The sequence below is a fragment of the Durio zibethinus genome, chromosome 13 (assembly GCF_047325235.1).
Source record: "Durio zibethinus cultivar Kanyao isolate XHJ-2024 chromosome 13, ASM4732523v1, whole genome shotgun sequence".
Lineage (NCBI taxonomy): Eukaryota > Viridiplantae > Streptophyta > Magnoliopsida > Malvales > Malvaceae > Durio > Durio zibethinus.
The window spans coordinates 23,140,174-23,190,836 of NC_143174.1; the positions used below are offsets into that span (position 1 = coordinate 23,140,174).

At 34.0% G+C, this 50,663-nt stretch overlaps 6 protein-coding genes and 2 long non-coding RNA genes across 15 annotated transcripts; 4 read left to right on the plus strand and 4 right to left on the minus strand.

Moving 5' to 3' along the window:
• The first annotated feature begins 496 nt into the window (after positions 1–496).
• Positions 497–3,596, plus strand: LOC111303159 (putative pectinesterase 53). Its single transcript, XM_022899222.2, has 5 exons — positions 497–986; positions 1,389–1,578; positions 1,667–1,873; positions 1,985–2,220; positions 3,304–3,596. Exons 1-5 carry the CDS (start codon positions 622–624, stop codon positions 3,449–3,451), a joined length of 1,146 nt encoding a protein of 381 aa, XP_022754957.1. The 5' UTR covers positions 497–621; the 3' UTR covers positions 3,452–3,596.
• A 1,927-nt stretch (positions 3,597–5,523) lies between these two features.
• On the minus strand, positions 5,524–8,059 carry LOC111304195 (protein IQ-domain 26-like). Its single transcript, XM_089742493.1, has 3 exons — positions 6,886–8,059; positions 6,518–6,721; positions 5,524–6,430 (listed from the first exon to the last, which is right to left on the minus strand). Exons 1-3 carry the CDS (start codon positions 7,354–7,356, stop codon positions 5,744–5,746), a joined length of 1,362 nt encoding a protein of 453 aa, XP_089598619.1. The 5' UTR covers positions 7,357–8,059; the 3' UTR covers positions 5,524–5,743.
• Positions 8,060–17,323: 9,264 nt separating this feature from the next.
• On the minus strand, positions 17,324–19,285 carry LOC111303160 (protein DETOXIFICATION 51-like). Its single transcript, XM_022899223.2, has one exon. It carries the CDS (start codon positions 18,960–18,962, stop codon positions 17,376–17,378), a length of 1,587 nt encoding a protein of 528 aa, XP_022754958.2. The 5' UTR covers positions 18,963–19,285; the 3' UTR covers positions 17,324–17,375.
• Positions 19,286–19,317: 32 nt separating this feature from the next.
• On the plus strand, positions 19,318–20,765 carry LOC149515442 (uncharacterized). The gene is made up of 2 exons (XR_016326678.1): positions 19,318–20,458; positions 20,543–20,765. It is a non-coding gene; the product is annotated as an uncharacterized LOC149515442 (long non-coding RNA).
• LOC111303161 (uncharacterized) lies at positions 20,464–24,822 on the minus strand. Its single transcript, XR_002691722.2, has 2 exons — positions 23,125–24,822; positions 20,464–22,883 (listed from the first exon to the last, which is right to left on the minus strand). It is a non-coding gene; the product is annotated as an uncharacterized LOC111303161 (long non-coding RNA).
• Positions 24,823–28,291: 3,469 nt separating this feature from the next.
• LOC111303162 (uncharacterized) lies at positions 28,292–30,010 on the plus strand. Of its 2 annotated transcripts, none has more exons than XR_002691723.2 (3): positions 28,292–28,744; positions 29,515–29,574; positions 29,666–29,745. XR_002691723.2 is itself a non-coding variant. In XM_089742124.1 (3 exons), exons 1-3 carry the CDS (start codon positions 28,839–28,841, stop codon positions 29,834–29,836), a joined length of 255 nt encoding a protein of 84 aa, XP_089598250.1. In that variant the 5' UTR covers positions 28,770–28,838; the 3' UTR covers positions 29,837–30,010. The 2 variants fall into 2 exon arrangements, 1 of the variants encoding a protein (XP_089598250.1); XM_089742124.1 differs by lacking the exon at positions 28,292–28,744 and adding an exon at positions 28,770–28,862 and having other exon boundaries at positions 29,666–30,010.
• A 6,971-nt stretch (positions 30,011–36,981) lies between these two features.
• On the plus strand, positions 36,982–42,357 carry LOC111303165 (hexokinase-1-like). The gene is made up of 9 exons (XM_022899236.2): positions 36,982–37,486; positions 39,039–39,189; positions 39,278–39,460; positions 39,948–40,022; positions 40,143–40,298; positions 40,478–40,576; positions 40,661–40,791; positions 41,252–41,333; positions 41,615–42,357. The coding sequence occupies exons 1-9, from the start codon at positions 37,215–37,217 to the stop codon at positions 41,960–41,962; spliced, it is 1,497 nt and encodes a 498-aa protein (XP_022754971.2). The 5' UTR covers positions 36,982–37,214; the 3' UTR covers positions 41,963–42,357.
• Positions 42,358–42,830: 473 nt separating this feature from the next.
• LOC111303163 (uncharacterized) lies at positions 42,831–48,645 on the minus strand. 7 transcript variants are annotated; one of them, XM_089742130.1, is made up of 7 exons: positions 47,204–48,645; positions 45,725–47,017; positions 44,899–45,294; positions 44,735–44,823; positions 44,595–44,655; positions 44,370–44,461; positions 42,831–44,226 (listed from the first exon to the last, which is right to left on the minus strand). In XM_089742130.1, the coding sequence occupies exons 1-3, from the start codon at positions 48,360–48,362 to the stop codon at positions 44,933–44,935; spliced, it is 2,814 nt and encodes a 937-aa protein (XP_089598256.1). In that variant the 5' UTR covers positions 48,363–48,645; the 3' UTR covers positions 42,831–44,226; positions 44,370–44,461; positions 44,595–44,655; positions 44,735–44,823; positions 44,899–44,932. The 7 variants fall into 7 exon arrangements, with proteins under 7 accessions (XP_089598256.1, XP_089598254.1, XP_089598251.1 ...); XM_089742128.1 differs by having other exon boundaries at positions 47,105–48,645; XM_089742125.1 differs by having other exon boundaries at positions 42,831–43,115; positions 43,220–44,221; positions 45,725–48,645.
• Between the last annotated feature and the right edge of the window lie 2,018 nt (positions 48,646–50,663).

Consider the following 50,663-nt stretch of genomic DNA (forward strand, 5'->3'; position numbering starts at 1 on the left):
TAAGTCCAGCAAGTGGTCCTGTCAAATCCTCTTTCTCACCCTTGAACTACTTTGTAAAACTTATGCAGCCCAGCTGATGTAAACCACCCAAATTGGTCAGTAGGAAGCCAATAATCTAATGATACAGGCGTAAGTAATCTGCAAACAGGACAGAAGGATTTTGATAAACTATTGAAAAATTAGTAGAAATGCAAGCTGATATAGACATCCCATTATATCTCTTTTAGAATATATATCATACACAAACAGGTAGGAGAGACCACTCACGGGCCTTTGAAACAAACAACAATTAGAAGAAAACTTTTTTTAATTTAACAAACGTTCTTATATGTGAAAAACTGCAACCTGTCTTGTGGCCTGGATTGTTTTCCTTTTTTTCTTCCCTCTTTCTCTCTCTCTCATTCTTTCCTCTTAAGTCTTGACATGTTTGTCAGCAGAAGCACCCGTGACCTCTCACTTTCTGTCATTGATTTTCTAATTCAACAAAATCACTTTCCACCGAAGGCCAAGTACCAACTAGCTTGTTTATAAACCATAATTCGACCTTGCCAGTTTCACTTGAACCTATAAAACAACATTCCCTTTTGTTACACTTGCTCTCATTCTCATTCATTCGTAAATATGTCAAAGTTTCAATGTATTTTTTACATTGCCATCCTTCTTATTCTCTTGAATTCAGGCCAGACATTATGCCATACCAAAGGAATCAGACTCAAAATTTCTAGAGGGAAGCTCAAGCAATCAACCATTAATATGACAGGAACCCAAGTATCAGAGCAGCAGTTCATGCAGTGGGTCAAATTTGTTGGTAGCCTTAAACACTCAGTTTTCAGGACAGCAAAGAACAAGCTTTTCCCTTCTAATACTATCATTGTGGACAAGAATCCGGCGGCTGGAGACTTCACCACAATTCAGGATGCCATTGATTCTCTTCCTTCCATAAATCTTGTGAGAGTGGTTATCAAGGTCAATGCAGGGGTTTACACGTGAGTACTTTGACTCGTATAATGTGGTTTGCTTGGATTGTATTTTTACTCTTGTCTTTATGCTTTCTGTAATTTTAGTTTCATTAGGTTCTGCCAAATTGTTCTAGTTTCCACAGAATTCTGGATTCTAGAATTAGTCTACATTCACTTGTATGCTAATTCTTGTTCAGTCTGAAAGTGTCATACTGATACAAGAATGTGATTCCCATTTTTTGTTTGTTTTTGTGTCTTTATCATTGTGATCAAAATTCTCTGTTAATTGTGAAATGGTATTTTGACCAAGAGTACTCTAAGACCTTTTTTAAACCAATCTTGTCTTACTTTTAGTTCATTTCTTGCTCGTGAAAGAAGTTACTATATGAGAAGTTGAGAATTAATTATTTAATTATACTGATTTTTCAGGGAGAAGGTTAACATACCGCCATTGAAATCCTTCATAACCATTGAAGGAGCAGGAGCAGATAAAACAATTGTTCAATGGGGAGACACAGCTCAAACACCTGGGCCAAGAGGACAACCTTTGGGAACCTATGGTTCTGCAACTTTTGCTGTGAATTCCCCTTATTTTATTGCCAAAAACATTACATTCAAGGTAGGTAATTTAGTCTTAATAATTTTTCATCCCTCACCCTCCTTGCCACTCTTTCTTTTTCTTATAGCAAAAGAAAATGTTGGTGCAGAACACTACACCAGTTCCACCACCAGGAGCAGTTGGAAAGCAAGCTGTTGCATTTAGAATATCAGCAGATACAGCTACTTTCTTGGGCTGTAATTTCATGGGAGCTCAGGACACTCTCTATGATCACTTGGGTAGGCATTATTATAAGGATTGTTACATTGAAGGTTCTGTGGATTTTATCTTTGGCAATGCTCTCTCCCTCTTTGAGGTTAGTTTCTTACCTGTAAATTGTAATAGACACTTTTATCAAATGTCTAACTTGTGATATCAAATGTTTTAGGTCTAAAGTGTAATATGGTTGGATGGTTGGTGGTTTCAGGGATGTCACGTGCATGCAATAGCAAGGTTAACAGGGGCCGTAACAGCACAAGGCAGAGGGAGTGCCTTAGAGGACACAGGCTTCTCTTTTGTAAACTGTAAGGTCACGGGCTCCGGAGCTCTATACCTAGGGAGGGCATGGGGTCCTTTCTCCAGGGTGGTCTTTGCTTATACTTACATGGACGACATTATCATTCCTAAGGGCTGGTATAACTGGGGCGACCCTAGCCGTGAAATGTAATTTTCCCCCCTCCCTTTCATTCATGCATGCATATTCACATACACATTGACATGAAAATGAAATTTAAGGATTAGGATCATCCTTTTAAGAGCTCAATTAAAAACAAAGAGACTTCCAAGCTAAGGCCATCTTATTGCATACGTAAAATGTTATAAGGGTTAATTACACATTTGATACTCCTAAGTTATATTTGAGAATTAATCCTATATATAAAGTTTAAAATTTTATAATTAAAATATTTTAAAAAAATTTTATAATTAAAATATTTTAAAAAAATTTTTATCAGTTTATACATAAGATTAAACTGTTCGTCAATCAAACGATGACATGTTCAAAAAGTCCATAAAATATGCCATGTGTTGCAATTTTATTAGATGTGTCGGAGACGTCAGTCCTTTGACTAATAATACTAGTCCCGTGTGCGAATTGATGAATCAAAACAAATTTTGAATACTTAATTAAAAAATTTTGATTATAATTCAAATATCACATATGTAATTAACCCAAAAATTAAATTGTCCATATATACTGTGATTAAATTATTGGATAAATCCCACTATAGTAGTAATGGTAATTAATGGATACATGATGGACGGTGCGCATGCGGATCCCTTTCCCATACAGAACAGGCTTTGGATGGTTTTATTGTTTGTCAGGTTACCCTTTTCCCAGCAGCACCGCCTCAAACTATATACAAAGCCTTTCTTGTTTTCGTCTACCTCATCATCGCATTCATATATTGGCAAACAAGTCGTACGACAACAAATATGGGCCGTTACTGTTTTAGGAACCTGACCATTAAAACTGTGTGCCATAGCTTTTCCTCCTTCGAATGATCTGAAAAATCTACGTGTAATGCACCAGAAAAAGAGAAGCAATCCACGCCAAACAAATGTTAGGCAATATTGGTGGATTATAAAGACAAGGCCACGACAGCCTAGCTCATGCTGATCCGTGCCTAAAGTTTTTTTTATTTAGCAATATTGCAGAAGCTAGAGCATGTGCATGCATTTGTTGAGAGGGCTGGCTTTGTGATTTGTATTGATGTGGTTGGTTTTTGTGGGTTGGTACTTTGCCAGGACTGTGTTTTATGGGCAGTATAAATGCACTGGACCTGGAGCAAGCTTTGCAGGCAGGGTTTCATGGTCAAGAGAACTTACAGATGAGGAAGCCAAACCTTTTATTTCTCTTAGTTTCATTGATGGGTCAGAATGGATCAAATTATAATCATCAAATTTGTTCATGTATAATGTATACCAACAAACAAAAAGTATTTCTTTGTACAAGCCATAATGATGATAGTTTTGATCTATTGTAGGACGATAATCACGACAATTCTTCATTTATTTGTAATCTTTTGTGTTTTGGTTCCTAGGAGCAGAAAAATCTGCTAAAAATCACAAGCCTTAGACCTAATAACTCTAAGACAATCCCATCGCATCAAGTGAATCATTGAAGGCCAGGCCCTTCTTTTTGTACTTTAAAGGTCTTTCAGAAGAAAATTACATTACAATCATTTGGTTCAAAGGGGCTGTTTGTAAGAACTCTGATACGTGAGCCTGAACCCACAATGAGCTTTGATAGTTGTTAATTTGTTTCTAGATTGAAAAAGTGATCGGAGCAACGCAACTATTCCAAAAGCCAGCTAGGACTAGGTGCCTTGGCCTGCAATAGCAGCAGGCAATCAGCTAATGTTCTCGGTCAGCTGAGAGCCTAGTGCTGCCATTAGGTGTCTGTTCCTATGAAGGATAATGGATGAAAAAAAAGTTGGTTCATTAGGTTTAGGCCAGCTACCAAATTTAGGCCCAGCTCAATAGAGATCTTAGCTTTGGGCAGTCTTTCTAAAGCCTATCAAAATTTCGGCAGTGAGCATGCCATGTGGCATCAGCCTGCCATAACTCACCTTGTTACCCAATGATAGCTCAAACAAGAGACCTCTCTAAATTAATTTTGGGTTCAAAGGTCATAAAGAATTACAGATGGCACCCAAATATTTATTAAACAGTAAACACCTCTCCTATCCCATCTTGAAAGCCTGAACTGCCAATTTTTTTAAAAAATTTTAAAAAGAAGTAACTGATTGATGGGTGGCAGATGGCGCAAAGTAACGGTGAAAACAGAGCTGCTGTTTGTCTCCTAAAATCAAGAACATTTTATATGTGTCAAATCAAAAGCTAATCATTATTTGTCTGGGGAATCTGAAAATTATTGACAAATTATCATGATATAAGATCGACGAAAAGTAGTGCTACTTGAATTGATTGAAAAATGAAAAAGATAAAATTTTCTTTGTTTCTTTTGAATTATTTGTAGTGGTTCCATAGTTTCAAACATGTTAGCTTGACTTCTAGTTGGGGTGGTCGTGAAGCAGCAAGCTGAAAATTTTTTAATTTTCACTTGATTGACCCAGTGAGTACAATTATTACTACTAATCTTCCATAGATAAATCTTCTCAAGGTATTGATTGAAGTACTTTCTCATTTCATAAACTTAGTACTAAAGTAACAAGAGTAGTGGTAATGAGCGTGGAAGACAACAAAGAGAGTTGGTGGTGAAAGTGTAAATAATCAAGAAAATAATACTGTAATAATGAGAAATTGCTGCATGTTATTTCCATTTTCAGGTTTGATTTGGTTGCTTCCAGTCAAATATATATGAAAAACTTACATTTGTAGATAGATAGCATTGGTGGTACAACAAGCAGTAATCGGCAAACTAAAAACAAAAAAGCCTTGAAAAGGAAGAAGAAAGAAATAAACAAACAAAATTTGTAACAGAAGGTGGGTCATGCATGAACGTAACTCAAGGGGCCATTGCCATTAAATACACAATGAAAAAAAATCCAAGCTATCACATATCATATGCAAACAAAGAGAGAGAGCAAATGGTTGCAGTCTTACACACAATTCCAAAATGAATAATGAGGGAGGGAACATTGTACTGGAAATGCATGTTGAAATACCAAAGCTATGGTTTCCAATATTTTCAAATTGAGAAATCAACCACCACACCACCCATGGCAATGTTTTTCCACATTCACATTTATCTTTGGCTCCTAAAGTCAAGAAAATAAATACACTTACATCAAATCAATCAGACAATGATGGCGAGGAATTAAAAGATGGGAGTTTTTCAAATTCTGCCACCATTATTTTTTGTGCTGATCTGACAAGGTCACAGAATTTTAAGAGATTGGTGAGTTTGGATTAATTCATAGTTTGCAAAAATTAGCTTCTATTAGTCCAGGAAAAACTAAGAAATGTTGGTTGTTTAGAAAACAAACATTGAAGAGTGTTATGGAGAGCTCAACTAATTCTACAATTGCAATTTCATTTCATTAACAAGAAAGGCAAATTCCTTCACATGACACTGACAATTGAATCAGATGGACAGGAATTTCGATCAGATCATGTAAATTCTCCACTCATTCTATCTTGTTTAATCACCTATCTTTGTTCACTAGCATACAAGGGGGGGCCCACAGAGGCAGAGCTACATTTTTTTCTTTTGCTCTCATAATCACAACTTTCTCTGCAAATAGTTTCTCTCAGGATCTCTACCAAATTCTGAGGATCTATCAAGCTTCCTCATCACTGCATTCTTAAAATTAATAGATTCCTGAACTTGTGAGCATGATGTCTGCATTCTAACCCCACTTAAACTACTTCTAGATTCCATCATTTCATAGAGGGAAAGGCGCTTTTTCGGCCCTTGCTCTAGCCTTTGCTTTGGTGCACTCTGTGACCTCAATTTAGCCTTGAAAGATTGTGTGTTAGCCATATAATTGGGAACATTAATATTCCCGTAGTGTCTAAAAAAGTTATCAGCGCATATACTCTTGGCCGGTGTAACGGGGGCATTAGACACACAAGAATTGATAAACCGAGGTGTACTTTGTGCTGTAGAGAACCTGCATTCATCTCCAGTTAATCCCCAATTAGTGTCTTGAAAGCGCCGGCTATCTGGCATCGATAAACGGGCTGGAACCGAATATGGAAGTGGAGAAGACAGCGTTTGATAAGGCGGGTCATCGCTGAAATCTGATACAGAAGTGTTGATTATGCGAGATTTTGATTTAGGCCTGCCTGTATCAACCTCCACAATTTTGGGGCTTCCATCAATGTTAATTCCAGTGTCAAGAGAAGCTGACAATCTTCTGCTATGGATAGAAACCGTATGTTCACTCCTTGTATCATCAAATCTCTCCTACAAGATGGATTTTAAATGGTTCAGAAATAAGCCTAAATGGAAGTCAAAATAGAGTAGAATTATTGAATTAAAAGGATTGTTTACCATAGATTTTCGTGCTCGGATGTCAAATCTGTTAGCATCATGGTTAATGATTCCACGAGCTTTCTGGGACCTAATGGTGGCTTGTGCTCTTATGAGGGCCTGCATACCATAAAGAGTAGCTGTAGCCTGTTTCCGCACTAAATATCCTCTAACAAGGGCTTGTATCTTCACTAATCCTTTCAAAGCTCGTCGTGCTTTCCTAGCCTGTTTTGAATCCAAAATCCAAAATTAAAAAACATGATGAAGAAGCCTTAAATTTTACTCAAGTTCAAGCAGATAACATCAATATGCCAATCCGCAATGCTTAAAAAAAAAAGAAATGAAGACTCAATTGTTTAAATAAATTGAGTAAGAGAGACTATACTTACCAGATAACCTCTAAAAACAGTTTGAATCTTAACAGCAGCCCACCTCTCATGTCCACCACCAAATATGGTCCCTCTGCCATGACTTGTCAGCCTCACCACTGCCGCTGCTGCCTGCGCAGCGGCTACTGCGGCATCTGCAGCCGCTGCTGTGGCGGCTGCCACTGCAATTGCGTTCTTGTTCTGCTCCTTCTCTGTTTCATTGTAGTATGATCTTAGCCAGACATTCTCTTCTGGTGATATGTTTGGAGGTATTGTTATTGGGTTGTGATACAATCCACCACTTAAGTCTCGCCCTGAATGGCCAACGCTACACCTTTTCTTGTCTTGTCGGTCACTGGAATTTGAGTAGTCTTTGCTGCTCTTTATCCCAAACAAGCTCTTTAGCCACCTTGTAGCTCTTCCCATTTTTTTTCTCAGTGCACTGAGTGGGAGAACTTGAAGAGTAAGAGGGAGTTCAGGAAATGAACACATAAACTAAGGGACACAAAAAGACAGAATAATTTAAAAAAAGAAAAAAAGAGGGATTTAAAAGTGAAATCTAAAAATGCCCATTTTGATAAGAAAGCTTAGAAACAAGAAAAGGTGATACAGCTCACAATCTTAGTTGCTTTCCATGTTGCGAAAAGTGGTGATGCAAAGTTGTTGAAGAATAATACACTATACAGTATGATCTTTTTAAAGGAACGTCAATATTTGAGAAAACAAAATTTGTTAACAAGAGATGGGGAATATATATATTTTCTATATTTTAATGATGGAGTGTGTTTCATAGAGTAGTATTTGAAATTCAAAATAACTCAAGGGAATAAAAATACTGTCATTGCCTGGTGAGAAACAGCATTACATGACAAGAACATGCCGCTGAAAGATTCAGAGGGTCTTAAAAAGAAAATATTATTATTAATCAGAAGTTTTAAAATGGAGTTACAATTACAATGTAGTGAAACCCCACAAACAGGAGAGTTAAACAAAGATGATATAATAAAATAATCGATAAAGAAGAACACCCACCTCACTAGAATCTGATTCTCAAATGAAAAGAAAAGAAAACAAGAAACAGGGTTAAGGTAAAAGAGAGAGAGGGGAAAATGAAGGAAAGTGAAACATTCGAATTTTCATTCCTCCAACGGGAAACTCAGGAAAGTTTTGGTTTGACAAGAAAAAGAAAAAGAACAACACTCTTAACAGTACAAAAAAGAATACAAACACACCCACAAAAAAAAAAAATAGTCTCCCTATTTTTCTCTCACTCATTACTTTCTGGAGCGACGTGTCTTCAAAAAGAAAGGGACCTTAGTGTCCTCAGCTTCTGACAATCTCGTGAAGCCTTTCTTTTTTATCTAATTCTCTGCAGCTGTTTTTACTCTCCCCTCTCTCCCTTCTTTGAACCCTAGCAAATAAATGATATTATTCTATGCATGTTAGAAAAAAATTTTGTTACCACAAAAGAGAAACAGTCTATAAATTCGAGCACCATGGCGATGATCTCTTATTCACGCTATCCAAAAAGATAATTAAGCATATCCCGGCTGCTGCAACAATGAACAATCTCAATTTTTTTTTTAATCTATGGTACTTAGAACCAGGTATCAGAAGACAACAGAATGCAATGATATGTCACTGTAAAACTTCTCAGCATCAAGACAGTAGCTTTCTGTGAATATTTTGTTCTTCTTAATTCCCTCTGTAACTCAAACAAAGCTGTTCCTTCGCTGCAAAGTTCATCTCTCTCTATAGCTGCCATTGCTAGCATCTAAAACTGTGAATTTGCAGAATTCTTTTTCACTGTTTTATTACATTGTTCTTCAATTATTTATGCTCGAATTCCACTTTCTTGTCAATGTTTTTTACTTTATTTTCACAATGACAGTCCGTCCTTTCACTCTCTGCACCAATCTGTGACCCCATCTTATAGGTGATACAATAAAGTTCCTTCTACTTTTCATGAACTTTTTTAACCAGTGCTCTCAGACATTTCACAATCATGAAAAATCCAACTAAAATTTTGAGAAAATAAACATTAAAAAAATAAAAGAATTTTTGATTGGTTAATGCTAAAACTTTGTGATTTTCCTTCTCTTCTCTACTGGTACTTTGCTGGCTATATTCAGACAAATGAAAACAAATTTGTCCCTTACATGTCACTATTTACGAAATTGGTGCCAATGCTGGGAATGGCATGGAACAAAATAGGGGAGTGGGAGAAGGGTACAATGGTAACTTGGGGATGATACTAGGTGTAACTTCTTAGCTGGCCCTCCTTTGATGGCAACGGCGTATCTCAGACCATTCAAAGGCAAAATCCAAAATGAGGTCATTGAAATTGGCTTTATTTACGGAAATACCATGAGAGGTTTGACAAAATTTATAAAAGGTGGATGGTTGGATCATTTTTTGTACGGATTTACGGAAAAGTTTTATTTTGGGCTGTCTAGGAACTAGGATGGCAGAGGAGAAATTGCCTTTTACTGATTTTATTTTATTTATTTTTGTTAAAGGGCAATATTGAAGAAAATTCCAATTCAGGCTTTGAATTTTATAGCATTTTTAACGTAATATAGATGAGCTCATCATAATATCAATAAATTTAAATATTAATTTTAGTAAAATTTATTTAATATAAAATTTTTTATAAAATTTTTTTAATTATAATTATAATAATTTTTTTAATTATAATTATAATAATTTTTTTACTATAATTACAGTAATTTTTATTATTATTTTTAATCTCATTAAAACTAATCTTATTATCTATATAAATAAACTCTTATCCCACAAAATAAATACTTGGACTACAAGTTTATTAGTTACATGAAACAGATGAAATTGAAGTAAAATACTAATCTATAATTGATTATGGACCGTGAAAAAAATAAGCGCATACTTTTACAAGGATTTGATCTCAAGTTCCAGTAATTTGTTGTATCATCATCCCATAAATTTTCTCCTTAGAGAGAAAAAAAAAACCCAAAATGAGATAAAAAAGTGTAATGATGATCAATATTCCCAGGCTGAAGGAGCACATAGTTGTTGTAAATGGCACATTTCATCACAACATAAAGTGTTTCGAACTTTGTATACAAAAGCAGAGGTGATTAGATGGCCTGTCAATTGGAACTACTCAAAGTAGTTTAAAGGGCTGAAACTAGCCAGCTACTCCATCAAATATATAATTTTAGGCCATTACTGAATGTCTGCTTGCAATTATTTCTGTCTGATTTAATGTATATTCTTGCACCACTTTGCCCAGAAAACCATCCTTTTTCCTAATCTGGCAAAATAAGCTTTATTTTTATTTTTCTTTGGAAAACAAACTTTTGATTGATAACGAGCCAAATTGAAACTAGGCAAAAGCTACTCCAAGTGGTAGAGAAAATTTCCCGACGGGGCGTTAAAGCTGGGTGCATTAATATCGGGTGCCAAATTAGGGTTCTTAGGAACCTAGAAATTATGGTAGTTTCCTAGATAACTATACTGGGAAATTTGCAAAATTCGTCACTTTCTTCATCTGGCAATCAGTGCTGCTCAGAAACCATTGTCCTATAAGCAACATCTGGAACAGCCAAAACCATTATTTTTACAACACTTCTTTTCTTTTTTTTTCTTTCTTTTGTTAGAAATGAAAGAATCCGGAAGTTCTCAGAACTTCAAATAAAATCCATAATTGCTTGATGATAGTGATATTCAAGCATTTTGTCCATAGCTTCTGATAAAAATAAAATCCATCTGAATGAATGATGGGATCAATCCCTAAACTGACCAGGACAGATTCCATCCTTCTGAGAAATATAAACTGGAAAATGGGCTAAGCCCAGAATTCAAGCTTAGCAGTTTGCACTCTTCTGAATGCATTCTGGTTAAAACAATGACAGTATGACACTCAACTCTGCGATGAGTGTAGGATTAGGTTAGCCCCCTTCAACATGGAGGGAGCCATGAATACCAATTACCCAATCTCTATGCGATACTTGGCAATCCAAGTTGGATCAATTCGGTGGCCCCATAAGCCTGTTGGCCCTGGAACCTGTAAAGCTTGTAAGTTGGGGAAGAATTGCATAATGAACCCATAATCCCCATTGGACAAAGGTCTACATTCAGGCTGAGGTTTCTGTTGCCCAAATTGGTGTCAGCATTTCTCAACAAATATGGCCAGAATGATTGCAGCCCAAACTGACCCAATTCATTATCTGAAATTAATTTTTATATATACACGAAACCAATGAGAATCTCAAAAGCGCAGCCACTATGAACATAAAAAATATCTAGTTGGACAATCTAGCGCACTCCCCCTTGAATACTCTAGTAATGTCCATATCATCAAATTTGGTTTTTTTTTTCGTATTATGAAGGTGGGGCAGTTTCTTATCTACACATGAATGATTGATATAATTTTGATCACATAAGCTTGACAGAAATCTTTTAAAAGAAAAAAAACCCGTTTTCTTTGGACTTAAGCTTAGTGGTTTTTTAAAGTTAAATTCATGATTTTGTTTCTTAGGTGATGTACAAAGTCTCAATAGCTGGTATGTGGCCGAAAAAAAAAAGGTCTGGATAGCTGGTAGGATCAATATTGTTGTTTTGGATGACCAAAAAGATGTCAATTCCTTTCCGAAATAAAAAGAAATTAAATATAGTAGATTCGTGCATGGCTTGACTCATTAATCCATCATTTTATTTATTTATTTATTATTATTAAGTGAAGTGCATGTGCCTATCTATGTGTATATATGCATACATGCTTACAAAATCATTCAATATCTTAAGGTTTTTTTTTTTTTTAATAATTTGCATGCATGCTTATAAAATTCAAATATAATTAAGAATTTTATCAAATTTGATTCAAATTAAAATATAAAATTCTTAACATTGAAGTCTCCATTTAAAAATAAATTGTACATATTTATACTAACGTATATGTATATATGTTCAAAGTGCATTAGTTGAGATATTCAAAAATGTAATTCATGGTAAATACGCATTTATTTCTACTCAAAGAGTTAAATTTAAATCTTTCGGTTTCTTTTATTTAAAAAAAAATTCAAGGCTTGGGTGTACCAAAAAAGAACAATCACACGTAATAGAAAAAGGATTACTATTATATTGTGGTATATAATATAGTATACCGGTGGTGGAGTAATTATAGTTTCATCATCATCATCATTGCATACATAACTTGCCCAACCTCGATCATGTCAAGTTGATCAAGTTTGGGCAGCCCCAATGTTTAATGTTTTTGCAACTCTTGGCTCTTGATCCACTCATTTCATTGCATTAATTGCTTTTCAGGGCGGGCACTTTGCTAATGATAAACCCAAATAGCCTACCCTAAGTTGGTCCCTACATATCTATTTAATTAACCTAGAGCATATATCAAGCTCTACATATCCCAGCTGTATGATCTTTGATTACTATCAATCCAAGTTGCAGCCAAATTAAATACATCGAAAAACACACAACATTAGGACATGTTTGCATGCTTTTGTTTTTGTGAACGTACTAGGCCAAATATAGTCATCCAACTTTAAAGTGGAACCCAACTTGTCAACCTCTTAGGGTGTAGAGAATAACGGTGAGCAAGGGAAGGCTAAAACATGCCTACTATGCTCTCAAAGACTAAAAGTAATAGTGATCATATAGTAGAAAAGAGGAGATATATGCCATCGTCATGTGAGAAGGAGATTGAGCTCCTCCTGAAGGGGACATGTCATGGCAAGTTGAGAAATAAAGAAACAGGGATTGTTGAATAAATCATGGAAACTAACCCTACTGAATGCAAATGCTGCTGCAGGAAGAAAATTTCAAAAGTGTTTTTGAGTGTTTGTGCTGCCAGTTGTTGCTTACAAGGAGGACAAAAGGCCTTACATATGCCCTAACACAGCCTACCCTACATTGCTCGTTTCATAGTTGCCGCTTCAAAATGAGGAGTTTAATTCTTTCATACATGCAGACAGCGATGATGGGGGTGGTTTGGGGGATGATAGTGGGGGCACTTGGAGCCCCTTGAAAGAATATGGCAAGAGAGAGAGAGAGAGAGAGAGAGAGATGTAGATAAGGTAGGGGACAAAGAGAGAGATGTATGAATTGAAGGAATGGAAATGGAATGGCTGCCAAAAAGAGTAGCCATGTGAGAAGCATGATGCTCTAGAATGATGCTGTCGCTCTTCTAGTATTTGCTCTTCTATTTTACTAGAAAAGGAATGGCAACCATGACCCCCCTTCTCTCTCTCTCTCTCTTGACAGACCATCTGTGGGAATTTGATAGTTGTTTATTCTACTCCCAACATGCTCTGTAAATATCTACCTACGCCAATTGTTGGTTGCTTATCTAAATAAAATATATATATATATGATAAATCATTCAAAGAGGACATAGCTAGCTGCTATCTATCTACCTAGGTTCATTCAACTTGGAAAAGATGATAAATTAGCAGGAGGAAACTTTCCTCAGCCTGTGGTTAAATGACGCCTGTACGTGCAGAGGCAAAAGTTGAATTGACAGTAGATAAATCTTAACATTTGCTAAAATAAGGGAGCCTTAGACAGCCAGTGGTCACTGGGTGACTTTGAGAGAGGGCACTGAAATTGAGAAACCTTTATTTATTTTTAGAGACGATACATCCCTTTCAATTCATTCTGGCACGTTGAACGCTCCCTGGCAATGGCATATGATCTTTTAATTAAAGCTTTTCAACCAATCAAGATTCTAATCCCTGATTATTCAATTACTAGCGGTTGCATGCCCCTAGTTACTGGCCCCCGTTTTTCTTCCCTGCTTCCTGTCTCTGTTAAAAAAAAAAGGTTCACGTATTTAAGCAGAATACAAATTTAGAAAACGGAAATAGCCTCCTGGTAACCTAGTGTCAGACCTATTCACGTTAGTAATATTCACACATTTTAACTCATGTGATTCATGTAACTACAGTTATTGAAGCACAAATGCAAATGCAGTTTGCACATATAAAAATATGCTGCAGCGGCTTGTTGATTTGGAAAGGAATATTGTGGTTTATGATCTTGAGGATCTAACTTTTTCCACGAGTTGGCAAATGAAGATTTTTGGTTGGGCCAGCTAATTAACTCTGGGCTATGTTTCAGCTAACTACATATTATAGAAGAAACAGTATGTACTATGCACTTCTGCCCATCTCCCAAAAGGATAATATAGACAGAACCAAATAAAAATGGCACATCCAGCACTCCGATGGCAGGATTCGATTCTGAATGTAGATATAGTACTATTTGTTCAAAGATGGTGAAAGAAATAATAATTTTAAAATGATTATGGAAAAGAAACTGTTTATATAGAAAGGGTTTTTTTTTTTTAATATCATATCTTTAATTAAAAAGATTTCAACAACATGATACAATATGCACATTTTAAAGACTTTGGTCAGGATGTCCATCACTATTAATGGAATTTATATGATATATTTAAAGAAGCTTGTCTTCCTTAAAATATATATGCATTCTATCATCATCATCATCATCATCGATCAAAATATGAAAAAAAGACAACAAAATGGATGCAATACTATAATATATCAATAATGAAGCCATTATTCTGATTTTTTTAGTATTTTATGAATAAATCCGTAGATTATTTTGCCTAGAGATGTGATTGAATATGTCTTACAAGTATGTATATCTTGTGGATTTGATGATTTATTAATTTGAGCAATTGCACTATGAAAAAAATAGGTCAAAGCCCTCAATGTGCATTGGTCTCAAAAAATTAATTATATTTCACCCATATAAGGCTTTAATTTAGTTAAAATATCATTTATAAATGTAAAAAAAAAAAGAGAGAGGAAAAAGTTGGAATGAAGAAGGACCTCTCAATTCTCATTGTTAGCATATTGTTTCTTCTAATTTATGATGATGAAATTAAATCATCAAGATTAAAATTTCAATCATTTAGACGATTGAACATGAGTTACGTTTGGTTATGCCCCTGGCTCCTTATCTATACCACAAATACCAGACTACGTACAGGAAAGAATTATGCTATAAAACTTGTGCCAATTAAGATTTTGAGTTGATGGATATGACGGGATGGACACCCAGAAATTAAGCAGCACTGTCCTGCCCTCTTGAGTCCTACCCTTCGTTTGGGGGTATGCAGCCAAAGAGAAATTAGTTATATGAAATATTTGATGATAGATGAGATCTTTTTACATGTAGAAGAGAAGAGAAGAGAAGAGAAGGGGGAGATGAATTTTCTGCTCCTCATTGTCATGGCAAATCAAAGCAAAGAAAAGTGTGCGCATGAGAAAATCTTTGAGTGACTGATGTGAAATGCTGATACCCCTTAATTCTAGCCCACTTGAAGAACTAGACACTACTCTCTTTTGTTTTTCCTTTCCAGAGCTGCCATGGGCAATGCTGTTGTTTTCTGAACTGATCACAGACAACCCCCCGGACCCCCCCCCCCACAACCCATCCACCACCTGAGCTAATCAATAATATATATGGCATTTTCCTTTTTTGAAGGTAAAATTCAATAAAGTTGATTGCAAGTTGACCTTTGCAAACTATTCATGATATTTACTGGTCACATGAACTTGATCTGCATGGGATATATAATATAATGAAATTCAAACTAGCTCTAAGTATAACCATAGATTCTAGTATGTGACATTTACCAACCAGATCATTGAATTAATTTTTTTCTAGTTATATGCCTAATTAATTAACTTATTATGTCGGTGAACGATCCAAATATCTTTAAGTAGTTGAGATATCAAAAATGTCTTAGATTGTACCTTTTGGATGACAAACAGATTGCTTGACGAATCATTATGTAGTAACTTCAACTTTTGGAAATATGCCTCTTTCATTTCCCCATCCCACCGGCCTTTCCCCCATCCCCACCAAAAGGAAAGAAAGAACGGATTTGACAGTGTCAAGTGAAGGGCAAATCCTGAAAACACTACCCTACAAAAACTACAAATTAAGACGCAATTCCTCCAACATAGTCGCCTACCCAAATGTATACATAGGTGGGCCTAAAACGAGAGGGCCAGCTTTTTCTTTGGCAATATATGAAAGTTCCATCATCGCCACCACCATGATCTCGTTAGGTCTATAAAAGATAGCTTGCCCCACTATATATTGCTGGCATGATTTTTAGATCCGGAGGGACCAGGTAGCCTGCTAGGAAAGCCTCCAAGTTAGATGTAACATGAAGCTAATACTGTTAGCTGCTGAGAGAGTCAACAAAAATGATGACAGCATATATGGTTTTCAAATCAAAATTCATACCAAACTTTAGCCTTTTGTATGCTTTTTGTTGTTGGGTAATCAGCCATTCAGCTCAACTTGCTGAAAAAAACTTGGCAAAAAGTCTCCATGTGTGGCCTGTTGGATGATTCTAAAGTGGCTTGTCTAATCTTCTGCTCAATAAAACTCACAAAGGGCAAAACTCGTCTTGTCTGAATCTTTGAGACATTTACCTTCGTTAATTCATTAGCCTTTTTAATTTAACCCTTTGTCACTTTCTCATATATTTTAGGTTCCCGATAATAAGTGTTTATAGACATTGATTAAGATTAGTTAAAATGTTAATTCTAAAATTATTTATACTTTTAATGCATAATTATTTCCATCACATTCAATAAAAGACAATACATTAATTATAAAATTTTTAAAATATCATTTTAATTTATCAATGACACTAAACATTTATTAACATTTTCTTTTTTTTAAACAACTAATTAAGGACTAACACAAATTAATAAATTCATGATATAAGAATAAACTAAAAATTGATATCAAAATTTAATTTAATTGATTTATACTATCATCATTAAAATGCGACATCAATAAATTTAAAATTAAAATTTCAACACTCACATTTTTTTTTAATTTTTAAACTATAACCTTCTTTTATTAAAAAAAGAAAACATAATAAGCCTAAGAGACACCAATTAAATCATTTTATGGTCTCAAACATGTTTAATTTGAAATAAATTCTTTTTTAATATACATTAAAATGCCCTAATTCAACATGTACCAATATAACTTGGACATGGTTTTCCGAATTCTCTAATTTTCTAATAGAATGTCAAATATAAATTTGAAAATTTTTCTTTTCCTTCTCGACATTACATTTAGCTATGCATTGATATATATAAATATATATATATATATATATATCAGTATAAATGTGCTCCATGCTCATGTTAATCAAGCTCAACATACTGAAATAGAGAAATGATTTAAAAAATTAATATAAATACTGCACTCTTAATTAATATTATTGTCAACAACAAAGGGGAAGGGAGTTGGAAGAGAAATTATTAAAAAATTTTCACACAAAGAATATAGCAGACAACAAAACATTTTCTTTTTATCTTTTTACTAAATTGAACTACCCCCCATTCACAAACTAAAAAAAAATGAGAAAATGAAATAAAAAAAAAAAAAAAGGAAAAGAAGATAAGAAATGGAGTTACATATTAGTTTCTAATTTTACTACAAGCTTCGTTTAATCAAGAAGCCGAAGTCACCGTAATAGAAATCAACGGCTGTTCTTCCTCACCCATGATTTTATCATAATCAATAGGTATCGTTGTATCTATGCAGGTCAGCATCTGGGCCCTCTTAGCTTGTAGGTCCCAGTCAGTGGACCCCACTACATACAACATAAGCCCAGCACAACACACTTGGGCGGCAAGTAAGCCCAACCAAAGCCCAGAAAACCCAACTCCGAGATAGAACCCGAGTCCAATTGCCATTGGCATGCCTACCAGGTAGAATGCACTGAGGTTCACATTAGCTGCGATGGAAGGACGTGCACTCCCTCTGAGGACCCCACATCCCACCGTTTGTGGACAATTCCCAAGCTCGCATAGCCCTAGGATGGGAAGGGCAATGGATGTCAACCGCAGGATCTCGGAGTCAGATGTGAACATCCGGGCCCACTTGTGCCTCATCCCAGAAGCAAACATCGAAGCTGATAGGCCCATCATGGCTGATACGAACACCGCCACCGCAGCTGATAACCTCGCTTTATAAGGACGGTTTGCCCCTAGTTCGTTACCAACGCGAGTCGAAACAGCGAAACCCAGTGAAGAAGGGAAAACGTATATCAACGACGTCGTTTGTATCAATATTCCCATGGAAGCAACCGGCGCCTTTGGGTTCATCAAAAGCCCACACATAACTATCATGATCTCATACCACCACCACTCCAAACAAACCGAAACGCAGCTCGGCGCGGCTAGCTTGAGCAGCGGTTTCCAGCCGTTTAAGCACTCCAAACTGGGCTTTTCCCACGTGGGTTCGTGTAGGCCGGAGGCCCAAATATAAGCAACCAAGGAGCTGAGAACAAAGAAGTTGGAAATGGTAGCGGAAGCGGCAACGCCGGCGACGCCGAAGTTGAAATGAGAGACGAGTAAGAAATTGATGGGTAAATGGAGAATGGTGGCGATGAGGGTTGCAAAAGTAAGCGGGTGAGTGATGCCTTGAGCGCGAAGGTAAATGCGGATTGGGTGAATGAAAGAGTTGGTGAAGAGGTCAGGGAGGGAAAAGAGTAAGTACGTCTGGCCGATGCGGGTGATATTAGGATCTTGATGAAGATAAACCAAAATGTTGAACATGTTTATCCAAAGAAAAGAAATTAATATGGACGTGAATAAGAGGAAAATAACAAAGCGGTGAAGGGTTATAGATAAAAGTTTAGGCCTTTGAGCGCCAAAGGCTTGGGAACAGAGAGGTTCCATACCTAAAGCAAGGCCAGAGAGAACTGAGTAGCCAGTGATGTTGGCAAAGGCTATAGCCAATGAACCAGCGGCAAGTTGGATATCACCGAGAAGGCCAAGGAAAAGCATGGAAATAAGGGAACGAGAATAGAGAATGAGACCGGTTAGGGCTATGGGAAAGGCTAGTTTAAAGAGTGACTTAGCTTCTGTTATGATCTCAGAGATTGAAGGGTATAGGTATTCAGATCTTTGGTGTTCCTGATGCTTTTCAGTGTCTTTTATGGAGTTGGGTTGTGGTAGAAGATTGAAATAGAGGTGGGTTTGAGATGATTTCTCAGTTGAAGTAGATATAGCGGTTGTGCTTTTGTTACACATGATGACGACGACGATGATGATAAGAAGGAAGAAGAATAAATGATGAAGCAAAATACTGCTTGTTGTTTTTCGTTTCAACTCTCCAGAGATACTCTCATAAAGAGCGCTCTTTTCCTTCCTTTCGCTCTCTCTAACTTTGTATGGATGCTAAGTTTCCCTTCAAGGATAGACAGATAGAATGGTTTGATTTTCAGCAGAGATGGGGTATATTAATAGATGAGTTGAGGTGGAGTTTTTTTTTTTAATTCATTTTTTTTATTTCCTTTCTCTTTTTTCCTTTTTTTCCTTTCCTCCTTTGCAATATTTATATATATATATATAACGTATGAGTACGCAGTATAAAATATATATTATATATATATGAATGGGGTGATGTAGATATAAATACTGTGATTTGTTGTTTTTTTAAAGGTGTAATCATTTTTGTTACTTTATGTGGTTTAAAGAAAGAGAGACAAGGATTGTCAGATTGGTTCAATTTCCGATAAGTGAAATGGTGTTTTTACGAGAGATTGTTCCTGCTGATTTTTATTCTTCCGGCAGCTCACCTCTGCTCTGTTTTTCTGCTCTCTTCCCTTTCCCTTCTCTTCTACATATATAATAGTAAGATATACATAAATTTATTACTACAGCTAGCTTTTCACTCCTCTTATTTACCCTTTCATGGTAGTTCTGATTCAGTATCTGGACCCTTCGAATGTTTTGACTTCTCCTGTAAAGCGATTGGAGAAGTCCCCACTGGGAGAAACCACGGACACGGAGGTTCTGCAGTTGTCACTATGTTATGACAACTTTGCTTAAAATAAGTTTTTGGGTTGAATATTTATATTTTGTACGTTGCATTTAATATTGTTATTTTATGACTAATTTGAATATTTGTATTTCCTTTGCAGCATTTTTTGTAACCATGTGTTAACAGAACGATGACTAGAATAAAATTGGTTAGTGATAGAAAAAATAAAGCACAAAACTAGAGAGATGTAATGACACGTGACAGGCCACACGTGCAGTTAGGAATTTGCTTTTGCCTTTTAGGATTTTTTTTTTCATCTGGCAGTCCTTAAAGGGCCGTGGAGCAGAGACAGAGTGGGCAGGCTAGGCTAAGAGAGAGGAGGAAGACGAAGACGAACTGAAACAGATGGGGAGTGGGACTAGACTGAGAGGACTGGTATTAGAGTTGGCAGTGTCAATTTATCTGATTGGACGACTGAAATCAGTCTGCCAAAAGCTTGGACCCCGCATCAAAGCCGGTCAAGAAACTTTTGGCGTCAGCTAATGCATCCCTAAAATAAACTGGGATTTTACTGCCAAAAAATGCTGTTGCTGGCATTTGCCCCCACCTGAAACACGTCATTTCTCGTCACCCTTCCACTCTAGTTTGTTTTACTTTAAACTCAACCCCCATAAAGAAAAAAAGGATACCTAGAACTTATCTAATTTCTGGTAGAAATGTACGAAGTAGGAAAGTAATTTTTATGTGGAAGATTTGGAGACGGGTAAACTTTATTTTTGTCACGTTTTGTTTTAATGCATGTGATTTGGAATAATAATGATGGTAATTACAAGATTTTCACGTGCAGGAGAAAGGGAGAGTCAAAAAAACAGCTGGATACGTAAATTAAGTACGTGATCAATGGAGGACAAAGAGGCGGGCAATGGTCGAGATCGCTGGGATTTCCCCAAACCGATTGAAGAAAGGAGACATGCAACTTTTTCTTTTTTATTTTTTTTTACAAATTTTTACTTCTCCCGCTTAATCTGTGCATCTCTTCTTTAATTTTGTTTCGCTCTTTCTTCCCTGTCTATGTTGAGTTGGGTGTAATTGACTGTTGTTGTCGTTTTGTCTTAGAAAAACTGGACGAGAGCCACTCTTGAAGTGGATATGACCCACATATTTGGCAGCCCCACCTCCTTTCCTTCCCCCATCTGACATTCGCTGTCCCTGGCCTTCCTGCACCACTTCTTGTGCTTCTCTAACGGGAGCGCCTTTGTGTTTTCCCTGAGCTGTGCCGTTTTTGTGGGCTCCCTTTCATTGAAAAAGTTTTTTTGTCTTTTTCTCGCCATTCCTGATGCTTGATTTTGGACCATTTCATTCCCAACTTGGCTAAGATATATATATATATATATTTATATATATGCTCCAAACATCATCCGTTCCCACTTCCCATCCCATTGTTGATATATATACCTTCCCTTAGTATACGTACCCCAGCCAGCCCTGCCATTTACATTCCAATGACATATACCACCAATTAACAAATTGTGGGGAAGACTCTTCTGCAGCTTTATGCCTCCAAATAAATATCAGAGATTCAAACAAGTTGACAGACATGTTTTCTAGTCTTAATAACAATTCAGAATTAAGGCATTCAGTTTTGTTAAACCATCAACATATACATTCTAATAATAGGATTTATCTCCAACAAACCATTGACGGTCAAAGATCAGCTAATGATAAAATTGGAAGGTGGAGTATAAAAGGCATTGAGAGGGACAGGGCATGCAAGATCGCCATGGTGTTGAACAGCTTCAAAGTTTCAGTTTGAGAGAGTATATTCCTATTCGGTTGTTAATGAGTGGGAGGGCCCCGCATTGAACATAGTAGGGGTATCTTTTTGGGGGTGATAGGCTGCTAATTTTGTCAGATTGAGATTGCCATTGATGATGGATGCACATGATGATGATTTCACGAATTTACAAAAAGTACGCTTGCTGCATGGTTTCCTGCCAATTTTCTGTGTTGTACTTATTGTTGGAAAGAGCATGTATTCTTCCTGTAGTTCTATGTCCCACTATGTATGGCTCTGTTTGGTCCAAAAACTTGTCTTGAAGATATACATGGTTATGAAAGTTTCTCTCATTGCCAAACTAGAGTTTTTTGCTGTTTTCAAATCGTCAAATACTGTACTAATTAAATTGCTTCTTGATTTAATGCATATTGTTACGAGTCAATTATTTGTTGGACGACTATGCTTGAACAGTGAAATTAAAGCGTGGCTGCATGCCCCATCGACAATAATGGTTCTCTAACAAATCCTAGAAAACAATGGCATCAAAGTTACCACTAATGCGACATTTTCCAAACCTTGTGCTTTGAAAAAGGTTTCCTAATTTATAGTTTGGTTTGTTTGCAAGCATGCAGAATTGCCTAGAGGAAAGGTGATTAAAAAACCCATATATCGAGGACAAATAACAATCTAAACAACAAAAGAGATTAAAAAAAAAAAAAGGTCAATTCTAGGAAGGAATTTTTCCTAATAAGATCACTTTTAGGGGTACGTATCTTTATTTTTTATACAAAAAAAAAGTTGCAATTAAATGATAAGAGTTGCATGTATTAAAATAAAAATTTTAATAAAAATAATTAATGTATAAATCAATTGAATTAAATTTTAACTTTTAGATTCAAGTATTTATTATTATTCATGGAATATATATGATCACCCACATTATATAAGTTAAAACAAAATTAATTTCCTAGCCTTTGACTCCTAATTTGAATCAACGGTATGCATATATACCATCCTTAATTAAATATTAATTGATTATAGATGCTTACTTAAGCATATTAATTAAAAAAGTCTCTAATTAGTATAACTCTACATTACCCTGATAAAAAAATTTTTCCAAGCAATATTTAATATTCTTTAAAGCATATTAAGGCTCTTTCTATCTATACTATATCCCTTTAATGATATATGTGAAAATACCAAACAAAAGGAATAATATTAATAATAATCTCTTGCGTGCATGGGTCCATTATGCACTATCCAACATACTTTACCAAGATAACATAAAAATATATCTTGGAAGTATTTTAAATAGACTTTCTTCAGGATGACCAGGAGAGATGCCAATAATCACTTGACATGTTGGCGTTAGTAAACTTCGCTTTGAAAATGCTAGTCAAATATTCCCTTCCTGCAACGGTATGGACGGCTAATTTTAGATATGATATGATAGATAAAAAAGAATTAAAAATAATATGAAAATAATATGATCTAAATTTTAAATAATTTATATGTAAATTTAATAAAAATAAAAAAATATATTTTATATTTAATGTATCAACATATATAAAACAGAAATTTAAATTTAATAACAATTCATATTTATTTATGTTTTATTTCCCAATGAGAAAAGAGATATATTATATACTTACCAAAAATAATGAGAATTGGACGAGTGGCAGTACCCCTAGACGTGTGAGAAGTAAGAACCAGATACTTTTTGTTTTTACAAGAGCAATCTATCCTCTAGTCTCCCCCTTTTTACGTATCGTATTCTATTTGCATTTAGAATTCTAAGAAAGTTTCGTTTCGGAACTAAATACCCTTTTTAAAACCACAACTCTTACAGTTAAACAAACCCGATCCTGATCTTGTTTTGTCTCCTTTTCTTTTCTTTTCTTTAAGTAATGATCACAGCTCAACTCAGAACATGATCAGCACACCCTACCCCAATTTAGACGTGGCAGGTAATAACTTGGAGGATTAGCATTACTTTTTAGTGAAAAAACGAAAAAGGATAAATTTATGGTTTTGGGTTGCTGTTTTCATCTATTTTATAAAGGTTCAGGATGTGTAGGTAATGATCAGTTTTGAGCCACAAATAAGTATCTGCAGATTCAGATTTCAGCATCATAATGAACGAGGCTAAATGTTACCGGGGGTAGATAGGTCCCATATATGCAGTTGCGGCTGCAGATCGAATGCTTCAAGGAATTTAAGCAAAACACTCGAAAAGGAAAAGACACTTGCTCTAACAGCGCATTTGCTTTAGTAAAAGTGCAGTTAATATTAGATGTTGACGCCAACCAAATATAATTGTTTTCTGGCTCAGCTAAAACTTGTCAGGACTCAGCAAAAGCTGGACACAAATGGATGTTATAATATATATGAAGATTGAATCATGCTCAAAAGCTACACTTTTTGAACACATATATCAGCCTTTTTTTTTTTGGGGGGGGGGGGGGGGGTGGGATTCCGATTTCAGATTATCAAAAGGGAAAATCAACTGTGCTGGTATAACTGTCAAACGAATACCAGAGAAAGAAATATAGGCACGTGATGTATGAAAGGTTCTAGCAGATAGGGCTGATCAAGGGGGTCTTAAATTTACAAGGCCAGCTACTTGCCTCACACGCACAGCTCATCTTCACCTCCAAATTCCAAATTCCAATCAAAAGGTTCGAATGCAAAGAACCTGTATTTATCATCCATTTGCTTGCAGACATCTCAAACTCAACATGGAAAAGAAAGTCCCCTAAGAGTAGGAGGTTAGCTTGCTTTGCTCTATAAGGCATATTTTAATTTCCTAGTACACATTTGAATGTCCTTTGTGTATGGGACTTGAAATCCTATACTTCCTATGATTTTCTTTCTTTTCGTTGAAAAAAGTTTAGGATAAAAGAAAACTTATCTATTCCAAGATTAAGATAAATTATAAGCTTTAAAGAAGGTTCAGATTGGATTTATAAATTATTCACTAAAAAACACAACTGACAATAAAATTTAAATTTACAAGTGAAATATTTGAACTTTGCCAATTCAATCAACCCTTTGCATGCTTTCCTTTTTTTCCAATTCCCTTTGCTTGCAAGCTTTGGTGTGTGGGTTTTGTGATTGAGCTGGTACGTTCTAAAAACGGGTCATTAAAAGCAACAAAAACAGGACCATGTTGTAAGAGACCTACACGCATGTCATATCCCACGTGGGGCGCATTTCTGCGCATGATTTGTGAGACATTCTTGTCTAAATCCACAGCATTGATGACCTTTCTTTACTTAATTCAAATATGCATTATTCCACCCAAGCCACCCCATCTTCATGTTTAGCTTGATTCAGACCTTTTTCAACAACAAAAGTCCAAAACCCATTTTCAGTTTTCCATGTCAAAAAAAAAAAAAAAAGCTTTGATTTGATTTTTAATGAGTTATATTTTTAATTACTAGTAGATCATCACACCTTGGACTACGACCTTCACTAGAGCCACAATGTTTGACCCCACTTATTGTTCTTCAAGACTCAAGCTGGGAAGAAAAAACGACAGGAAATTTGGTAAAATGGATTTGCTTTGATTCGATTTAGACCGTTGGAGGAATTATATTCAGTCGGAACGTACATGTGTTCTACAAATTGAACACATTTTTTTATGTTTTGGATTCCTTGATTGATGCAGTAGTGATCGGAGAGTGATCAGCCAAGAATAATTCAATTTCCTCAGCTTCTGATTCTAAATGATTGCAAATCCCACTCATCAGCCATTGGTGTCCCTAGCTAGCTCCAATCACCAGCTAAAATCTTCCATTAAGGAGAGAATATAATATTTTTTTTCTTCTTTAAAGAAACATGCAATCTCCATATAAATAAAAAATTCTATAAACTAATCTTCGTCGTACAATTAATATTCTTCATATTCATGTCAAACATTAAAAAAAAAATACAAGTCAACAACATCAATTAATTACTCCACCATTTGGATGAAACAAAAGAGAGATGATCTCCCATATATATCGAAGGCATAAGGGGAAAATGGTTCGCCATTAATATACAAAAACTCAAGGGAATGATGAGAATTAGATATGACAGGATAGACGAATCACCAATGATGTTGGAAAGGTATTATTGCTTGGAGAATATAGAAGATCGTAGATATTTTGTTTTGTTTTATTTTGTTTTTTCCGTTAAATCTATAGATACCACGATTTGTTCACTGGACCAAAATTGAAGGACAATAGAAAACATCTTTGCTTTGATATTTGATTCCTTTATTCTCGCAATGTTCTTTTTGACAATTTGGAGATTATGACAATTCAAAGAAAACATCCTCAGCGTGGAAAAGTTATCCTTATTGTCGTGCAGGAATCGATATGAACTCCAAACTATTTGATCCAAATGAGCCATATTTAATTCTTTAATTAGAAAAAGGAGATTGGAAATAAATCAATTTAATCTTCCTTCAAGAAGAAGTTGTACATGCACCAATCTAAAAGGTTGATGAAATGATAATGTGATTGATCAATGCATGTAAATCTTAGTTAAACAAAGCAAACGTGTATCATCTCCGAGTGGATTAATACATTTAATTTAATAAGTGAAAACTTAAAATTGAAAAGAAACGAAGTAGAAATTAATCTATAGTTTAGGTGTATAATATTTTGAAAATCATAATAGCAAACATATGGATATCCTTAAAATTAAGGGATGGTAATTAGTTTAGAATGTCTCTTTAACCTAAGATTTAAGACAATGACAGATTTTTCAGGTTGATTAACGAGGAATCTCATGTTGGTTAATCTATGTTTAGCTTTGACGAGAAACAAAATCAGTCCCCTTTCCTAATGTTTCAATTGAGATTCAAAATGATGTGATGGAAAAAGATTTGCACCTATCGAGGTAAAAAAAATTAAAACCAACGACATAATTTCTGGGAGTCGGCAGCCAAATCACCTAAAGTAAAGATATATATGGACAAAGGGAGGGGGCATGTTTAGCCTAAGCTCCCCCAAGGGTACAGTTCAATGGTGTAGAAACTTTGATAGGCAATTACAAAGTCACATGCAGCTAGAAATTTAAGTCATTTACAACTAATTGCCAGTTGATTTGATGTACCTCTTAGCCATCCAATTTTCAACCTAGTAGCGTTATGTTTGGTTTCATTATTAATTAAAAAAATGTTTAAATCATTTAGTGGGAGTTTGGATTTCACTACATTTTTAATATAGTGTAATTGAGTTTATCGTATTACTAATTAAATTTAAATGTTAATTCGAATGAAATTCATTCAGTATAAATTTTTTTATGATTTTTTTTAATTGTAGCTATAATAATTTTTTTTAATCATAATTACAATAATTTTTATTACTGTTTTCAATCTCATTAAAATCAATTTTATCGTCCATCCAAATATACTCTTACTCATTAAGTTTTCACCACTTAAAATATCTCTTAAAGTTATACAAAATTTTCACAATAAATAATTTTTTATTCTTCTCATTTCACATCGTACATGTTTCTTTACCCTATTATTTGAAGGAGAACAAATTTGACTAAAAAATCAAATTTATTATGCTTGAATTTCATCTCATTTCATAAAAATAATTTTCACTATGACAGGTTTATTCCTTGAATAATCCCACTATTGCAAATAAGTTCAATTTTAAACACCTCCATCAATTAGGTGTTATTGTTTCGCTTGGAAGTTATATACTTTCTTTTTGTTATTTGTCTTTAATTTTATATTATTTTTTGTAAAAGAAAAATAAAAACATTTACCAAAAGGAACCTATTTGTTTAGTAGGAGAGGCATTTTCATCCAAAAATTATTATTGTTAATTTCCCCTAGTGCATATATAGTAATAATCTCTTTTCCCATTTATATGAACTCCGATAAATGATTCACATGTGGCATTTTGGAAGGTAATATTCATTCGTATGATAATGAAATGCATGACTAATCATTTTTCACATGTTTTAAAGATCCATAAATCTAGCTTACTTTTCGTGTTACACACCATTACAGAAAATTATTATCATTATTATTAAGCCCGATCATTGTCGACTATAACATTGGGCCTCATACCCATAATAGTTTCTAATTTTGTTGTGAATCATAGTCCATTATGAGTGCATATTGACGTATATTTATTTGAGTAAAAAATATTTTATAAAATTCAAAGAGATTAAAAAAGTTTATAAGTATTGATATTTTAGTTAAATTAATTTATTAATGTGTTTGTTATGTTACGTAATTAGTAAATTTTATTTTAATTTATGAATGTAAATCGATTGAATCGAATTATGTTAAATTATTATATCTTATATAATTGATTGATTGTTTAATATTACTTTCATTAACTTGATTATTTAATTTGATTGAAGATTTTTTGGCCTAACAGCATTTTCATCCAAAAATTACTATTGTTTAATTTCCCGTGATGCATATATAGTAATAATCTTCTTTACCATATATGTGAACTCCGATAGGTGATTCCCATGTGCCAATTTGGAAAGTGATATTCATTAATATCACAATGAAATGCATGGCAAATAATTTTCACATGTTTTAAATGTCTATTATTTTCTAGCTCACTTTTTCGTGTTACACACATTTACAAAAATAAAAAAAATAAAAAATAATTTGATTTTAACATCATAGATCTCTCACCCTTTTGCTTCCCCTCACCTAATTCCTCTCCAAAAAATAAGAAAAGTGATTGTATCACTCCCTGTTTCAAATCTTTTTTCTTCACAGATTTGGCCAAAATATTATTTTGGAGTAAAAATATGAGAATCCTCAAATTTTTTTTTTTTTTTTATAAAAGGTTTAAATGAGGGGAGTCTTTTACAATGTAGGGTCAAAACGTACTAAAAGTTTTAGTAAAAACTTAAATTAAATTTATAAATCATTCATAAAATATTATTAACAGAAAAAAAAAAACCTAAATCTTACAAATAAAATATTTAATTTTACTATCTTAACCAATCCTCATTGCTGGAGGTGAGATTCGTAAAGTTGTTAACATGTTATTAGTAAGAAAAAGAAAGGATATCGCCAATTAAGCCCAACTATAGCCCACGATAAATTTGGGCCTTCTTCCCACAATAGTTTCTTATTGTTTTGCGGACCGTGGTCCATTATCAACTCCCTGTCTAAATCTGGAAAATTTTGAAGTGAATGGCGAGGGATGGAACCTGAAAAAGGACCTGAACCCAAGAGGAGGAAAATCCATAGGCCACCGCCTCGCCTGTAATGTCCTTTATACCGCTCTCTGGTTCTGGGTATTTCCTTTTTCGTTTTTTTTTTTTTTTTTCGTTTTAGAGAAATATACTCATCTGGGTTGCTTGATGCTAGGCTTGAACATGAGGTTCTGCAATGATTTTTTTTTTTTTTGAAATTGTAAGTCGTCTTCGCTTGCAAATTGAACTTGGTTTTTAATGATGGGGTTGGAGCTAGAATTAACTTATCAACAATTCTTTTATATTTGGGAATTGAAGCTTGAATATGCATAAGATATGATGATAATAAAGGGAAAATTTTAAATGTGGATTGTCAAACTAGGGTTTGGGAATGAAATAGGTTGAGTGAGGCACTCATTTGACGTTATATGGGAGATTTAGAATGTGGGTTATATGTTTGAGTGATGGAAACGCATTTATGATATTCAGTTTTTTTATATACATTTTCTTCTATTGGATGAAATCCTTGAAATATTACTTCTGTTTTTTGTTTATGTTCCTTCAATGACATGTGATATACTCAGTTTAAAAAACTTGTGAAAGTTTAAATTGCTATTGAGATAAATGGTAGGCAGTTCCATTGTAGGAATTTCTTTCTGAATAGTGAAAAGATTTGGCTCTTATCCCCTTCCTCCTCAATTTTCAAACTCTCCAGCAATGTGCCAAAAAGCCCCATAAAATAAAAGGAAAATAGAATTGAAATTCTTTCAAGTTTGTTGTGTTATGTTGTTTCATTTTTCTGTGGCTTTGTTCATATGCTATAATTCAGAGGACCAAACTCTTGATATCTTATTTAGAATTTCTGTTGGCAGGAATGTCTTTCACCTGCTTTAAAGACTGCCAAAGATGCAAAATCGAGAAGTAATTTGACAGTAAAGCCTTTGCTCTTTCTTCTATTCTCATGAAGTTTCATTTTTCAACTTTTTAAACCTTGGTAAAGTTCTAATGTGAATGGATTTGCAGGTTCGAGGGTCACAAACAAGTGGTATTAGTTTGAGAATCCAACAAGCCAAAAACTTTGCAGTAGCTCAGGCAAAACAAGATGGCAGCACTGGAAATTTTAAGAAATTTGATCCACAGTATCGGAATTTTCTGGTGCCAGTTGTTCCATCTCGAGCAGAACTAATTGGATAAGTACTTCTTGTACCTTATTGATTTTGATCTATTTTTATCTACAGACAATGGGATCATAATATTTCTATGGACAAGTAGATTATGTTCCTATCAGTTCTTGCTTGTACCATATGGTTAAGACACTACAAGAAAATGACATATTAGCGGTAATTTTACAAGATTTTTTAGTTGTTAATTTTTGTGTTTTTATAAAACTTAAAATGTTTATTATCAAAACATCATTAAATATTCAAATAGCGGTGTTGTTACTTATAAACGTTACTAAAGACAAAAATTAGTAGCGTTTATCGACTAAAATGCCTTAAATAATCATTTCTAAAAAATTAGATTAATTATTAAAAATTTTTTTTACAGAAAACACCTTGAATAATCATCTCATAAAAAATAGATAGAGGATTATTGAAGGCGTTTTTTATAGACATCGATTTGAATAATCCTCTCATAAAAAATTAAAGCAATTATTGAAGGCATTTTCTGCAAAAAATACCTTCAATGATTCTCTTAAAAAATTGTAAAGGATTATTAAAGGTATTTTTTGTCAAAAAAACACTTTCAATAATCCTCTTCATTTTTTATGAGGGAATTATTGAAGATGTTTTATGCAAACAACACTTTTAATAATCCCCTTCAATTTTTTATGATGGATTATTGAAGGCGTTTCAAGCAAAAAAGGCCTAGAATAATCTGCTTATAAATAATAGAAGCGATTGTTGAAGGCGTTTTCTATAAAGAAACGTCTTCAATAATTCTCCTATTCAATAATTCTCCTAAAAAATGGTAAAAGATTATTGAAAACATTTTTAGTAAAAAACACCTTCAATAAATTGTCAATAAATTTATCAAAAATGAAATAGTGTTGTTGGTTAGAGTATATAGTCCTTAACTATAAGGTTGTAGGTTCGATATTTTCTTTTAGCATTTTATGAATTTTTTAAGGATTTATTGAAGGTGTTTCTGGCCAAAAACGTCTTTAATAATCCTTCAAAAAACTTAAAAATTGCTAAAGAGATGGATTGAACCTACAACCTTATGATTAACAACCGTATGTAATGCTACTCCATTTTTGGCAATTTCATTGGCAAAAAGATTTATTAAAGGCGTTTTTGGTCAAAACACTTTCAATAATTCTTTATAATTTTTTAAGAGAATTATTGAAGGCGTTTTACGCTTTCAATAATCACCTATATTTTTTATGAGTAGATTATTCAACACATTTTTTGACTAAAACACATTCAATAATGTCTCATAAAAATTTGGAAGGAATTATTGAAGGCGTTTTCTGCACAAAATACCTTCAATAATTCTCTTTAAAAAATTAGATGGGATTATTAAAGGTATTTTTTACTAAAAAACGCTATCAGTAATTTCCTCTAAAAAATTAAAAAGGATTATTAAAAGCGTTTTTTATAAAAAAAATACATTCAATAATCTCCTCATCAAAATTTAAAAAGATTATTGAAGGTATTTTTTACAGAAAATACCTTCAATAATCCCCTAAAAAAATTTAGAAGGGATTATTGAATGTGTTTTTGGGTAAAAAAACGTCTTCAATAATCTTCTTATCAAAATTTAAATTTAAAAGGATCATTAAAGACACTTTCTACCTGAAACACCTTCAATAATCATTTTTGCAAATAGTGACATTTTTTTAAGTAAATGCCGGTATCGTGAAAAAATGATATGACTAAATTTTTTTTCCAAAATTTAAACCCCCTATTTCTTTTCTGTAATTTGCTTTCTTTCCCTAGCTTTTTTATTGGAAGAGAATGGCCAGAAAGAAAATTCAAATCAAGAATATTAACAACGTAGCAACAAGGCAGGTGACTTTTTCATGAGCTTTCCACTCTTTGCGATGCTGAGATAGCTCTTCTAGTCTTTTTAGCCACTAGAAAGCTCTTTGAGTACTCCAGCATAAGGTTGCTCTCACTTATCTCATATCTATATATGAATGCTTTGCTTTGATTCCTGCTTTATCTCTGCTGGTTTAATATAAAAATATTTGCCTGCTGTTCGATTTAATGTGTTGAATATGCTTGGGCGAGTGTGAGAGAAAGTGAGAAACATAATTGTTTTGAAAGAAAATTTTTCAAATAAAGAGAACTGTATAAAAGTATAAATTCATGATAAGTGAATATACTTTAATCTTATATTCTATTACAAAAAGAACTTCTTTTAATAATTTGTCAGAAGCTTAAGGGTTTTAAGGTGGAAAGCCATGGTTTCACATGAATGTCTGTATGATATTTGTTGAGCTTGTTCGTACTTTCTTGAACCTTGTTTAAGTCATATTTTATGACTAATCAGCTGTCATATAAGAAGTTCATGCTTTCCATATATCTTTTCTAGTGCAACTTAGAGCACAAATTGATATTTTACCTTTCATTTTTCTTGTCAGAACTTGATTTGCTATCATTTTCATTTTTTCTCCAATCAAATAACTTTTAATTTCAGTTTTCTTAATTGAGTCTTATTACAATTTTAGGTTTCCTACATTCTTTTTGAATGTTCTTTAAGATTTTCAAAATGAAATTTACAAATTCTCATGATTTCCTTTCAAATTCTGTAAAATTCACGTTGAACTCAAATCTGGTTTCAAAATCGCACACATGACCTATCTTCAGTCTTTTGATCAAAACTCAGTGAATTCTACTTGATTTGCTTCAAATTTTTTTTCTTAGATTCCTAGTTCATAAAGCTATAATTCAGTAAAAATTCAACCTTAAATTCCATATGTACAAGTACAGTTAAATCTTTAAAGTTAAGATTGAATCTAGAAGGCAAAAATGATCCATGCATGAGACTTGATGAATGATGATCCTCTCTCATTCTAGGTGTTCGATTTGATTCTCTCATATTTTACATTCTTAGTTTTGCATGTTTACTCATTATTTTTTAATTGATTGCATTTATTTTCATGAATTCATTTGGTGTTTGGATAGATTTAGTTGTTAATGCTCTGTTTTTCTTTATTTTAAGTATCACTTTAGTTACTAGTTCATTAAGCTGATTTTTCTCTATTTTGCTATCATTTTCTTGTTGAATTTTGTAGCAAACTTGATTGATGAATTGTAGCAGTTGAAAGGTGCATACTATAGACCTATCAACTTGGATTGGTCCTCTATACTTTTTTCAATTACTTTCTAATAATTCCATGATACAGTTTTTGCTACTGCTAAGTCTAAAAAAGCATTGATCTCTATAGCCACAGCTATACCATCAATTCAAGGTGCAACATGGTTGATTTATCCATTACACAATTTGTATTTTTCTCTTGAAACTCTGTTGCGTGGTCATTTTATTTTGAAGAATTTGTTTATTTCTCTCTTAAAGCATTTGAATCCATTTATTTTTATGAATTTATTTATGAGCTAAAAATATGATTTGAAATAGTTTATCTTATAAACTTCATTGAATCAAATAATCTTTATCTTTTTTTCAATGCAATCAAACATGAACTTGATTGAAGATCTATCTCTCAGCCTTTCATATATTCTCTTTCTCTCAAATTATATGGCATTGCATTTCAAGTCTAGCAATTTCATAACGATATATGCAAAATGGAAGAATTATGATTATGAAAGGCATTTTCGTGAAATGCACTCAAAGAGGAAATGTACATCATTTTACCTTGTGCATTTATCTTGATCATTAGCTAAAAAATATATCTTAGTTTGTTGCTTTGGTTAAATCTGTTTCTATGTTATTTCTGCATATATGTAACAATGAGATCTTGTATATCTTCCTTGATTTTATCTTGCATTACAAAGTTTATGATATTTTTTATAGCTTATCCAGTTACATTTTTCAATCGAATGAAACATGAAATTGTGGAGAAGATAAGTGAAATGTACTGTGATGCATTTCTAACAACACATTTTAAGGTTCTTGGAGAAATATTCTCTTTAGCAATGGAAGCCAAGAGGAGGAATGGGCATTGTAGGCTTCATTCAAAGCAAGTGTGACTCGTTCCATGGAGTCCGTTGATGGGCAATAGAAAAACAAATGCAAAGTGGAATGTTATTGTATGTATTAAACTTTGTATTACATGCATATTGAAACAAATTATGTATTTAGATATTTAAATATTTATAATATTCATTTTATGAATTTAAATTCATTTTTATTTCTTTTAACAATTTTTATTTAATTATAATAAATATTAAAAGAAAATTAAAAAAAAATAAAATTTTTTATTTAGCAACGTTTGTATTTAAAAATGTCACTAAATGCTAAACTTAGTAATGTTTATATCAGAAAATATCGTTAAATTTAATGACATTTTTACTACAAATGTCGTTATTTTCAAAATTTAACGGTATTTTTTTTATACAAACGTTACCAATTTAATTACGTTTTTATGATAAAAATACCACTAAATTAACGGCGTCTCAAAAATATAAATGTTACTAATATAGCGATATTTTTCATATGCAAACGCCGTTAATATAGTGGTTTTTTTTTTTAAAATGCTACTATTTTTCACAACACATGTATAGCTGATACTTTGAATATCATTTTTCGCAAACGTTGTAAATCTTATAAACGTCACTAAACATTAAAAAAACATCACTAAAAACCTAAACTCATATAGTGAGATTCTTCTATGCCGGTCATTTCTCTTTTATTTGCCTATAAGAACTCCAATAGTACTGAGCCTAATCACAGAAGTATATGCTAATTACTCCTGCAGAGGATTTTGTCTTCCAATTCCATCCCCTCAGAAAAGATCAGAAACACCTTGAAACAAAATGGAGTTTGTGGATCATGGGGCCAACAGCGACACGGCATAATGCTTATTCACGCATCTGATCTGAGCACCAACAAGTAAAGAAAAGAAGAGTAACCAAAAAATAAAAAAACCATGATACGAGAATGCAAACAAAAGGTTTCCATGTTCCACTTGATCATATTTGCCTTGTAATAACCCAAAAGCTTTTGAGTACCTACTTTTTTTTTTTTTTTCTGGATTCCCGGCTTTAGTGGAACTGAAATCCTACCGTAAAAGCAACGACAAGTATCTAGTGTACGTGGAACTGATCTTAAGTCTGACGCTTGCTTTAATAAGAAGTTCCTACAATGTTGAACATGAGAATCATTTTCATTCTATACAGTGTTGTAATGGAACTGGTATTATGAGAGGAAATATTAATAATCTTAAGTTTGACGTCAAATATTTTGGCGCCGCTTGGTTTTTGCCTTTTAATGTGGATTTTTTTTGTTGTAATTAAGCAAATGTACCAGTTCCACCGCTCCACCTATGGATATCTGGCACCGACAGTCGCGGGCCAGGCGCCCGCTAAGCACTAACTCGGTAGCTATATCGGATTTTATATATTTATATTGAATTTTAATTCATATTAATATAAAAATATAAATTTTTTTTTATTTTTTAAAATTTATATATAATTTTATTAAAATTTTAAATTAATTTTTTTTATATATTATTTTTATATTATATTCGTATCATATCATTATATTATATTTTATATTACAAATCAATAATTGAGGATCGATTCTCTTCATATTTCTATTATATCTTCTCTTTTTATGGAAGCTTTTTCTTCGAACATTGCATCCTTTATGCCTTCAGCTATTTATCTGTTCCAAGATTTTAAAATTTGTACACTGCTTTTCTTATCTACTGCTAAAAGGCTTTAGAATCAAATTCCCATAAAAGGAAACTTTTGATCTATGGTTAAAATAATTTTGGTGCGTGAGAAAATAGATCTTTTAGAAGAAATGAATTTCTTTTGAATGATCGATGAAAATTCAATCTCAAAATAAAGTAATGAAAATATATTTTTTTTATCAAATAAAGTGTTAAAATGGTCTCTTAATACCAAGTAAATCATTCAAAAGAAATGCTCTAACTCCAAATACTCGAAAAATGAAAAGCTCTAATCACAATTAACATAATTAAAAAATATGCTTTAAATGCATTTTGGGTTTTTGACTTTCTTATTGATCTATATAAACAAATATCAATAACTTCATTAGAAAGAAAATCGCATATTAAAATTTTATTTTTATTTTATTTTTAATTTTTAATATCAATAAATAAAAAAATATTTTACAATAAAAAAGTTTACGAACAAGTGTCCAATCTGAATAAAAAAAAAATCATTCTACCTTTCATTAATTAGTTAACGTGATTGTGGAATGATCCATCATTATCTTAGTAAAATAATCTGTATTTGTCAAAGAAAACAAGAATTGATTTTTTCTCATCATTCAAACCATGTGCCTTACTTCCAAAATCTGGTGACTAAATTAACTACCAGCGTGCCAACAAGAAATCAATACTGATGAGATGCTGAGTCAGATTTTTCTGTTGGCTTTTTCATACCAAACTGTGGTCAATCCTGGTTTCAAAATTAAATGGATGGTTAATTGCAATAGTTGAACTAATAATAGAAATTTAATTCAGTTATTTATATAATTATTTTAAAGAATTATATTTAATTATATACATTTTTGTTGTAAAATGTAACTTTTATTCTATTATAATATATTGTCATTTATGCTGCAAAAATAAAATATTTTGTAATATATATACAAATTATTTCAAAAAAATATTATAATAAAGATGAAAGTTTTGTAGTGAATTTATTAATTTCATTGTTACTCCGATATTCTATAATTAGCAATTACTAAGTACTCATTTGCTAAATCTCATATGTCAGTCCATTTTCCAAGAACCTAACGAAGTTTTATTTTTAAATTCTTTTATTTTATAAAATATATTAATAAAAATAAAAAATGTTTTTTTTTTTTTTTCACAATTATCACATCAAATTTTTTGTCAGTTATCACATCACATAGGATTTAACAATAAAATTAAGGAACAAATTGATTAAAAAAATAAAAATAAAAAATTTATTTTAAAATTTAAGAAAAAAAAATATTGTTTTAAAAATGTTTTTACTTTTTATCTAATTTGTAAAAAAATAAGATTCCCAAATTGTAAAAGTCTGCACATGCATGTCAGCCAAAACCAAACACCTGTCGTTCCTTAAACTCTCAGTCAGAACCACAAAAAGTGAAAAAAGTTCCAAACTGACAGGTCATTATCGTAATTCCAACCCAATATCATGTCCACCTTCCCAACGCCTCACTTTTAAATATCTTCTTCTCACCGCAGCTCCGGACAAATTTATTTTAGCAAATAAAAAAAAAATTATAATTATAAATATCTTTTTCTTTGTTTTCCTTTTTTTTTTTTTTTTCAGCCCAGGAAAGCTGCTTCATTGGCATTTGCTGAAGCAGAACACAAAAAAAAAGTATAGAATTTTGAATTTTCGGATAAACTTTAAAAAAAAGATTTTGCTTTTATTTTTATTTTTATTTGATTGGTATTAAGGATTTGGTTGTGGGAGTGATGGGGAAGGTGGCAGTGGGAGCGACGGTGGTGGGAGCGGCGGCGGTGTGTGCCGGGGCGGCGTTGTTGGTGCGTCACAGGATGAAGAATTCGGGGAAGTGGGCCCGGGCGATGGCTATCCTCAAAGAGTTCGAGGAAAAGTGTGGGTCCCCAATTTCGAAACTGAAACAGGTGGCGGATGCTATGACCGTTGAGATGCATGCGGGGCTCGCATCAGAAGGTGGCAGTAAGCTCAAGATGATCATCAGCTATGTGGATAATCTCCCCACTGGGTAAATTAACAAATCAACTCAAATGAACCAACTTTTTTCCCTTACAAGTTCAGTTTCCAATACTTTGAAACTTTTTGTTTCCTTTAAATGATTCAATCATAGAAAGGTTGATTGGATAAAGATGGTCCGTTGATTGATTATCTCTGATTATAAGCTTTATTTTTTAAAATTTTTGTAGAAAAGTTTAATTCATGATTGAAATTTAACTAAATTATGTGATGAAGAAGCTTTAGAACTTAAAAGTTGGTGGCTTTAGTGGTACACTGTGGTCCATCTAAATTTGCTGTTAATGAGATTAATTAAATGTCTCGAATCGAACCTTCTATACCCAAAAGATAAAATTTTTTGTAGTTTCGAATTTTACTTTGGGTAATTGATGTGTTGGATTCCACTTTGTGATACCTTTTTTGTGTTAACTTTATATTTATTCATTCTTAAGAACTTTATGCTTTTGTTCTTGCATTAAAGTCGATTTATCGGTTACGTTTGTGGAGAAACTATTTGTTTACTGATTCTTATTTACCTTTCTTTTTTCCCTATCAGTGTCAACCTTTTGCTTTCATTTCATGGGATAAATAATTTATGTTTTGATGTATAGATTACGTCTAAAGCTTTGCTACGTTTAGTGTATTTCTGGTCCTTGACTATAGGTGCTTTATTTACTGCTTTTGTTAGAGCTTTTATAATGAAAATTCTCTTGCCTATGGTTACTTCTATATTGACTTTGTTTTACGACGATTTGCTGCTGTTGAAGTTGAACGGTTTTCTGAGAGAATATTAAAGTTGAGTGGAATGTCATGTCAAGTTTTTGATGGATAAGCAATCCGAATTTCTCTTGCGTATTGATTGATTAGAGTTTATAAAATTTGTACTATCCATGTGAGATGTTTCTGTCATGTGATATTGCTATTTTCTGATCTGTGAGAGTGAGTTTTTTGTTCTATATATTGAGCACTAATTTTGCTTGTTGTCTACAATGTCTTGATTTTCCAATTTACTTTTAGTTTGAGGAATATTTGGTTCGATATCATTTTAACATTTAATTAAGTTCTGGTATAAAATTAATTTCTCATAAGACATACTCATACCAGTTTACTTTAGTGAGGATTTTTTTCTTTAATTTTTTTATTATGCTAATGGGTGATGAGAGATGATATGCCAGAGAAAAATGCTTTCTTGGCTTGCTGCTGAACATATGTATAGCTAGTAGGTCATAATAGGGAAAGAGTTTACCTTTTCTTGGGAGGGAGGGGGGACATGTGAGCGGTAGCCTTCTATTATGAAAGAAAAGGATGATTGGTAAATATGACTTTACAAATAAACTTTCGTTTTACATTTGATTGCGTCATAAACTATCTTATCAACATTTCTAGATAAAAAAAGTGGCAATTCTAATCAATGGATTCCTTAAAACATAATTTACAACAAGGAAAAGAAGTTACTCAACTGTAGTAAAATTTTGCATGGTGTGAAATATCCTAGTTTCCTAGAGTTTTACATTGGTTGAAAGCTCAACTAAGTATTTGTCATATTTTCATGTTTAACTTTCCAGTGATGAGAAAGGGCTGTTTTATGCCCTGGACCTTGGTGGCACAAATTTCCGTGTCCTACGTGTACAGTTGGGTGGTAAAGAAAGCCGTGTTGTTAAGCAGGAATTTGAGGAAGTTTCAATTCCTCCACATTTGATGACTGGATCTTCAGATGTGAGGCCTTTCTCCATGCAACCTAGCAATATTTAATCCTGCCTGTGTTTGTTCTTTTTCTGAAATTCTCTATATGATGTGATTGCAGGCGTTATTTGATTACATTGCTGCAGCTCTTGCAAAATTTGTTGCTACAGAAAGTGAAGGTTTACATGTTTCACCTGGTAGACAAAGGGAGCTGGGGTTTACTTTCTCATTTCCTGTTAGGCAAACATCGATATCATCAGGGGCTCTTATAAAATGGACAAAGGGTTTCTCAATAGATGACACAGTTAATTCTAATAACCTTGACTCCGAGTCTGCAGCCTTGTATGGTAGTTTGTTATATGGTCATTAATTTTCTTTCTGTTCCATTGTCCACATTTTGTGGAATTAGGACTTCGTTCCTGCCATTATTATTCTATTTTTTTCTTTCCAAAGTCTATGGCATGCTGACCTTGTTTTTCCCCACTTCTTAGAATCTTAACATTTTGTGCTTATGGGCTATGTTTAGACCCTGGAACTAAGTTGGTGAAGCGATGTGTTCAAATAAGTCCTTTAGAATCTGGCCTGGCATGTAATCTCTGATTAATTACTTAATTTGTAGCAACAGTTCAATTTATAGACATTTAACTTTTTTATGATCAACCTGAGAGGACAAGTTCTTCTTATAGATGGTCTGGGAAGCATGCATGTGACATTCAGAATTTCATATTGTAATGATTTTATGCTATATTATCTGGTATGATCTTAATGTTTCTCCTGGGTGGTATGTGTAGGTTGGTCAAGATGTTGTAGGAGAATTGACCAAAGCGATGGAAAGGGTTGGCCTTGACATGCGTGTGGCTGCTTTGGTGAGTAATTTGTTTCTGCTGTTCAGTGTGTTGCATTTTCTCTTCACTGGATGGGATCTGGTGCTTCTACTTGGATAATGTTTTTAGTTGGTAATCCAAATTCTCTTGCGGAATATGCAGGTCAATGATACAATTGGTACATTGGCTGGTGGTAGATACAATAACCCAGATGTTGTAGCTGCTGTGATATTGGGTACAGGCACAAATGCAGCTTATGTAGAGCGTGCCCATGCAATTCCCAAATGGCACGGTCTTTTACCTAAATCAGGGGATATGGTAGGTAGTGTTAAGATATATGTTCTCTACTTCTTCTAATATCTGATCAAATATATGACCAACCTTGTTATGCTAAACTTCTACCCTGTTTTTGTGTCAGATGCACTTGTGATTCTTAATAGGCAACTTAGCTATTACTATGAGTCAAGAGTTCTGAAACCTTTTCCTCATTTCTGCAGGTTATCAACATGGAGTGGGGTAACTTTCGGTCTTCACACCTTCCACTAACAGAATATGACCAAGCACTGGATGTTGAGAGTCTAAACCCTGGAGAGCAGGTCACTTTTTTCAGTCCAAATTTATAGTTCCAACTTACTAATTTTTTATAAGCTAGATGTAACTTTATTAGCTACTGTTTCCAGATTTTTGAAAAAATTATTTCTGGTATGTATTTGGGAGAGATTGTACGTAGAGTTTTGTGCAAGATGGCTGAAGAAGCTGCATTTTTTGGTGATACTGTTCCACCAAAGTTGAAAATTCCTTTCATACTCAGGTATCCTTTATTATGTTCCCCAGTTAAAATTCACTCATTGTGTAGAGTACTGTAATTTTTCCATATGTCATATTTTGCAATGGGACTTAGATGCATGTAGCTATCTTAGAATCTCATGGCTCCTTCAATGTGCAGCCTTTGGTTGCAAACTCATCATTTATTGACCCCGAGGCCCTAGCACTTGATATTAACCCTTAACAATGCTCACATTGGAAGGATAACAACTTGTGGAGCCTTAACCCAACTCAATAATAATCTGATCTAATCTAGATTGGTCTAATGATTTGTTTAGTTACAGAATTTAGGCAGTTGATATGTGTTGGACTATGGTACTTGTTTAAGTATGTTCAATTTGAATCCGTAAGATAATTGTTTTTCCAATATTTAATTTAGCAGTCTTTGGTTTTGGGCCTGACGAGTGCTTGGAGAGTTGTTTAACATTTATCTGTTAAATCTGCAGAACTCCTCACATGTCTGCAATGCATCATGACACATCTCCGGATCTGAAAGTGGTTGGGACCAAATTAAAGGATATCTTAGAGGTAGAATATGTTAGATGTTTGCTGTATGAATGTATAATTTTCTGTAAATCCTTTTGGCCGCTTTCCTTTTCTGCCTCTGAATGCTTCTGTTTGGAAATAAAACAACAATAATAACAAGAAGGAATTTAACTTCAACTGCAAAACCTCCCTTTAACAGATATTTATTGAGTTTCTTGAAGAAAAGTAGTTTTACATGAGATTTAATGAGATTTTATCACGTGAATTCACTGCTTTAATAGGTTTTATTGTGTTTATGTTGTCTCTTCTTTGTTTTATTTCAGATATTCAATACCTCCCTGAAAATGAGAAAAGTTATTGTTGAGCTATGCGATATTGTTGCTACTCGTGGTGCCCGCCTATCTGCTGCAGGAATCGTAGGCATCCTCAAGAAATTAGGAAGAGACACAGTGAAAGATGGTGAAAAGCAGAAGTCGGTGGTAGCTCTAGATGGTGGGTTGTATGAGCACTACACTAAATTCAGGACCTGCATGGAGAACACCCTCGAGGAGTTGTTAGGAAAAGAAGTCTCCAAGAACATAGTCATTGAGCACTCCAATGATGGCTCTGGCATTGGGGCAGCCCTCCTGGCAGCCTCTCACTCCCAGTACCTTGAGTTTGAGGAGTCCTGAAGATGGTTGAAGTATAGGGAGATTAAAGAATCATAACTGTTGGGATTTTTTGTATATTATCAGCTTTTGTGTTCTTATTGCAACCCATTCAGAACTAAGAGCTCTTTGCATCTCCTGATCCAAGAGTTCATGCCAGCAAATCCTTAAGTTATGGTCATTCGGAGCGTATAATTGAGCAATGGATCAAATGTAATGAGTGCCCGATAGTAGCCAGAAGTTTCATTGCTGCAACTTGTCACTCAACTCCATTCACAGTGTCGGAGGATTATACTGGTACACCCATGTATAAGTTCTCATCTCCTGAATTATAAGGTAATAAGATAGGGGTATGTAAACTCCTCTTTCGAGTTTTTGATCTCTTCTCATTTAGAATAAAAAAGTAATCTTACAGGTCATATGCCCATTGTTTTGTTTGAATTGTTTGTTCTAGCTGAATTTAGTCTGTGATTAATAAAATGGTTTACTAGACAGTTAGAGTTGGCAGCCTTAGCTCTCATTTCGCTCCTTCCCTGTCATCGGCAAACCGATTAGACTGGATCCAGGCTCCCAGCTCCCTTATATTAATAATAGGATTTGCAAAAATAGTGGTGCTTTCATGATAATGGAACTCAAGGATGGAAGCACATGCACCATTGTTAGGGCATAGCTACAATTATCTTAGAATTCCAGGTAAACTATACATAGTGGGAGAAAAGTAAAAGGAAATCCTCCCACTTTTTAGAAACTATACATATGCCAGGTAAATTATACCTAGAATAAGTAGTTTTTATTTTGAAGTTAGAAGGAAAAGGTCCAAAACAAAATTAGTTACATGTTAGCCAAATTAGACCAAATTAGACCCTATGTTATTTTGAGGTAGACAGGAGGATAAAGGTGAAAAGAATCTCAAATTTCATAAAGCCATAAACAATAAGAACCAAAAATTTATTGGTCAAATTGATTTGATCAGACCAAAAAATAAAAAATTTATAGGTGAAATTAATGTTTTAACTTAAATCTTGAAGCCAGATTTTGCAATTCACCCTCAGTTGAAGTCAGACCAAAGTGCTCCCATTCTTCTTTCGAAAATAGAGTTGCGGAATTTGTTCTTCCTATAAATACATAGGAAGAAGACCACTATGGTCTAAGATTTGCAGAACATCCTTCGTTTGCCCTGACAAAGAAACATATCATTGAGCTAAGTCATCCTCATTTAGTGGCCAGCTTTGACCTAGAAGCTTAATCAACATTGGAAAGTGCATCCAATCTGAATCTAACCTCTCAGCTATAGCAGAAAGCATCGTTGTGTCACGGGTCGAGATTTAAGTTTCGAATCAGCGCGACTCCGGGATCAGAGCATCCACTCATCCGGCGTCTCAAATCAGTTTAACCGTCACGGTTCACATCCTTGTGAGGTATTGTCCGGACCTCTACTCATCCAACTTCTCAGATCAGTATAATCGTCACGGTTCACACCCTTGTGAGGGATTGTTGTCCAGGCATCCACTCATCCGACGTCTCAGATCAGTTTAACTGTCACGGTTCACACCCTTATGAGGTATTATCCGCTCTGGTCCTCTTGGCCTCACGATTTTGTCCTACAAAAGGTCTCACACAATGAAGAGATGGGGTGAACCCTTATATACCTTAGTGACCCTTCTATTATACCCTTGTGAGGTATTGTCCGCTCTGGTACTCCTGGCTTCATGGTTTTGTCCTACAAAAGGCCTCTCACAAGGAAGAGATAGGAAGAGATGGTGTGAACCCCTACAAAAGGTCTCTCACAAGGAAGAGATAGGAAGAGATGGTGTGAACCTTTATATACTCTAGTGACCCTCCTATTATGTTCGATGTAGGATTCAGGACTCTTCTTTAGGTCCATGACATTCTTCCTCACCCAATCTCGTCCTTGTCACGGAAGCTGACCATCCTACCTACCTCCCTCAAGGTGCTTGGCGTGAATCGAACGGGTATAGGGTTGGCTCTGATACCACTTGTCACGGGCCGAGATTTAAGCTTCGAACTCGTGCGGTTCGAGATCCCCGCATCCACTCATCCGGCGTTTCAAATCAGTCTAACCGTTACAGTTCACACTCTTGTGAGGTATTATCCGTTTTGGCCTCCCTGACCTCACAATTTTATCCTATAAAAGATGTCTCACAAGGAAGAGATGGTGTGAACTTTTATATATCTCTTATTATGTTCGATGTGGGATTCAGGACTCTTCCTTAAATTCGTGACAGCTGCAGCTTTCGATGAATTATATAAATGTGCTCCATGCTATCCTGAGTATAAACTCATTTAGGCTTTGCTTAATTGGAAGGATGGAAAGAGATAAAAATGAAAAATTTTATCAAATGTTTAAGCTACAAAGTAGGAAAGTTGTTATGAATTTTAACTATTAGTTTAACAAGTTGTTCATTCTCACCTCTTCCCATCATTCCTATCAAGAAAAGTCTTGGAGATTTGCCTTTCAGCTTCAGTTTTGCCCAACGAAATTCATCAGACCATTCCCCAGTCCTGTCAATGGATTTGTGAACAATTCAGCAATCTTGACCAAACTTGGTTAGATAAATGCAAGCAAAAACCAAATGATCTCCGGTTTCCATGGACAGGTAATAAAGCAGACGGCTGCTCCTAGGAAGAGAGATACCTTCTCTAACGTAATGGCCAAGCCCTTTTCATATTCTCATCTCCATTGTTTGCTTTCATTCCTGTCATTAGCACCAAAATCATAATTGTGACAGCTGTAAATATAAATTTGCACTTTAAGGGAAGCGCTTTGGTTCTAACCACTGGAACTCTGTAGTCCAAGTGTGCTCAGCTGGTCACAACAATGCAATGAGGGTGACCTACGAGAAACTTTTTCTTCTCATGAAGACCTACAGGAAGCTTATCACCGAAAATTTTACAAATAAATCAACAAGAATTTTGAGAAAAAAAGTTGCGCAAGTTACCTTGGATTCATGCCACACCAAATCAACATCATTTTCAAATTCTGGAATCTGAGTCATTTTCAGCATTCTTGTACTCATAATTACAAGAATGCCTGCTTTGGACTAGCATTTGCAGAACTTTCCTCATGCAAGGTCTTCTTGAAGGTAATGTTGTGGTACATTGGATTCCAACTTTAAAGACATTGTACATTTGATCCAAGTAACAATCTTCCTTGATCTCCTCATCTAATGCGTCCACTATTGAGTTGTCATCCTGAAAGTAATGCTGAGCCCACTCTGCAAGCGATCTGTTCTCATCTCCATGGTTAGCTTCTCTTCCTGTCGTTAGCTCCAAAAGAACTACTCCAAAGCTATAAACATCAATCTTCTCATTTATTCTTGTTGTCCGAGCGTATTCTACAAGTCAATTTAAAATACATATTGGTAACTTCAAACCAAATCAACATTTGTACTCACAAAACTTAAAACTTTTTACTCTTAAACCTTAAAAAAACCCAAAACCCGTTATACCCAACATTGCTCTCTTCGTTCCTTAGGTTTCTTTTCACTAATTCTTCTCAATCTCTACATTGTAAAACTCAAAATCCTAACATTTGTCTCATAAACCTCACAGGTGTATACTTCTCTCACTTGATTGCCTACGAAAAGCCGTTATTGATCCATAGATTTCTTGTCTATTAAGCAAACTTATCGACAAATAAAAATGCTATGCTAAATGGAATTTGAGTCAAAATTATAAACACATGGAACATTTAAATGAAACCTTTTCTAGAGGGGTGGAGGAACATAACATAAAGATGTCTATGAATTTTGTACCATTACTCACCGGGAGCTATGTAGCCACAGGAGCCAGCAACAGCAGAAACTGTTATAGTTTCTTCTCCTTGCTTGCTTGATAGCTTAGCAAGACCAAAATCAGCAATTTTAGCATTGAACTCAGAATCTAATAAAATGTTGCTGGATTTCACATCTCGGTGAATAATGGGTGGTGAGCAGTCATGATGCATGTAGCAGAGTCCCTGGGCAGCCCCAATTGCAACATGCAACCTCCTAGGCCAATCTAGGATAACATTTTTTGTTGAACTAGAAACAGTTGCTGCTTGATGCTTATGGAGCCAAAGGTCTAGGCTACGATTTTCCACATATTCATAAACCAAAACATTTTTAGTCTCACTTGAAAGACAACATATCAACTTTACTACGTTCAAATGTCTAATTCTACCCAATATCCCAACTTCAGCCCGAAATTGTGTTTCAAGTGTGTGCTCCAGCTTTTTATTATTCGAAATGACTTTAGCAGCAACAACGCTGTCCGAACAAATTAAATCAACACGGTATACATTTCCTGATCCTCCACTTCCAATCTTGTTTTCTTCTATCAATTCTGGCAAAATTTGTGCTTCTGTAAACGTTATATCTTCGAAACGGGTGTACTCCCATTTTGGCTCCGATCCATGCCTCGGTTGCTTTCTCTTCGGACAAAGCTTAATCATGAAAAATGAAAAAGCCAAAATCAAGACAAATAATCCTATCGCAGAACCTGAAATCCTGGCAGTATTTTGTGGAGAATGTATGCTAGATTTTTTAGGTGAACGACAGTTTTCAAGGTTTATGTGTGGAGAACTAGCACAGAGACCAGGATTGTTAAGGAAACTATTGGAATATGCAGTATTTTCAAACTGCTTTGGGATACTGCCAATGAGAAGATTTGAAGAAAGGTTGAGCAAAGTGAGCCTCAGAAGGCCAAGGTTAGGAGGAATTAGGCCAGAAATTTGGTTTCTCGACAAATCTAATTCAAGAAGGCTTGGTAGGAAACCAATCTCCTCTGGAATTGGTCCAGAAAGTTTATTTTGACTAAGATTTAGAGAATTAAGCGACCTCCATGAGATTATAGCTGACGGAAGGAAGCCATGTAGTTGGTTTTGATCAAGCAAAAGAGTAGTAAGAAAGGGAAGAGCTGTCAATGCTGTAGGAATTGTACCGTTGAGGAGGTTATTACTAGCCTTGAATACAACTAGGCTCTTCCATGAGTTCACCTCATCGGGAATTTGTCCAAAAAACTTGTTGCTACTGATCTCAAGTCGAGAAAGAGATTGCGAGACTTTTTTGGGAAGCTCACCTGTAAAATTGTTATCACTTATCATCAACATTTGTAAGTTCAACGATATCCATAGACCACTAGGAATGCTCCCTTTAAGACCATTACCGCTGATATCGACAATTGTTAAGCTGCCACAATTACCAAGTGATTTTGGCAATTCGCCTGTGAGATTGTTATCAAAAGCAACAACTCCTAGCAACTTACCTCCATAGCATAAATGTTCAGGCAACTTCCCTGTAAGCTTGTTAGAAGAAACCTCGAACCTCTCGAGCATTGAATATCGACCAAAATCTGGAGGCAGAGTGCCTGACAAGTTGTTGCCGAACAATCTAACATCTGTTAGTGTTGAGATTCGTCCAATGCTTTCTGGAATTTCACCTGACAGTTGATTGAAAAACAGAACTAAACCCGATAACCCTTCTAGTTTCCCAACATCACTTGGGATTCTTCCATTCAGGTTGTTTCCAGAAAGATCCATTGCTGTCAGGTTGGAAGCTTCAATTACTTGAGGAATCTCTCCGGATAAGTTGTTGCTGAAAAGATAGATCTCCTTCAAATTCCTTAACAAGAATAAAGAAGTTGGGATTTTTCCCCTTAGTTCATTGCTAGATAAATCCAATACCTCGAGAGCTGTCATATCTCCAACCATGTCGGGGATTTCACCAATTAAATTTGCTTCACTCATCCATAATGTCCTCAGCTTCTTCAGTTGCTTGAAACTGGAAGGCAACTTGGCTGGCTGGAATTTCCTATTATATGCCAATCCCAAAAAGTCAAGTTTAGACAAGTTGCCAATTTCTGTGGGGAAAGAACCATTGAACTGGTTTACACAAAGCAGAAGACTCTTTAGCTCTTGTAACCTTCCAATGGCTGCTGGAATGTGACCAGAAAAATTATTAGCCATAAGGTTCAAGTACTGGAGCTGACCTAGGCTGACAATGTCATCAGGGATAGTGCCAACAAAATAGTTTTGAGAGAGGTCCAGGTGCTCAAGTTTGGAACAGTTATAAAGTGTTTTTGGAAATTCACCTGGGATGTTGTTGTAATTAAGATCAATGACTTTAAGGTTCTGGAGGTCACAAATGAATGATGGGATTGATTTGTTGATGGTCTTGTTTTTGAGAGATAACTCTACGACAGAGTTGTTGAGGCAGGTAATTTCAGGCCAGCTACAATGGAAGGAAGAGTCTAATGATTGTGCCCAATGGCTGATGGACGGCAGGTTCTGCCAGTATGTTTTTAGTTTAAGTAAGATCGATTGTTCTTGGTCAGCATGTGATTGGGAGTTTACTTGGCTAAGGCTTAGAGCAAGGAGGAGGAGCTTAAAGTGAATATGGGAGAATGTCGGGGCTAATTTAGACATTTTAGTGACGGGACCAAGGATCTTTTCTGAACAATAGATAAATTTGCTTCAATCTCAAGAAAACGATGAAATTTATAGTGTTTGCAGGGAATACCTCAAGCATTGACTCACCGTATCAAAAGTCAATACTTTTTCCTCGGGAACTTTGGAAACCTATAAGATAAACTCCAAAGAAAAACATTAACATGCGAAAACAAAAGATGAACTTGTTTAAGTCTTTAACCAGTATCACTGTAACTTCCTTAAAACAACCTTGGTTAATAATCAATGATCAAACTTCTTCCCTTAGAAAAAAAAAAAAAAAAAAAGCCTAGAGACAAGCCAAAGCAAAAGGCCAACATAGATAGGATTAGTTGGTAAAATTAGAATATTTCGATTTTAAGGTATAGGTTTGAGTGTCTCTATTAGCGATTCCTTTTAATAAGAGATTTATAGTTTTTTAATGGACGATATGTAAATTTAATATAAATTTTTTCAAAAATTTGTAATTTATTTTAATCATGAATAAAAAATCTCCCCACACCCAAAACTTATACCTAATGAAAAGCTAATCTATCAATGTTGCAGTTTGCTTTTTACCTAATTATAAAATTCGTTTTTGATGTATCAGTCGAAACGCTGCAAATTTAAGAAACTTTTTGTACCAATAATAATATCGGACAATTACGGTTGATTTTGGATGTTTCGGGTAATTCTGGGTTGTTTCGAGAAACTTATTGATTTCGACTGGTAGAAGGTTTGCTCGTCACCAACCTTACATTAACATATCTTCTACAACTTTTATCATGTTCTTTTTTTTTTTTTCTGCACTTCATTTTCTCACCACCGTAGCGAAAGGTTCAAAAGCCAAACTGCAGAATCTCTTCAAAAAAATAAAATTTGAAGGGTATTATAAAAGAAAAGAAAAAAAATCTAGAAAATAAGTTAAAATTTAACAATTGGCAGCGGAGATTTTGAGTCTCGGCTAAGAAGAAAAGAAACAAATGGTCATTGGGCGATGAAAAATGAAAGACAAAGGAAGAGGTGTTGCTCGATGGAGAGCGGCGGTAGAAACCAAGAAAAGACCAAAGGTAGAAGAAGGGGACAGAATTGAAGTAGGTGTAGGTGAGGCGGCTAGAAAGAAAAATGGAAGAGAATGGTTTCTTTGTAAATCTAGGTATAGGAGTATAATATTAAAGAATAAACCTATCTCAAAATGATGGATGTTAGTTGAGGTTAAATGATTTACTAAGAAGTTTCAATTTTTTTTTAATAAATTGATAAATCTATTTATTTATTTTTAGTTTTAAATTTTTGGTAATAAAAATATGATAATATATGATTTTGTTTGTTATAATTTGGTGTTTATATATATGTTACATATTAAATTTTTTTAATTGATATTTAAGGAGATTTAGATTGTTAAATGATATAAATCTTAATTTTTTTTATTGTATTATTAGTGATATTCATATAGATTTAAATATACTTATAAGTATTTGTATATTTCATATCAAAAAATCTGAAATAATAAATCGAAATAAATGATATTGATATATATCAATTTTTTTAAAAAAACCAAAATATTATTCTGCATGGTATTAACAACATTGGTTTTTATCGTAAAATTCACGTTGCCGATTCCTTTTTTGCTTTTTCTTTTCTTTTATTGTGGATCCCTTCTTTTTTTTTTTTTTTTTTTTTTTTTTAAAGGGGTTGGGACTCATATCTTTTTTTTTTTATTTTAAAGGTGTGGGATCCAATTTTTTTAATAAGTTGCTTTGGTTTTGTTTTTTTTTTTTACGGTGGGTTCTACCTATTTTTTTAAAAAAATTTTAAATGGGTGTTTTTAAAGTGTATAGTTTTGTCAATTGATTTTTTTTTTAATTTGTGGACCCATATTTTTTATATTTTAAAAAGATGCAAGGGCTCACATTTTTAAATTTATCTTTTTTTATCATTTTTTAAATTCTTTTTTTTATTATATTTAATATTTTAAAAATATATTTTTTAAAAAAAATATTTTTGTGGGACTCCCTTAAATCTATTCAAGGATCAGTTACTCGTCTAAACCTAAAGGCTCACCCAAATTTAATAGAATTTGGACAAAAAATTAAAATATATTAAATGAGTTTGAGCATAATTTTTAAATTCGTTTAAATTTTGGATCATGTCTTGGATAAAATATTTAAAATCTGAATTCGACCTAGTCAGAATTCACATATAAATATTTTTTTTTACTTTTATATATATTTGAATTATATATAAAACTTAATTCACATATATATAAATTAAAAATAAAAATTATATATTTTATTAAAC

Bases quoted from the DNA above. Each gene is read 5' to 3' on its own strand.
- LOC111303162 (XM_089742124.1), top strand. From the start codon at position 28,839: ATGATTTTTTTTTTTTTTGAAATT. The intron at 28,863-29,514 runs GTAAGTCGTCTT...TTCTGTTGGCAG, and splicing joins TTTTTTTTTTTTTTGAAATT to GAATGTCTTTCACCTGCTTT. The intron at 29,575-29,665 runs GTAAAGCCTTTG...ATGGATTTGCAG, and splicing joins AATCGAGAAGTAATTTGACA to GTTCGAGGGTCACAAACAAG.
- LOC111303160 (XM_022899223.2), bottom strand. From the start codon at position 18,962: ATGTGTAACAAAAGCACAACCGCTATATCTACTTCAACTGAGAAATCA.
- LOC111304195 (XM_089742493.1), bottom strand. From the start codon at position 7,356: ATGTGTTCATTTCCTGAACTCCCTCTTACTCTTCAAGTTCTCCCACTC. The intron at 6,722-6,885 runs GTAAGTATAGTC...GATTCAAAACAG, and splicing joins CTGTTTTTAGAGGTTATCTG to GCTAGGAAAGCACGACGAGC. The intron at 6,431-6,517 runs GTAAACAATCCT...TCCATCTTGTAG, and splicing joins TCCGAGCACGAAAATCTATG to GAGAGATTTGATGATACAAG.
- LOC111303165 (XM_022899236.2), top strand. From the start codon at position 37,215: ATGGGGAAGGTGGCAGTGGGAGCGACGGTGGTGGGAGCGGCGGCGGTG. The intron at 39,461-39,947 runs GTTAATTCTAAT...TGGTATGTGTAG, and splicing joins GTTTCTCAATAGATGACACA to GTTGGTCAAGATGTTGTAGG. The intron at 41,334-41,614 runs GTAGAATATGTT...GTTTTATTTCAG, and splicing joins AATTAAAGGATATCTTAGAG to ATATTCAATACCTCCCTGAA.
- LOC111303163 (XM_089742127.1), bottom strand. From the start codon at position 48,362: ATGTCTAAATTAGCCCCGACATTCTCCCATATTCACTTTAAGCTCCTC. The intron at 45,295-45,724 runs GTGAGTAATGGT...ATTGACTTGTAG, and splicing joins CTGTGGCTACATAGCTCCCG to AATACGCTCGGACAACAAGA.
- LOC111303159 (XM_022899222.2), top strand. From the start codon at position 622: ATGTCAAAGTTTCAATGTATTTTTTACATTGCCATCCTTCTTATTCTC. The intron at 1,579-1,666 runs GTAGGTAATTTA...ATGTTGGTGCAG, and splicing joins CCAAAAACATTACATTCAAG to AACACTACACCAGTTCCACC. The intron at 1,874-1,984 runs GTTAGTTTCTTA...TGGTGGTTTCAG, and splicing joins ATGCTCTCTCCCTCTTTGAG to GGATGTCACGTGCATGCAAT.